Source organism: Ixodes scapularis, unplaced genomic scaffold (assembly GCF_016920785.2).
Source record: "Ixodes scapularis isolate PalLabHiFi unplaced genomic scaffold, ASM1692078v2 PGA_scaffold10__122_contigs__length_95168666, whole genome shotgun sequence".
NCBI classification, from domain to species: Eukaryota; Metazoa; Arthropoda; class Arachnida; order Ixodida; family Ixodidae; genus Ixodes; species Ixodes scapularis.
This window is the reverse complement of record NW_024609836.1, coordinates 36,532,217-36,593,164: the sequence shown is the minus strand read 5'-3', so window position 1 is coordinate 36,593,164 and position 60,948 is coordinate 36,532,217. Positions and strand designations below refer to the sequence as shown.

The 60,948-nt window shown below is 46.4% G+C and overlaps 1 protein-coding gene and 1 pseudogene across 1 annotated transcript; both read left to right on the top strand.

The window, feature by feature from the left end:
* Positions 1-6,523: 6,523 nt before the first annotated feature.
* On the top strand, positions 6,524-38,650 carry LOC115325933. The gene is made up of 6 exons (XM_042287796.1): positions 6,524-6,565; positions 8,598-8,611; positions 13,290-13,299; positions 17,607-17,743; positions 32,412-32,793; positions 38,357-38,650. The coding sequence occupies exons 1-6, from the start codon at positions 6,524-6,526 to the stop codon at positions 38,648-38,650; spliced, it is 879 nt and encodes a 292-aa protein (XP_042143730.1).
* LOC121834059 lies at positions 10,780-11,381 on the top strand (annotated as a pseudogene).
* Positions 38,651-60,948: the final 22,298 nt, after the last annotated feature.

Sequence of the window (60,948 nt, the reverse complement as noted above, 5' to 3'; positions counted from 1 at the left end):
CAGCAGGCCAAGGTACTCCGCCGACCTAATTTTTTTTCTTTAAATTCATTAATTTCCCAGCTGTTCGTTTGGATTTAGGTATTCTTCCTGACCATAGGGCTGTTTCACGCGTCGTACTTCAGGCTCGAAGTCCTGCCGGAAGCGATGTTTATGAACTTTTGCCCTATGTGCTGCGAACGGAGGCACGGTTGGCCATCTAGCTCGAGTTATTTCACCCTATGATTGTCTTCAATAGTCACAGATGTCGGGAAAAGGACAGAATACCGGCTGGCGCTGGATGTTTAACGTGAAATAAAAATGACTGCGCCCCCCTCCGCCTCCCTTGTCTTTGGGGAATGAACACGTTCACTGTATACATAAAACTTCATTCAAACTTGAAACGAGCCAGCGATCGAGAAGTCGATCCTTTGGCCACCTTAATGACCGCAGTAAGTATACTACCGAAAAAACACTCCAAAAGAAAAGAAGGAATTAAGCATTGTTTTTTGCGATTCCAAATACGCCCCAGGTTGTACTTAGTGAGTTCTGCAGTCGACGCGATCACTCACCATGCCCGCGCGCTTCGTAAACATTAGAAACGATGCTAATAACTAAGCATCCGCATGAAAACTAATCAAAAAAGTGGCGGATCCTGTTCATTAAAATGGCAAAACGCGGCTTAGTGGATGTGAAAAAGCGTTTTGTGAAACCGGCCTAATGTACAGCGAGCAGCACGTACCGTAGTAAAGCACATACCGTAGTAAGGATGTAAATGTAGTTGAAGATTATACAAGTTTCGGCTGCCATTAAATCAACATAAGAAAGTGGTGCCCTAGAAACAATGTTGAGAAGAAAGTTGAAGGTTAATTTAATTAAAGTTAAACCGCACTGGTTGCGATATTATGATTTAAACCAAACCTTTCGAACTTCGTGAAATATAATTTAATGTAAACAACATAGATTGCTATAGCTTATACAAATGAGCAGATTCTGATTTCTGTAAACTTTGTTTAATTTAGACTAACTTTAGCAAAAAAATAAAACACGGCGAAGACATTTTAAGGGGAACTCCGCCGATTTTTTGAGCTACCTATTCCAGTGGCATCATCTGAATGTGTGAAAAGACGGTGAGAGTGCAGGCGAGCTGGTGGTAGCTAATCATGTCGTATTACACCTGAGACTGCGGTGGAAGAAATCGGAAGAACTTTCAGTAGAAGGAACAGACACAGAGGACGTCTCAAAAAGAGACGTTCTCTGTGTCTGTTCCTTCTACTGAAAGGTCTTCCGATTTCTTCCACCGCAGTCTCAGGTGTAATACGACATGATTATCTGAATGTGGGTGGCTTTCTGCTTCCGAAATGCTATCTTGTTCTTCCAGATTCACTCTAGTTAATTTAAAAAGTGACATTTTGTTCGCTGCCGAAACCGAAACATTGTTCTCCCTAGTTTTTCCCCAGTTTTCCCCGCAACCGTAACGTGACGTCACTGGCGGGCAGCGAGGCGCGCGGCCGGTAATCGGGCACTCTAGCGCCTGCCTTACTCGCATCTAACAGCGAGAAAGCATGGGCGTTCGTGCTATATGAAGTTGATAATAATCTTTATTTGCACAAAGTATGACCATGGCTTAAATGCTAAACTATAAAAATGTGGGAGAAAAAACGGAAGCGATTGGGATTTTGAGAAAACCGTTTCTGCAACTCAGTACGCTCAAGCCGGGGCTCACTAGTTTTGTGAAATCAGTAGCAAATCCGTTCTTTTTCAATCAAAAGGTGGCAGTTGCGCTTGCGAAGAAATGCCGTCAAGTCAAGCAATTCATTTTTTTTATGCGGATTACCACAAAACCACGGAGAATTCTCCAAAATGTGGTTACAGGCAATACCACCTAAAGGACAAGGCCTGCGCGTTTCCTCCTCTAAACGTCATCACTAGTAGATCCCCTCAGCGCCAACTAGGTAGCCCGAATGAGCACCATCGCCTGCTATACATTGTCTGCGACATCGTCTGCTCCATCGCCTGCTTCAATGGTTTGCGTAGCAGACAATGAAGCAGATGCTCACGCCGAGTGCCCGTTGCTACAGCGTACGATGAAGTTAGACGTTCACGTGGAGCGCCAAATGCATGAGTAAAAATGCCTTACTTCTGTGCGAAGGGCTGCAAAGCGCTAAGCTGGACGTTGGCACTGGACGCCATTTCTGAGGGCTCTACGTTCACTATTAAGCAGAGAACGCAGCCAACGCCACAAGCGCAAGAGCTTCAAGTTGCTGCTCGAACGCTGCTTTGAAGTGTTCTTCCGCACGTCTTCGCCTTCCAAAGCGGGAAACATGTGCGTGCTGGGCCATGACCGAACATATGTAGGCTGTGATTCTCGTAAACATTGTAATGTGTGAAATGGAATGAACTGCATTCGAGTAGGCCAGATGGCAGAATTCTGTTCATGAACATTGCGCTAAAGTTAAAATGAAAAGAACTCCGCAACCACCAAGCCATATATCAAGGTGCAATGAAAGGCGCATAAACTAAACAAATCTAGTATTGATCTTCAAATAAAAAAAATTTGCTTCAAATCTTGCGTAAAGTACAAACATGCATTATAATATTCAACTTTTACTATTCAAAATAAGTTAAACGATGTAACCGTCCAAAACATTTGTACCCATATTTGTTTTATACTGTTGGATTGGAAAGTAACACGCTCATCAAACACTTATCTACGAGTGCACATGGGGAAGAGTAAGTCTATATAAGGATTTTTTTAAAATTAAGTTTTGGTTTTGCACAGTTTCCATCAGCTTGAAAGCAAACATCTTCGACAGAAATCTATCTGGTTTGGGGAACAATTCGAAAAAAAGAAAACTCAAACAGAAAGTTTAGAAACAAAGAGTTCCCAACGTTTCGGGGTCGACTTGACTCCTCCTTCAGGGGTGACTAAAAATGGAATGGGACAGCGCGAGCTTCGACCTCTCCTTCCTCTTCTACCGAGCTGATGTTTTGTGAACGGGACGCAGGCCATGGACGTAAATAGATGGTAAGGCCCCGAGGGACCCGTTAATGTTCCCCGGTGTATTCTGGATATATCAGCAGTAAACTTGCAATCCTCTCTCCAGCGGAGATAATATTTTTATACTTTAAACAACCTCTAAGCCGTATATAACATTTCTCTGCAATAGAATAAAATAGACATTTTCACCACCTCCTCTCTCAGAGAAAATTGCATGCCAACCATTTCACAAACCAGGCAATGTCTTTATCGTATAATGATGGAGCTCAACACCTGCTCCCTAAACCTCTATAATGCCAGACACGACATGTCTGGCATTATACCAACTTTGTTGGTATAATGCCAACTTCAACTTTGTTTAGACGTTTCACTTCTCTCCTGACAGATCAGCTGCGTGAGTGCAACTCCAAGAGTAGCCCGAGCTAGATTTTGATGTCCAAAACAAACATAGCTTTTGTAAAAACAATACAAAAATCACTGAAATAATTGTGAACAACAAATCTTACTGCGTCGAATGTCGACTGTAGCGCTAGAATATGCACTATTTTCTTGATATTATTAGCGCCCTTCTTTGGATGAATGTTGTAAGGGTCACAGCCGGCTTAAGTCAGCGTTTGCCGCTCTTGAAGCTGTTCCAGCTGCAAAAGGATACTAAACACGCAGCACGCGGTTATAAAGTATGTAGCCGCGTACTCCAGCCCGTATCTCTGTAAAGTATTCCAAGCTTAAGCGACATTGTTTCTTGCGACACTAGTCCTCTCGGCAGACAGTTTGCGCAAAAATACCTTGACGTGGCTGGCCTCCATTGCTGCCGGGAAGCGCGTTTTTTCCCCACGAAAACAAGGGCAAAAAAGAAGCTTTTCCCGGCACTGTTCCTAGAATCTGCCGCGGAGCTCAGATTGCTACCCACTGCAAAATAACTTTCAACCTTGAAGCTGTGAAAAAACAGAGTTGGAAGTAACGCGGTACAAGTAACGACGTTACTGGTAACGGGTTAGTTTTTTGACTAACGTACTCGTTATAATTCCAAATGTCTAACGACTAAAGTAACGTCGTTATCATTTTACGGTATCCCCTTTCAATTTACGTTACCCGCTAATCGTTACTTTGATTACAAATCGCCGCATGAGTGTTTTACAACAAAATAATTTTCATTATGTACATACACTACGTAAAAGTGGCAAAGAAACCCCAACAAAGCTATGCATAAGCGGAGTCATTTCAAACTCCTTCGGAAGAAACTTTTAACGTTCCCACGATCGGGCTCAAAAGGCGCGAGAATATCGCTATGCGGAACTCCTAGGCATCCTTGGTGCAGTCTTTGAATAGAAGCTGCTAAGATCACCGTCACCGTACCTTTAGCAGCCGTCTCGCTGTAAAGAGACATCCGCTCAGAAGGCAACACTCCTCCGCCGCTCGAGACATTTTGCCTCTCGTCCCTAGTTACTCCAGCTGGTCACATACTTCTCCTCAAAACAAATAAATTCTCGTTCTGTCAACAAATGAAGGGATAAACTTTGGAAGCTTTGACCTTGTCACACTTTGAACCAAAACAGGTGAGTCAGCATAGCCGGGTGCTGACGTGTCGTTAATTGGAAATGCGACGTTGGTTTTAGAAGGAATAAAATAACGTTTATTTTACCGGATTAACTTTGATTACACGAATAGGTCTATAATGCGTTCGTAACTTGGTGTGAATCCGATCGTTCTTTTCAGAGCGGTTTCAGGTGTTATGGGAAAGGTTCAATTCTTCGAATCGCGCTGGCGATGCGTCACGTGTTCGAGAATGTAGATTACATATTCTACCCAGGCCAGACAAACAAGCCAGGCTAGATAAATAGGTTCAGGAAATGCATTACAGTTATGCGAATCGTGCTCTCGAAGCGGCGCGTGTTTGAGGATATACATTACACAAACAAGCTGACCCAGATACCAAGTTGCAAGGTTATCGCAGCATTGAACGCCGACCGTCACCCGAGATACGTCACCATCTTTTAGAATCCCTGCAGCTGTGGTTCTGTTTATGTGAGTTTCCAACGTATAAATGTAATCTGTACCCCACTCCTCTGTTGTAATACTTCGGCGCCTGGAGAGTACAAATAAATAAAAAAATCACCTTGAACAAGTGTATTGTTGCCGAAGTTTATAGAGACGGTTTATGATGAACTGCTATCGTACAAGAGTGGTTGTTTTGGCGAGTTTGTTTGACATCTTATACAATCTTGTGCGCAGCAAGGAGGAGGACAAAGAGAAGAGAAGAGGACACAACAAGGCGCAACTTTCAACTGACTTTTATTGAATATGTGTTCCGGTATTTGTAGTCTGAACCATCGTCACAATGACAACAAACAAAAACGAAAAAAGCAAACGAAAACGACCATCACAGAGCATAATTGGAAAAAAACACTATCTCGTTTTCAGAAAACCAATTCCTTCTCCGATAACGCAATCGACGGCATAGCAACACACGTCACAATGAATAGCAACACACGTGTCTCCTAAATAATCAATGTGTTCGGCTTCTACGATTTCGCGTGCTAACGCTGACTTGCATTTCCACAACCGCATGTCCTGCAATGCAAGTCAAGAAAGCCACCGTTCTGTTTTTGCACGTTGTTATTGTGCTCGCAAAGCCGATCATTTAGGCAGCCCCCGTCTGCCCGACGTAGTACCTGCCACAGGGCAACGGAATGCGATAAACCACACCATCTGTACAGTCGACAAATTTCCTTCTGTACTTCTTTTCACATCCGTGTTTGGCACGCACGCCATGGGCTTTGATAGTTTGCACAGGTCCATGAGCTTATTGGGCGCAGAAAACACTACCTTTACATTTGATCGCATTGCTACTTTCTTTAAATTGTGCGACACTCTGTGTCACACAATTCTACTTTAAAAACGCAATCTTTGTAAATAAAAAAAAATCGGTCGAAAAGAACAATCTATACATATTTACCACATCGCAGACGCGGAATTAGTTCAGCGGAAATCAATGCGTTGAGGAAATGAGGGAGAGAAGGTAATGCGAGCGCGTTGGGATCTCAAAACGAAGAGCTCTGATTGGAATGATTAGTGGGTAGACCTAAAGCTAGTTGCCTCTGTCTCCACTGCACTCGTCGAACGCGTTAGAACACGGAACGCCGGCGTCCGGCGTTTGACTCTCATATTCGTAGGCGTTCGAAGAGTGCCGCGGGACACAAAGGCAGCTAACTTAAGACCTAACTCTGGATCCTTTCAGCCACAGCTCGGCGTTCTGACATTTCAACGCTCTCGCGTCACCTTACTTTCTCAGTGCATGCCGCGATATAAAGATCATTCTTAATGTCATGAACAAAGCATGCTGAAAAAAAAACAACATCTGGTCTTGTACTGTTTAATGTCATTTGGAGCTTCCAATACATTCCCGATCCCCTCAAAATTATGTTTTTGAACTGCCGTAATAAATGGAGCCTCTTCCCATTGGCGTGGAAATATTCAGAAACGCGTTCGGTGAGGTGTTTGACCGGTCGAATGGCTTCAGTTGGATTTGTTTCCTGGATCACCAAGATGGGATCGTTCGTGTCTCAGGCGATCCTGCTTGCTTCGTTCGTGGTGAGCATTTTTTGTTGTCCATCAGAAGAACAAGCAATGCATTTATCTGTAAAGTATGTCTAACCCCCCCCCCCCCCCAAAAAAAAAAAGAGAAGACAAAAAACTATCATTGTACCATATATTACAGAGGATGTTTCAACTAACGTGTGCCAAGACCTAAAAAATAAGCTAGTTCATGCAACGTATGTAGAACCAAAGCAGAATTATTCTAGTCCCTTTGGGCGAGTCAATGTGCAGGACAAGCTAATCAACACAAACTATTTAGCTAACTTTATAAATATTAATTTGTGCGAAAACTCTCCAATCCAAATAATGTTGAACTTGTCAAAGGTGAAAAGCGGTCAGAAAGGAGGAAACTCTCCTTCTATTCCTTCTTTCCATTCGAGAAAGAAGGAGACTTTCTTCCTTTTAGAGGGAACTGAGGGGTGTGTTGGATTAACAATAGTTGACGCTGAAAGAATGAAACACTCCTTTGGTGGTCCGTCCCAAATGTGGGTTTTATTCTTCCAACTCCTTGCTTTCTGTGGTGAGCAGCTCAGAGACCCGCTTCTTTGACGAGATGAGCAGAGAAATCTGTAAGAGAAAATAGAGTGAAGGAAACTGGGAACGAGTTTGCGTGCCGGCCGAATATACTATTTTGCAGGTTGGGCTTCAAAGCTGCCCTCCAATGATGTTTGACCTTCTGCCCTTTTCATATTATAACTTCTTTAATAGTTCTGGCTACTCAGGGAAAGAGTAGTAGTCATGAGATATTAGAGCGTCATATTTTATTTCGATCAGTCAAAATCAGCTGAACGTCCGGTGGCGCCGCAGTGTGTTGAAAACGCGCGGCCGATGGCGTCATCAGTATACCATTTTTTTTTATTGACAGTAAGATCCGTGAGAGTAATCTTATGCAGGCGAAGTAATATGTATAACTTTCTAAACCATTGTTATTTTTTCAAGAATGCGCTTTTATTGAGCGAGAAGGATGCTAAATAGAGAAAAATGTATTTCAAATCATCTGCAAATGCAAGGAAAAAAGAAACATGGCACGATCATTTTATAGCGGCGGAACCTGCCATACCAACCGGCGTGCAAGCTAACTGAGTAATAACCAGAGTGTCGAACCGAACTTTTGATTGTTTCGGTTAGGCTTTGGGTTCAGAGATTTCGGTTGAGTTCCGGTTCAGCTCCCGTGAGCCAAAATAACGGTTCAAACCAGTCCGATCCGGTAGGAACCAATAAATCTTGAGCATATTTTCTACGTTGTTTCGGCAATAGGCATTTCTTCCGCCACGAAACAGGTGGCTATATGACGTTTTATCGCTTGTACCATAATATTTTACATTGAGGTAACAAACAACACTTTACTTAGACTCAGCAATCTATAAAATCTAGGATGATATTAAACGTTGACTTCAGAGAACTCAGCTTTCATTTCTTGATCTCATTCAAATGTATTATTTGAATCGATCAGGTTCTGACAAGGTGAGGTGGCAACCTAAAATACCCGGTAATGGCTACAGCTTAGCGACACAATAATAAACGATTTTTAAGAGTTGCACTACAGACGGAAAGAATTTAAGTGGTGAACAAAATAATTAAACATTCACTTTGTTGCCATATATAGGGCATTTGATTTTAACTCGAAGAGATTTTCTTTGTTAAATAGGGGCAATGATAGTTATGCTGATGCCTCCTCGAAGATGTATTTATAAGGCTCGGCGCACATAATATATAGGTTGTAGCCATCATGGCAATTTGCAGTTAAATAATATTTGTTAATCATCCTTTTAATATTTGGTTTTATGGGTCGAGACAAAGCCGACTCTAGGAGTGAATGGGACCAATCAAAATGTGTCAAAACCGGAAGTCACTAGTCTTATGATGTTTATGATTGGTTCAACGAATATACAGCACGTACACAAGTATAGCGAACACCCATGATGGCTCATACTTAAAGAAACACGACACAAGGGGAAAGAAAGGGACAAATACAACGAACACACGACTTCGTTGTGTTATGTCTTCCTTTTCAGATGCGGAGCATCTCTTGCTCGGGTCTATGTCCCGCGGCGTCGTAGTCCGCACTCACACTACGCATGCGCAACTCTCCTCCTTCCCTCTCTCCAACAGCTGCGCGTTACTCTCTCCGCTCTCTTTCTTTACCAACTGCGTGCACTTCGCGTGCGTTCGCTTCTACTCACACCGCGCGCGCATGCGCAACTCTCCTCCTCTAGTCTCCTCTCCTTCAAGTGTGAATATAAGCAGCGGTAGCGCGCTGCGAGCGTTCAGTTCACCGCTGTTGACGCCACTTCACTCTGTTCTTCCGATGAAGTGTGATGGAAGCAACAGTCCCGTCAGTTAGTGGGTTGGCGCAAGCAAGCGTCAGCACCACCCCACAAACAGCAACGCTACGTCCACTGAAGACAAAGCTGCGCAGCGAAGGGCACGCGACGCTGAGCGCAAACGCTTGAAGCGAGCGGCAGAGGCCTGAGCTACGGCAACGAGAAGCGGCGTTCATTCGTCAACGTCGAGCGGCGGATGCTGAACTACAACAACGTGAAGCAGCGGCGGTTCGAGAACGTCGAGCAGCAGAACCTGAGGTTCGGGACCGTGAAGCTCAACGTAAACGTACGAAGCGAGCGGTGGAACCCGACCTTCCGCGATGCTCCGCATCACCCCATGGTTCCCCTCGGGAAGATGGTGTAATTTTTCTTGTCTCCGGATTTTTAAAGTATGAACGTTCACCAAGTAGCCTGCGCCACAACTCTTATTTTAATCAAGGTGGCTCGTTTTTGACACCGTCTGATTGGTGCCATCGGGTGGTTGCATCGGCTGCGTCCGGACGGAATGAAGTGTAGCATCACAAGTTAGACAAATTTAAAGAACTTGCGTCAATAATGTTTTGCATGTTCATCTCTCCGTTTTTGCTATTTTGCTTTGGCGCGAACCCCAAAACGCGAGGCAAAAGTACGGCACTAGCCCTGCCCAAAATGTCGTTTAGAGGGGTGACGCAGACATTTCAATCCCGTCGTCATTATCGCGGCAGAGCGTCCTTGATGAACGCGCCAACGACATACTGGCGAAATAGTGATGGCTTGACTGAAACAGATACGTCACTCTTCTAAGCGTCATGATGGGCAGACCTTGTTGGGCTCTTTTTTCGCGTATTTGTGGTGTTGCGGCGATGGGGCCCACTGCGTAGCCATGACTGGTCTGATTTCTTTAGCGTCAAGAACGTTGATTCTTACGTCGACATGCTGACGATTTGTTTACAGGATACAATTAAAGACTTGCTCCAAGGTTGCTCCAAGAAGTCAAAATTCCCCATTTGGTATTGAGCAGACTTAAAATATTATATTTGCAAAAAGCGACATTACCATAAACTATATAAGAAGCGGAATTGCTAGCATTGGGGGGCACAAAAGGGACTCAACTGGTAGAACAATAGTTCAAAAAGCTTCTCGCCTATGACGAGGGTCTTTACCAGGATAACCTGAACGGGATTAAAACAAAACAAAAAAAGAAACGTATCGCTTTAGGCTTTATGTTCAAAACATAAAGTAAGGACAATGTCAACGCAACTGTGTTGAAAACCGATGGTTAGCTTTGTTGAACACGAGAAGAGGCATGTGAGGCGTTCGCTCGTCATTTCAATTCTTTTCTACCATCCGATAGCACGTTCGCTGGTTTCAACCTTGTGGAAGACTTTTGACTGTTTCGTTTATGAACGTATATTAAAATATGAGGTGTCACTTGCTGTGCGTAAGCTGAAATCGAAAATTTCTACCGGCCATGACGGCATCCCAAGCTTCATTATCAAGGGATTTGCTCTAATCCTGTTTTCAGCTCTAACTCATCTGTATAATTTGACATTAGAGCGCACTGTTTTCTTCTCGGTGGATAATATCTGTGGTTGTCCCAATATTTGAGTCTGGAGATCCCTGTAACGCAAACAAATTTCGTCCAGTGTCACTTTAATGCATATTTTCATAAGTGTTCGAAATTGATATTCATGAACGTCTACATTTTTCTTTTAAACAAAAATATCACCATTGCAGCACGGCTTCGTGAAAAGCAGATCTATTGAGACAAATATGAGTGTTTTCCTCAGGCTGAGCACGCCTTTAATACACAGCCGCGGTCAAGTAGACACTATTTATTTTGGTATGTCAGAGGATTTTGACAAGGTTTCACATAACATAATTGTGTCCATATAAATACGTATGGCTTATGCACAAATTACTTTTTATAGTCTTCAAACTACTTGGGAAATGGCCAGAATCGAGTTAGTTTTTCAAATTGCATTTCTTAGCCGTTCTTATTATTTTCAGGTGTGTCTCAGGGCTTTAACCTTGCGCCGTTGTTGTTCTTAGCGTTCATTAATGACTTGCCATCGCAAGGGCACAATTCCAAAGGTTTCTTGTACGTCGAGGACCTGAAATATATCAAAAAGGTTTAGAATATGCAGGACGGCTTCCTGTTACAAAATGGCGTATGTTCTGTTGAGCAATTTTGCAATACAAATAAACTGCAACTAAATCTCAAGGATATTTCGGTAATGTTAATGAGCAGGAGACACGAGTGCATCGTGTTCAACTATATTTTCTCTGGCAGTCGGATACAGCGCATGTCTCTTGTACCCTACCATGGTGTTCAAGTGAAAACCAGGCAGGATTTTCACCAGCATGTGCTCAACACAGCTAGTCAGGCACTACGATGCCTTGATGCTGTATCGAGGTTAACAAGATTTCGCTGACCACACTGCATTCGCTCTCTTTATTGTTCACTTGTCCAGCAGCGCTTAGAGCTTGCATCCGTAATTTGAAACTCTGTTTTCTTCCTATAGCAATATAATCGAGAATATCCAGCGGAAGTTTAATCGTATTGTGTACGATACGTTGCGTTTATGTTAGTGTGCACGTCTGAGTGCTCTACTTAGAATTTTTACTTGGACGCACTACCTCAAGATACTTCTAGGCCGGACGCGTTTTCACGGGGTGCAGGCAAAAACTTGAAGCTCGATGATGAACCAAAGATGCAGTTAGGCTCCAAGGCGACCTCGTGCTTGAGATATTCATGAACTATGTATGTCATGTGCTAGTCGTACGCGCCGTCAGTCGTTCCCACTCAAAACAACAATTCCCCCCTCTGTAAAAATAATAGAGGTGATCAATGAAAGGAAAATTTGAAGCCCGGAATTTTTATTCCGAGAGCGCTACAATTTCAAACACGTACAAGCCCAATTTAAAAATAGCGGCTTGCTAACGCGAAAGGCTAGCTACACTGTTAGTGCGCGGGCAATGGGTCAGAAAGTTGCGTCGAAATGAGAGCTCGTCGTGTCTGCTGAAGCCGGCCGGTGCATGCGTTAAGGGACGCGACATTGTGACTTTTCTTTTCTAGAGATATTTGTGATATTTCCTAGAAATTAAATGATTACTTTCACTCGTCATTCCAAGAATTTGCTTTTTTTTTAAACGTTTGCGGTACAACTCCCTGCCCCGACTCGAAGATTTGATCACAACACCGCGCTGGACACCATGGCGGGGCGCGGCGAAGCGGACGAGGAACGCCGTTCAACATTAATGTGGCGCGCATTTGGGTTCGCCGACGCTAAAGCATGAAGAGCCCAGGTCGATTGGCAACGCCAATTGCTTTCGGCGCCAGAGCTACGTCGACCCAAGGTGCTTTGGAAACGTTTGCGACAATGCGGTCACGTGTGTGCAGGCGTTGTAGAAGATGCGTACACGTCATCGGCGTGGCACCCTTGAAACTCACACGCCGCCGATTCGCCAGCCGTTTTGCTCTAACCGTCCTATCAATTAGTTCTGCCGTTTGTGGTACGGAGAATTAAAATCTTGCTTTTTTAATTTGTTTCGCGTATAACTTCTTACATAATGCGAATTCCCCAAAGACGTTTTAATCCTCGATGTTTCTCGCTCGGTGAGGTCTGTTTCCGCTCAAATTTCTAACGAGTCAAAGCATCATTGGAACATCTTTTCAATGGTGTATTCGCTGGTCGCTTTTCAGCGTTTTAGTGCGCTTTTAAGCTCCAATACTCATTTGGCTTGTCGAAGTTCGGTGCTCCGAGCATGCTTCTGAAGGTTTCCATGTGAACATAGAAGGAAGAACAAAGGAGGGAAGAAGAAGAGACACAGAATCCTGGACCATCGACCATTTACTGAAAATCTTTTTTCATCGGCACTCATAAAATAAAACGTTGCTTTCCGAGTGGTAACTTCTACATATTCGGTGTGATCCTTGATGGATAGCGTCCCGTCTTGGTAGCTCACATGGGGCGCTAACTACAGATAAACATTTTTCTGAGAAATGGCGTAATAGAGGCGGTAATTACACAGTCGTCACCTTCCGCCTCAATGGCCAGGGACTGCAGGATCTCCCTTACAAGCTGTTTTTTGTGTCTTGCAGCGATGGTGACGTTCAAAAGCATGTCAAACCAACCATCTCAGCTCCAGGCAGTCAAACCTCAAAGCAAATTCAGCTGGTTGTTCCTAACCGCTCTCGGATTTTCGGATCGCGCTGTGCACTGACTCGTTGCGCTTTGAGCTTCTCAGAGGGCCGGTCACGTGACTCTAGTCACTTCCGCTGTTGGGTTGAAAGAAAAAGATGCCAATACGGCCGAGATGCTTAGAGTGGAACGCCGCCATGTTTAATCATGCTGTGTTGTAAAGTGGGTAAAGGAGGTGCTCGGCGCTTGATGGTGGACTTTTCGCAGCGAAAACAGCGTCCGCATTGAAGGCTTCCATTTCTCATGCAAACATACCGACATGCGGCGGTGGCGCTGGTGCAGCAATGTGCAGGGCTGCTGAATGGACGGATTGATAGCATTGGTTAAACCATTTGTATTGGGCGGTAGCTTGCGTCATGACAGTGGAACGGTCATGGAGGTTGCCCTCGGCATGCATTTCTTCGTCGGCGCTCAGGCCGCTCGGAAATGTAGCCAAGCATTCGGCTGGCACGCTGTTACTCTTGCTCGCCTCTGGACACGCTCCAGGATCTCGCAGATCCAATTCAGAGGTGATTTTATCATCACGTATACCCTGAAATGGGTATACAAGCCCATCTTTATCGATATCTTGTAAACACAGAAATAGGGAATATTAAAAGAGAACGAACGAAGGCAACAAAATTTCGAAACGCAGCTGGAATTTCTTGATTTGAGCACACCAATAACTAGACTTTCGAACACATGGAGAAAGAGAAAGTGAAAGAAAACGGGAAAGAAGAAACTCAAATGCATAAACAACACTATGAACCAGTTCTATCCAGACAGCATAAGCCATTCCCCGGCTCCACCTTTGTGGAAAGGGAACCGCCACCCGAACAACAACTACCCAAGGTCCAACACACAGGGCGACCTCCAAACCGCTAAAGCCTAAGCTGTATTTCCTAATTCCAAGCAACCGCTTCCCCGTTTCCCGCCCCCCCCCTCTTTCCCCCAAGTTTTCAAGCTCCCCTCACAGAAGCAAAAACTCTTTCATCCAATCACTGATAACCAAAGACGGCTGCCTAAAATAATTCCCCTGCTCGCGAATGCACAAAGTCTCTATAATTAACCTTCTAAACAAATCTTTTTCGTTACACAGAACCGAAGCTTCATCCCAAAGAGCGGAACAAAAATTACACAAAATAAGGTGATTTGACAATTCAGAACTTTACGCCTTATTGTTTACACTGCTCATGTGTTCCACAAGACAGCGATTTAGGCAACACCCTATCTGTCCAACATTACACAACCCGCACTCAAAACGGAATAAATAATTTCCCGTATCAGCTGAAAGTAATTTTAGAAGATGCACCTGTTGTCCAATGGAGCCCGCATCTATGGTAACCTCGCCCTCGTATAGCCGAGGCGGGACCCACAGAGGTATAGCATGGGAAACCCATGTTGGGCTTGCCCACGCGGTGCTCCCGAGGACACCACCGTTGTGCTAACTCTCCTTTTGTACAGTCGGGGTGGTACCTGCGAGGAATTTAATGACCAGCCCAAGCAAGGTGGACGTGCCCCGTGGACCTCACTTCTGTACTAACTCTGCCCCCTTAGGGAAAAGATTGGACCCACGGGGATGTGACTATGTGCAGAGTATACGTCTGTGTTAACTATGTCCCCGTATAGCCGAGGTGAGACCCATCGGGGCATTGCGTGAGAAGCGAGAGGTGGGCATGCCCACACAGTTCCCCTGCGGAGACCCACCTTTGTGCACCCTGCCTCCGTGTAGTCTAGGTGGGATTCGCGTTGACAGTGCAGGGGCAGCACACGTTGGGCATGCCCGCGCGTAACCTAAGCGGTACCCACCCGGGTGCTGCGTCGGCTACCCAAGGCGTGTCCTCGATGTCACCAAACCTATACGGTGAATTGTCCCCCACATCACCGAGGTGAGACCCCCAGATGTATTGCAGATGCTGCAACACCTCACTTTACTTCATTTGGGCACACGTGGGTGGAACCATGTGTTTATTTTCTCTTTTCAAAAAGTTCATTACCAGATCTTAGTTGATTACCCCACACTGGACAATTAGCCGTCTATGTTACGTCCTCCTGGTCTTATAACTCACCTGCACATACCGCATTATGGTAACAGTAACGGCTTTTCCAAAACAAATCTGAAAAGTCTTAGAAAGCGCCCTGGGTAATGATGATGCCGGAAGCGAAACCGACCAGTGTTTTGCTTCGTGTCTCACGCACCGGCGACCAAAATTCACACGAACCCCTGCATTTTAAGAAATTGTGTCTTTACGTGCTTGATCCTCCTTATATTCGATTTGGTTCATCCAGATAGAACGTAAATAATCTGCTTCATTATGTTTTTTTATAGGTGCTCGGTGGAGCAGGTGAGTTTTTTTTATTTACCGGCAGGTCTTTGAATACGTCTTGTACTATATGTAGAAGCCGCGTTTAAAAATAAGCTGGAGCACGTTTTAAAGAAATCTTAGTAAGTAGCGCTCTTCTATACGTTTTTGTCCCGAGAATTCATGAGTCATAATTAGCCCGGGCATGATTATATGTAAACAGCATTTATTTGGACAAATACAAATAGGTATTGCCGCAGGGCATCTCTTCCACCTCTGATCTGTTCAAAACCTGGTGACGTCAACTTCGGCACCCCGAGCCAGCTTAGCAAAGACCAAGGGCTATGGAATTGCAGGCCAGGAATAGCACCAGCTTCAAAACTACCCAAGGGGTTTATTCGCAAAGTCCGTTTCGCTCAGGATGTAAAAAAAAGCTATATAAAAAGAATTAGTTCCATGCCTACTTTCGCGAGCACAGGCCCGTCGCCCTCTGTCTTCACTTGCACTTGGCCAGCTTTAATTAATCATTTGCAATACATTCCAGCCGCAAACTAATATTAGTTTCAAGCTGTGGAATGGCGAGTGAGCCAATGAGTTCTTTTCGCAACTAAATTAACATCTTTGTTCGGCAGGAACGCGCGCAAAGAAAGCAATCAAGCCAGATCGATCAAAATAGTAGATGTGGGACGCTAGACTTAGGCTCTACAAAAACAAGCATCCCCACAGCGCTTTAGCGCTGTAAGGATGAAGGCGCGTGCTTGCGACTTTTTTTTATTTTTGCTGCAAACTACGTCGGTTTAGGATATCTTCCTCTACACCTCTCTAAACTCAAAACCACTCGCACTCATGCAAATTGAGGCGCAGGGTCGAGCCTCGCACGCTCAGGACTCCGCAGACGCCGGCAGCTATGCTTGTTAACGTTTCAAACCAAAGCTGGAGAAGCAATCTTAGAATACATTTGAAGACAATGATAACTGTATCTTGATTATTTGCTTCTCAAACACAATAAAAATATTCGATTGATTACGCACGGAGATGCAAATATACAACCAACCTTTCACACACCTATCATCACTATGGCTAATGAGAGTTGTGAGCACTTTGTGAGCACGAGGCAGGGCACAGGAGGCTGCGACCTCATCACCCTGCGGCTAAATTGCATCTAACGGCGTAAATATTGCTTGGACCAAAAAAAAAAAAATCTTTTCCGGTAAACTTTTTGTTAAATACACGTGCCGCATCTGGACACTATAAGATGTCTTTTTTTTTATTGCTGTGCCTCTTTCAGTGTGTAAACATTTAGTGTGTAGAAGCTACAGCAGGAAGGTTTTTTTTTTATTTACGACTTGTGTCCTACGTCCGCCTTCCTTGGCCTCCGGTATCCGGCGTGACGAGGCAATGAGTGAATTATGCATGAAGGGTCTTCACCGCGAATTACAATAATTTGAACTAGAGAAGCAAGGTTTTTATTTTTATAGTAACATATACACGTCATAAACTGTCAGGCCATATTCTAAAAAAAAGCACAAAAAGATTGCTAAAGTCTTTTTTGACGAACTAAAAAAAAAACAAAAAAAAAAAAAATAGTGTGCTTCTTTGAAACCAAAACCAAAACAATCCTTGACTGGCGTGGAGTTAATTTAAATCACGACTGGTCATACATTCCGCCTTGATACGAAGTGGTGCTTATTTTTACGAAGTAATTTTGCTGTTTATAGTTGTAAAACTATAAACGGCATGTAAAAAAAACTACATGTAAAAAGAGTGTCTGGTTACGACTGGTCTTGGCATTTATGAACGTGTAGCGAGTTGACTCGGCGTTATAGCGACCACTCGGCTCCCCATTTTGGCTCCCCTACCAGGTTTATTTTGCTGTAAACTACTGACGCAGCTTTTTTTTTTTTTAATACTTCAAAAATATCCTACATAATTTCTATACAGCCGAGGAAAAAAAAAACGGGAGAACTTTTTCTTCTTCTTACCCTCCTTTTTAGTTTAGCTAAAATCACTTATAGCTTCAATAGTGCAAGGTGTGGCACATTCTGAGCATCTTATCGCGATATAGATCGAAGAGGTTCCGGTATGAGTTCATAAAGCAGCTGAAAAACGAATCGGAAAGCAAGAAGTGTAATCTCAAATTAGCCACGACTTACGTTTTTTAGCTGTCGACGAGTGTACTGTTTATGAAACCTCGAACGGAAAAAAAAAACTGAATAAAATGTTTGCATTTTCCACAGGAGAGTCACAGTTTGTGTTCAATCTGGAGTCGGTTGTAAAGAATTACGTGGACGACTACGCAGCAAAACGTCAAACCACAGCATGGTTTTACGATATGTGGGCGCAGCACCCTCAGTTGCAGGAGCGCGGAGTGTACAAAAGGTACGATGAACCACGTTTCAACCCATGCATCTCAAACAAATAAATACTCTGCTTTTACTAAATAAAGAAATTACGTTCGTGTCTAGACAGCATAAGGTCGGTTTGTCAATGAGGTTTGGGGACTTTGGTTTACCCTGCTGACAAGAAACTAAGCGTGCAGTATGACCGCTAGCCTGGGGTTGTTGACTCGCATCACACAGTAGTAATACACGACCGAACACCGGTGCTAATGATAATATTTGTTTGTAACTCAGACAGGTTGGGGAGAGAACGAATACGTTCATCCAGGTCGAAAGATAGGAGTTGCAGATTGAACCCAGGCTACCAGGGCAAGTCTCTGCAGAGCAGTTTTTGCTTCACATGCTCTGAGCTGCTAACACACTCGGCCCCAAGTCCCTCATAGATATTAAATTTTGCGCGCCTTGTACGCATCTAAAACATGTGCGCAGACTCTCGAAGTTTGCTCTCATTTTGCTCGGTATAAGATCTATAGGGTGGATACCGTAGGTTTTGCGCCGTAAAGAAGAGCCCGAAAATATCAACGCCTGCAAGTAGAAAAGTTCGCACCCTCACCATACCCGTACTGATATGGCCAGACATACCTTGCGACCACTCAAGGCGCTGTTCTCTTCGTGTAAAAATCGTTACCAGCAAACTTGCCAAAGTACGCGGCGGACGTGTTAGCAGACGACCGAGTTAGCCATTATAATAACCAGTAGCGTGAACACCTGATAGGCTCAGTGATGCATGCAACGAACGCGTCGTCTGCCCGCCGAGACTTTCGGGAGATGACGCATCAAGTTACATTCATCGCTAACTCGGTCGCCTGTGAACAGGTGTGCCGTAGACTTAGGGAAGTTTGTTGGTTATATTTTTTTACAGGAACACTAATTTCGCCTTGACATTTCAAAAGGTAAAACCAACGACCTCAAGGCACATTTGGTGAAAATGTGACCTTTCTATGTAGAGGCGCATATTATCTACATCATTTTACAGCTTAATTTTCACTGTAGCCACCCTACATATCCAAACTCTGTTGTATTCAAATGACCGCTTTGTACCTTTACATGAAAATTCCTCGTGAGTGACGCGCAATGCACTTTTCAATAGGAAACGTGACGTCGGCGCGCTTTTTAGACCTCTTCGGAGAACATTCGTGGACATCAAATTTTACGGTTACGTTAGTGCCTCAAATGAGCACTTGCCAAACCCCTGTACAGCGTGCACGTTCGTCTGTTCTAATGTGAATGCAATCAATGCAAATGTGCAGCATTCTGGACAAAAATGAACAATAATAATTTCTGGAGAGGGAGAATAAGGGGGGAAAAGGGCAAACGCAATAGGGTGTTCATATAAACGGGGCACATACTAACGACTCAGTGTATTTCGTAAAATGTGTTGTCGAACATCACCGAAATAATAGCAGAAGCCCCTCAGAGAGTCCTCCAGTCTTCACAATTTAGGTACGGTGTTTGGAACGTGTCTCCGACTGGTGGGCACACCGCGCACAAAAGAGTTGTCTCTCGATTTTCGTCTAATGACGACCTACATCCTGGAGAAAAGCAATCGTTATAGCCATTATAAAGCCAGGTAAAGATCGCACAAATCCTCAGAGCTACAGACCAATAGCTCTTGCTAGCTGCCTCTGCAGGGTGTTAGTACGCATGATCAACTCAAGACTTGTTTTTTTTTTTTTTTTTTTTAGTGGCCAAAAACTTACTATCTCGAGCTCAGTGTGGTTTTCGTAAAAAACGTTTAACTCTTGATAATATTCTCTTCTCTGGAGAAAGAGGTTTGCTCGGCCTTTCTGAGACGTGAACATCAGGTGGCAGTTTTCTTTTATCTCGCTAAGGCGTATGACACAACATGGAGGCATGGCATCCTTAGTAATTTGGTGCCCATGTGTTTCAATGGTAACATAATGATGTTCATTTAGAACTTCTGGACAGATCGCAATTTTCGAGTTCGCCAAGGAGCAGTTGTTTCTGACGAGTTTATGCAGGAAACGGATGTTTAGCAGAGGTGCATTCTAATTGTTACATTGTTTTTGAGTCAGATAAATTCACTTTCCCGTTAAATTTCCCACCCCATCGAGCACTCTTCATCTGCCGATGACCTTAAAATTTATATCAGGTCTTCATCTCTGCGAGTTGCCGAGCGACAACTTCAGCTTTGCATAAAACAAAATTTGCGAGTGGTGTTTTTGAAAAATTTATATTCTCGGCAGAAAAAAGTGCCATAGTACATTTTTCGCGAAAACGTGCTATGTACCCCGATTCCGAATTGTCACTGAACGGTACACAATTTGCTTGTAAAAACTTTGAAAAATTTCTGGGAGTCATTTTTGAGCGGAAGCGAACATTTGGAGAGCATACTGCCTGTTTTCGCAGAAACTGCCTCAAAAACTAAATATTCTTTAAGGTGATCGCACACACATCTTGGGGAGGACACGTTGAGTCTCTTTTGCATATTTATGGGTCTACAGTGCGTTCGAAACTGGAATATGTTAGCTTTGTTTACGAAATGGCTAGACAAAGCACAATTCGACAGTTTGATTTTGTTCATTACCAGGCAATTCGTTTGAGCACGGGAGCATTTCGGACATCACCAGTGGAGAGTCTATACAAATCAACTCGTGAACAGCCCTTCCGTCTTAGGAGAGAATTGCTAGGTCTATTTTATGCAGGTAAAAGTTCAATGTACAAGGACAATCCAGCCTACCGTCATGTCCCATCCCCACCTTTCACCGAGTTGTTTGCCCGACGCCTATCTGTCGCACAACCCTTCGGAATTCGTGTGCAGCAAGTTCTGTCAGGCACTCGGCTTTCTATAACCGAGTTCGCACCTTTTGTCCACCACTCCCTTCTTAGTATGACCCAAGCATATCTTGTGATGTACGGTTAACAAAATTAAAAAAACCATGTGCGGCACTTCTAGTGTTCCAGAAGGGTTTTTTTAGAAATTCTTAATGTCACTTAGAAGTGTTAATCATTACATCTTTTTCATCGTGTCGTTGAAAGGGGTGGCGAAGGTGAGGTTTGTGTTCGTGTTGAAGCTTGCTCGCTACAAGATTGTCGTCCAGGTTGGCATACACGAAAGGCATTTTTCCAAGGACCTGATCTAAAAATCGCTGAAAGGTCTGCGCAGCATTGCGTAATTCAAAAGGCATTCGAATGGATTCAAAAAAGTCCGAATAGTGTGTTTATCGACGTTTTTGAGATATCATCAGGGGCGACAGGGATCTGATGATATGCGCGGACAAGATCAAGTATTGAAATTATGATCGCGCCATTCAGGTTTGACGAAGCATCATGCAGGGGCGGATCCAGGTTTTGTTTAAGGGGGGGGGGGGGGGGGGGTCCAGCAAGGACCCGGGAAAGGGGGGGGGGATAGACCCATCATTCGACCGCGGAAGCCGGGCATCACTCCCTGCTCTCTCTCTCCCCCCCCCCTCTACTCCTACTTCCCTCACCCATTAAATGCTTATTGGCTGGGGAAAGGGCTACAGGCGCCGACACAGATTGACCGCAATTATGTTGCGATAAATTGTATCAAACCTTTGCCTTTTTTGAGAAAGGAACAATGAATATTTGCGTTTTATTAAAAACATGACGGGATTAATGGAAACAATGTACAGTTCCGTTATGGTACTGCTGTCGTACTTCAGTCGCACATCACGCATGCACTAAACATCCGACGCTGATGCTTTCTGATGAACGCCAGACAAATCGCTTTGGTGTCTATCGGAATGTCTTGATGGACATGCATTAGAGCAAGTCCAGTGAAACGTTCTTCTGTCATTGTGCTTCGCGTGTAGGACTTGACTCTTCGTAGAGCAGAAAAACTCCGCTCTGCCTCGGCGCTTGAAATGGGAAGCGTGCATCCAATTATTAATAGCTAACGAATGTTCGGGAACACGTCGCCGTCGGTGCTGCACAAGGTATCACGAAGATCCTCAGGAACGCTGTGCAGAGTCTGAGTCCTCCAGAATCTACACCACTCCTGGAGCTCGTGCCGCAGCGATGACGGAGACGGGAGATCCTCTTCCCAGAACAGAAGCTCTTCGTGAATAGACCGCTCTAGAGTGTCCGGGCCATCACTCAATATGTACGATGGTAGTAAGCAAAATATTGCCTTGCCTACGCTTTCCTCCTGAGCAAATCGCGTATCCATCTCTTGGAGCATGTGGTCAATAAAAGGAACTGTCGTGTTGGTTCTGTAATGCTCTTCTGGAGATGAGGACGGATTGTTCGAACGGTGAGCTTGACGAGCAACTACTCTTGGAGTTTGAATTTCGGTCCCAACAAGATCTGCCAGCTTGACGGAGTCGTTGAACCACGATTTAAACTCTTGCTCGACTTCACACCGCAACGCCCGAAGTCTAGAGATGGTAGAATCAATCATACCGTACGCGTCGATGACGTCCCGATCCCGTTTCTGAAGCTTCGTGGCAAGGGGCTTCACGACCTCCAAGGCATTTTTTACAATCATAAAAGATACGATCGTATCCGATGACTTCAGATTGACGAGTAGGCCGGCCGCCCTCATCTTGGTGTTGCGGTCCCAGGACCGCAACACCAAGATGAGGGCGGCCGGCGGGCGGAAGGTCACGTGAGTCATCGGTGCTAGCTTCGATGTCAGTTCGCGCGTAAACATGGCGGTGTTGGTCGGGCACAGTCATAGCTTCTAAGCAGAGGCACACGTAGTGGTACAGGTTATAAAACGTATCCAGTGCTGTGTGTCGTTCTACCCATCTTGTGCGACACAAACCGCAAAGCCTCCTCTTCGCTTGTTCTGAACCGTATGCCTCTAGCACTCGTTCCAAAAAACGTTGCCTCTTCGGAGACATGTCAAAGAAGAAAAATACCTCATTGATGACGTCAACGGTGAGGCGCACTTGCGGAATCTTGCAGGCTGTTGCGATGCTTAGGTTTAACCTGTGATTGCTGCAGTGAGTGCAGAGAGCTTTCGGGGACGCCTCTTTGATTCTAGCTTGGACACCAACCCGGGACGATGACATCGCTGCCGCTCCATCATACGACTGTCCCCTTGCTTTTGTAATGTCCACGTTGCAAGCAGCCAAGCTTCGGATGATTGCGGAAGCCAGTGATGCCCCCGTGGTTCTCTCCATATGCACGAAGTCAATCACACTTTCCTTTATATGAACTCGCTGGTTCTCAAAGACGAGATAACGTAAACAGACACACAAAATTTCTTGGTTCGAGTGCCGGTCGGTAACCTCGTCAGCGATTATTGAAAACACTCGCGACTCGCCAGCTATCTTTTCAGCAATCAATGCTTGGATGTGAGTTTTTATGACATCAATCAGGTCATTCTGGGCTGTTTTTGATGTGCCCTTCGCACTTCGTGCTGCTGTATCGAGGTGCGTCCTCAAGCGCGAGTCATGCTCGGCTATTAAGTTGACAATGGCAATAAAATTGCCTCGGTTGGTTGACGCATTCGTCTCGTCGTCGCGATGGCCACGAAGAGGGATATTTTGTCGTCCGCAAAGTAGAACAGCCTTCACAAGCACCTCAAGGATGCAAAAGTTCTTTTCATACAGCTCCTTGTTTTTGTTAGAGATCATGACAGGAATAGTGGGCCTGTCCAAACTTGACCTTAGCGTCATAGCCTGAGCCATCGCATCGCTGTGGTAGCGAAGGCGTTGATGGCATTCAAGAAAGCCATCTTTGCTACCGGCCTTGGACAAGTTATTTAGTGGCTTGCTGACTAAAACACCCGCTTTGGCGACACGTGGATCTCGGGGAGAGAAGAGTACACAATATTTGCATAGCCCGCCACGCAGGTGGGGGCTGTACACTAGCCATCGGTATTTTTCCAGCCACGAGTGCTGAAATGTCAAAGTTTTTTCTCTTTTCGCTGTTCCTTTTGTAACAGTTTGCTTTACAAATGCGCTGTAGTTCAAAGGAGGCACGAAGTGGTTTGAGATGTAGTGAAGCTTTTCAGTGCCTTCCAGCGTTACCAAGGGCACGCTCCCATCTGCAATAAAACCACAGTCTACGGATGTTTCCTTACTTGATGGAACTACCTCCGTGCGTTGTCGTTTCGGTGGTTCCGGCCAAAGCTGTTCTTCGGACTGGTCCGGTGTGTCGGGCCCTGTCTCCGAAGTCGCCAGACGGCTGGTTGAGGCACTCGATAGTTGGGAATCCTCACAATTGCCGACACTTAGCGCAAAATAAGACGTCACTTTACGCTGCATCACTGGAGCTGGACACACTCAAACAAGACTATCCGAAAATATGCATTATTGGAAGAGATACACCGTGGACGCGAGGACCCATTGCTTTTTGTACGGCAGCTGTGTCTGAAGGCTGGAGTCTGGACGTGTGCAGAGACGGACCCTTTTTACAGCTTTTTAGAATGGACCTTTTCGAGTAACTAGCGCCGTCTGGGGAGCTGTCTGCGAACTGTTGGGCCTCAGATCTCCCTTGCGGAGACGAGTCAACGCGCCAACCCCCGGTCACAGTCCGAGTTTCGCGGCGCTGACAATAGGGATTTGTAGTAGACCGTTTCCGCAGCCCGCTAAGCACCCGGAAAGCGCTCCGTAATCCGCCACAAGACATGGAACTATGCAGACAAGGCTGGCGGCGCGCATGCTCAGCTGCGGCGTTTTCCTCTGGGATACCGTAGCGGAGGAGAGAAACGGTCTACTACAATTCCCTATTAGCGTCGCCACTGTCAGTGGCGCTGTGTATAGCGTCGCCACCGACAGCCGCGCTTGGGTGGTGGGGGGCTCTCATTAATATAAAAATACAAATATAAAGCTTTGTTTGCTAACAGTAATTTCAACAAAACGTCTTCACCGCGCCATGAAAATCAATTGTAATCTATTTGATATAATTATTTCTGTTTGTGCCGTTTTCGGTCTGAAACCAAAACTCTAAACTGACCCGCTCGCCTCGCCGGCGCCCTGGGCCTTGGAAGGCGCCGCTGCTCCCCTCGCCCAAATTTGAAACTTCGTAACGGCGGACGGCGGTGTCGCGTGGTTTTGTTTACCCAAGGGTCGTGCAAGCGTGCTTGCACGACCCTTGGGTAAGAAACCATAGTTGCGGTCGCGTAAGCTGAGAAACGGACCGTCGTCTTTTTCACTGGTGTCCGGTAAGCTTAGCTGGCTGGCTAAAAAAAAAAAAAGGGAGGGGGGGGGGTCTGGACCCCCGGACCCCCCCCCCCCCCCCCCCCCCCTGGATCCGCCCCTGTCATGGGTATGGGACACCGGGTACCGATCAGGAATAATTGCTAGATTGAGGGCGTGTTTATCTACGCAGAGCCGCCAGTCGCCAGGTGTTGATTTTGGTACCTTATGTAGTGCTGAAGCCCATGAACTGGAAAAGTGACGCATATTGCCGGGTTCGAGCATATGATCGAATAGTTCTTTAGCGATTCGGTATTTCTGGAACGCAAGCCTTTGAGGTCATGCATGAACGGGATGTCCTGTCGTCTCGATGTGATGCTTGTCGTTGTGCCACATTTGGTTCGTAAATGTGCAGGGTCGTACTAGAGACGGAAACTCTTGCATAATGTCAATGTAGGGAGAATCAGGCGGAACGAGCAGTGCAAAAAGTCTGCTTGATTGTAACTGTGTGCGCATGCCTGAAACTGACAGGAGTGCAGCGCCATCAATAAGGCGACGGTTTCGGATATCTACAAGGAGGTTGAAGTGTTCCGTAAAATCTGCACCGAGGAAAGAATACTGGGTATCTGCAATAAGGAATATTCAGTGAAAAACTCGATGTACTCCTAGGTTCATCGTGAGTGTGCGGACTTCCTACATGGGAATGACGGTGCCGTTAGCTGCACCAAGACGCGAGACTTGCCGATTACGACGATCTTGTGTGCTTATCTATTTTTTTTATCTATATGTGTGCTTATCTGGGAGGAAGAACAGGCAAGAATGGCGATCAACTTCCCAGGCGAACTCTTCGTCGCTGGTAGCTGTCGTTGGTGTTTTCCGGCATGGAACAAGTGCATTTCTGGACACGAGAGCCGAATGTACGATGGTACCAACAGTGTTGGTTAGGAGGACTGTGAGATCTGCTTCTTCTGCGAGTTGGCGAGCTTTCTCTACTGCTTGGTGGTTGTCGTAAAGGACGAAGGGCACGCACCATATTCCCAACTAAGGCATGCGACGCTTCATGGAGGCGCAGGACAAAGAGGAATGTAAAAAAAATTGCGTTGTTTGGTAGACGTCTGGACGCACGTCGTTGATGCGTCAGCGATGGGATCTACCACCTTTGCTAGGTTATCTAAGGAGGCGCAGTCTGCTGACGCGAGCATCATGCGGACGTCATTGGGCAGACGCTGCACAAACAACTACCGAAGGAGTAAGACCTTAATGGTGGAGTTTCTCAACAAATCCCTCATCTGGCGCAGTAACTGTGACGGTATATTGTATCCCAGCTTTCTTGCAGTCATCAGCTGTCGTAGCCTTCACTGTTCGGATAAGCTCGTGCGTCGAACAAGTTCAGCCTTGAGGATATCGTAGGGTGTTGCCGGGGGTGGTGCGATGATAACATCGCGGACCTCCGCGGCACCGGTTGAAGACAATGCACCTACGACGTTATGAAATCGCGTTTGTTGGTCTGTGATTCGTCGCAAAGCAAACTATTATTCAACTTGCGCGAACCACAACTGTGGATCAGCTGGCCAGAACGGTGGAAGGCGGGCGGCGAGGGCCGCGACTTGGTGTTGTTCAGCTGCAGAAGAGCCCCTCGGTCGCTATTGCTGCTCACTTGGATGTTCTGTCGGCACATCCGTGTCACCAATATTTAGCGATCGAAGTTAATTTACATTGCGTGCAATTCAGCTGAACTGCTGGTCTAGTCTTAGGAATTAATGTGCCAAAAAGCCCGAGAGTTATCTTTGTCCTCTTTTTCCTCTGGTCACCGGCTGGCAAGATAGCCGCTACACCAACTTCCCTCGCTTTCTAGACATGATTATCAGGATAAATAAAAGATAGATAACTGGGCAAGTTGGTAAGAGTTCATGTTGAAACAAAAAGTGAAAGCCGTTTACAACTCCCTGTTATGCCGAATTAGAGCGCAGCTCTTGAGGAGGAGGAGGGAAGGGTACTGGGGCGGGTGGTTTAAGTGACCTCGGGGGGGAGGGGGGGGGGGGTCACGTGACCTTGTGGGTGTCACGTGACGTCGGAGGGGGTCACGTGACCTGGGGGTTACGTGACCTGTGGGGTCACGTGACGATGACGATGACGTCATCAGTGATGATGACAATGACGATACCGATGACGTCAGTGATTACGTCATCAGTGATGATGAAAATGACGATGCGGGTGCTGGTGACGTCATTAGTGACGTCACTGATGACGTCATCAGTGATGATGATGATGACGATGCGGATGTCGGTGACGTCACTTATGACGTCATCAGTGACGATGACGTCATCGGTGGGTCACGGGACCCCCCCCCCAGCTCACGCGACTCCGGGAGGCGGGGGTTCGCGCAGTGCATTACAGGACATTTCTCATAATGCACAGCGCGGTTACGCCGACGCCGCTCAAGCCGGAAACGGGCGCCTAAAAGCCGGGCTCTCATAGCGAGTTCGCTTCACGGCACTCATGTCTACGCGTGCCCACTCGCAGCGTGAAGCGGGTTCGTTTCAGACGGCACTCCACGAGCGGTTGCACTCTCCGAGTTCGTTTCAGCGCCTGGCCGGCCTCGCCGGAGAGAGGCATGACGGGATTGCATTTTGGCGCACTCCCTATTTTCTCGGTGCATTCACTCGCTGCACCGAGAAAATCGGGAGTGCGCCAAAATGCAATCCCGTCATGCCTCGTCCCGGCGAGGCCGACGAGGAGCAGGAGCAGACGACGGAAGTTCGTCTGCTACGATGGGTTGCGGAACCGAAAGGAAAAAAAGCAGATTTTTTGACAGAAATTTCCTCCCGCGGGCAACGGAGTCAAACGGCGAGCTTGAATTGTGAGCGTCTGCTACTTCATGAAGGAAGCAATTGACAAACCGTGCTTTATTTGCAGGTTGTAAGTCGCTCTGTGCCCGTACAGACGCTGAAATATACCAGTGTGTAAAGAAAGGCTCAGAACAAACGCACCAGCGGCCCCCGAGATGTTTATCACCATCCATGTGCGGGTGAAAAATTAAACATTTGTCGACAAAACTCCCCCAGCAGAAACGTATGACTGCCTAGTAAGCATCAGAGAAAGCTAAACATAGTGATTTTACCCGAGGCTTGGGCAACATCATCATGTTTAATATTTACCTACGTCACCTAACTTGCCCCGTCGTACTCTGTTCGAGAAAGCTCTCCTTCTCGACGCCCTCACCAAGGCTAATATCTGATCCACCTGTAATGACTATCGCAATCGAAAGTCCCACGAAACGTTTTCCTGGATATTCCAACAGACCAGTTTGAAGCCGTACCCTTTCAGTGGTTCACGCATAGTACCATGCTCAAACGGATCAAGCTTCTGCTCGGACAGCATCATCAGTTTTCTTCAGTGTAAGCGGTTATAAAGAGATCGCAACCATTTGCTTTGCAGACAGCTAGTTGTGGAAATTTACGTCGTCTGTAAACATTTATACGACTGCCGAGTTGCTCGAAGTCATCGCAAATATAAACTACAGGTTGCAGCGACCAACGTTTGTAGATAAACGTTGGTAGCGGCTGCACCCTCGTATTCCCACCCATCACCCTGAACCAGGGTGTCGAACCGGTTATTATTTCGGTTCGATTCGGGTTCAGTAGTACTGTATTTTCTTCCGGATCGGTTCCGGTTTAGGGTAGCGCACGTAATAGGGAGTTGTAGTAGATCGTTTTTCTCCTCCGCTACGGTATCCCCGAAGAAAACGCCGCAGCTGCGCATGCGCGCCGCCAGCCTTGTCTGCATAGTTCAAGGTCTTGTGGCGGATTACGGAGCGCTATCCGGGTGCTTAGCGGGCTGCGGGAACGGTCTACTACAATTCCCTAATATCACTCCGGTTACCGGTTTTAATAAGCGCGAACCGGTTCGAAGCGGTTCCTAACTCCACCTTTGAATATTGACCGAGCACTCCCTGCAGCCTTTTCTGAGCTTGAGATATTTGCCATAGACCTGTCCCGAAACCGATTTCTTATGAAATGCAGCCCGGGGCTTTTAAAGGGATACTACAACGAAATTTCGGCGCTTATTTTACGGTCTATATCTGCTCAAAGGAGCAGTATCACATCGGACACATAAATATCTTGTTAAAAAAGTCACGAAAAGGAATTTTAAAACGAATTAAACGATTAGCAAAGAGCACCTGGTGGATGTCGTTAACGCCTCGCTTGTAATGCCCGTCTAGGAACCTTGACAGCTAGTGACGGAGGTTGTCTCGCCTCCGGCCACGACGAAAGAAGAGGGGAAGGAGAAACTCCCCTCTTCCCGAGAATGCCTTTTGTGTGTCGCAGAAGTCGCTACTGTCCCCCTACAAGATTATAGAAGATTAACCCGTCACTCCGAATTCGTACAAAAGCAGCCGCTTCGGTGGCTGGAACGACTAGGCCATCCTCTCGACGTCAGCCTCGCCGTAGCTTTGCTCGTTTTGAGACGACCTACGTCACGACTGCGTTGGATGTCACGTGGTCTCCGCTGGGCCTTCTCCGAGCGCTTGCCAGAGTGGACCGTTTATAACGAAAAATACAGCCACCAGGCTCAAAACACAAACATTCGATTATCATTTACGGATATTGTGGGTCATATTCAACCTATTTTTGAACACGACGGGAATATTCCAAATATTTTTGAAGTGTCCCTTTAAAGTGTTCGAACAAATAAATACATAAAACATTACACAAAAAGCGGGAGTTTATTGAAATTATTATTTTTACTTTGAGTTATTTTATCCCATGTAACGTATCTTATCGGCATGATGAGCGGGACGGGGCGCATGCCCAGTTTACGGTGCGGACTTGATAAAAGGCCACTGAACCGGCCGTGGGAGCGCTTTTTGCTTGAGTGGGACTGAAATAAAGTCGCCTGCGAGAACGAAGGTGTCGTCGCTCCGGCCATCCCGGCCCAAGCGTTACACCCACAACGAAAGAGGAATATACTTGATAAAACCAGACTAGAGCGTTTATGTGTTATGACGTTTTACAGACTTACAGGGTGTCACATACAGAGTGTCACAAAAAAAAAATTTGTAGTTTTTTTTTATTTTTACCGCAAAAATAAACAAGTCATTTCCGAACGCTCATTCTCTGCCCAAAAATAGCGCTAGAAATCAAACACAGATGCCAAAGTTTCAGCCCGACCCGATAACTTAATCAAAAGTTATAAGTGATTTTCTGAAAACTTCAATGGGAAAATGGAGCACATTTTTGCCTGTTTTTGGTTTCTTGCGCCCCATAGAGCCCCATGTATTCGAAAACTGCGTCGGCCTCCATTTTCCCATTGAACTTTTCACAAAATCACTTATAACTCAGTGACGCGTGACGTCACTGATGACGTCATTGGCATACGCAACGTCATCGTTCCTGATGACGTCATCAGTGACGTCACTGATGACGTCATCGACATTTGCATCGTCATCGTCACTGATTACGTCATTGTCACGTGACCTCACAGAGGTCATGTGACCCCCGTGAGGTCACATGACCCTCGTGAAACGAGGGCGACGCCGCTCGGAGGGAGGAGTAGCAGACAGGATGAGGAGGTGAGGAGGAGAGAGGAAGGATATACCTTCCCCTCAGTACCCTTCCCCTCTCCCTCCTCAAGAGCTGCTCTCTAATCCGGCGTTACAGGAAGTTGTAAACGGCTTTCATTTTTTTTTCATCTGATTGTAGGACTTGCTTTCTACTTTCTTTCCTCAGGAGATCTTGTTACTATAAATCTCAAAAGTTCATCACGCTGCGGGTCAGATTCACCGAAGGTTGACTTACACACGAACTGTTGTTCCTTGTGATGTTGTACGCTTTAATCATCTCTCGACATGTTTAGTAATAGTGTTGATATAATATACAGGAGTCTTCTAAGCGCGGTTCGCACCGGCAATCTCGGCAATGTGCTGGTAGATGTGAATAAGCGGTGCCTTTCAAGGAGCCGTGGTGTTCTCTAAGGCGGTGCCTAAACATCCGCCTCAGAGAGCACCACAGCTCCTTGAAAGCGGGAAAATGCCCCGCTAGATTTAGCGAGGAATTTTTTCCCCTGAAGTTAGCGGAGAAGTTTTTCCGCTAAATTTAGCGGGGAAATTTACCCATAATGGAACGCATGGTAACCTCATCTATGACGTCACTGGTGACCCTCGTGACGTCACACGTGACGTCACGTGTGACGTCATCATGGGAAGCGTCCCATAATGTACCGCGCGTGTACGCCGACGGCGATGGCGATGCCGACGCCGCTCAAGTCGGAAGCGGGCGCCTAAGAGCTCCGCTCTAGAAAAAAATAATTAGAATATCGAGTATGTTGAAGCTAGCCGCTTGGCAGGTTAGCTGGAGTCGTGCAAAGCGACTCCGGTCCATCCTTCGTGATACTCTGATGGAAGCGACGCACTGGTTATTCCACAGCGACCTCTTCCTGATAGATGGTTAGTGCGCTATTATCATAGCTAACCTTTCACGTTGGTTCGAGAAACTAAAACCAAGGACAGCGTACGATGCCTAAATTACTGAATGTATGGGTTCGAAATTGTAGCGCACTGTACGAAGACCATACAAAACGATGGAGGATTCAGTCCCAATTTCATCGCGTAGCGCTACTGCCGTTCACAAGCTCAGACACCCAAGTTGAAAATTTGTGGCCGGCAAAATACTTGAGATATTTCACAGGGTTCGCCGTTTCCGTTAATTAGACGGCACTTGTTGTTTCGATCGGCAAGGGCTGCCGGTGCGTACCACTAACACATTATTATAAATAGCACACACATTCGGTCATCTTAATTATCTTTAACTCTTACCTTTGGGTCGCCATCGAGCTTTCAGCTTTTGTTGGCGCAGCATGCATCCGAGTCCGGCTCATTAGGCCCACGAAGCTTCTCGGAGCTAGGGCATCCTCGGAGCAGTCCACGTCCACGGACGCACTGGCCCAGTCGAGCGCACCAACGTTAAATGTGCAGAGAAATACAGGAACACGAGAACAGCACAAGACACCCGGCAAGAACGGCAGCTTCAGGTCGCAAAAACAAGCATCTCACACACTCCAACACATCCAGATTCGCGGATGGGCGCACGGGCGAGAGCTTCTGGGGACGCCACCGCCGTTGATGTGCGCTTGCCGACGACGCGAATACAGTATGCTCTATTCCGTCGTGAGCTACGTGGAAGCGCGCTGTGTTGCGCCGCGCTACGTCACGTTGCGCAAGACGATGGAGTATAGGCATTGGGTGCTTGCGCTCGATCGTCGACGTTACGACGGAGTATAAACAGCCCTCAAGGTTGTTACTGCTTGCAACACTTTTGCCTTGTACATACGGCTGCTACCCCTCGTTGTGGATCGTTGACTGCGATCTGTCTCTTCATACTGCGGCTTTGGCGGTTGTAACTTCTATTTACGAGGAACAAGCCGCAAGAGTGTAATATTGCCTATCAGCAGTCTAAGAGAGTGCTGATAGTACAATTCTCCCATATCATCTCAAGTGCGATATAAACTAAGCGTGTAGCTGTCCATCTAAAAATAAATGGTAGCGCAACCGCATCACTTATACGGGTTTCGTTCCAGGTACCAGGTGCGAGTGACGGCGAGTAACTTTGAGTTTGGAGAAGCCATTGGGGAACACACACGACCCACGGAGGTCTTCACCACCACGTATACAAACGAACAGAAGACGGATGCAATACACACTGTAAAGCAAACCTATCTAAACACGGAGTTTTCCACTATTAAGTTGGAAAGGGGATTCGAGTCGAAGTACAAGACGAGCATTAATGTCGGAGTACCTGGCATTGTTAGCGCAGGCGGTGGATTCAGCTTCGATTACACCCTCAACAAGACGACATCCGACACCAAGAGCAAGACTGAGACTTTGAGTATCGAACTCCAGGTTGCCGTTCCGAGCAAAAAGACGGTGCAAGTTACGTGGTACGTCACCAACAAGGTCGTGGTAAGTGAAACGTTAAGCGATGAGACTGGTGGCGGTCAAAGGGATCAAACACCATGATGTACCTTGATGATGATGAGGATGATGATTTGCAGCTCTCCCCTTTAAATCGGGCGGTCGCATGATGTGTGGGACCCAGCCTGTGTGGTTGACCTGGCCCTTTTTTGGGGGTTTTTAGCCACCAATTTGTCTTAGAGTAACAAGTGCCTTCAGGGGAATAGTCTGCGAACTACAGATGAAGGGCACCTCAACATGTGCCGCCAATATCAGCATATTGGCAGCGTGCCATTGTGCCGGTTTGCACCGCTCTCGATGCCTCATACTATCTGATGCTCAAAAAGTAATCGTTAAACTAGACGAAATACGCGCAAATATGGGAGCTGACTATGTTGGTCTTGCGGGACGCAGCACTCCGAAAATGGCGACAGAGGAAAGCAAGCCAGAGGACAGAATGTACGCATGCGCATACGTTTACTAAAAAAAGGTGCATTTCACACTTTAGCTACACAAACAGCATTAAGAGCCTAATGATAATAAACGTAATTACTTTTCCTGAATAGGCCCCTTCCAGAATGTAGTGGGCCATTAACCTGTTTTTTCTTGGCGATACGTATTGTATTAGGAAATTAGCCTTAACTTCCAGAGACGCCCTGTATAAAATGACCGCTGAGCATAAAATGGACCGTAGCCGTTTTTTGGTGGATCCGAATGATGATACGCATTTTGTGTAAAGACGCCTTATATTATATTGTCTGCTATTCATCAGCTACTAATACAGAAAATCACACACTTTTTTACATTTATTTTAGTCAAACTCTGGGAGTTCTTTACAATGCGATTCGAACTACGTTTCATCTTGAGTCCAGACGCAGACGACGCTACGAGTTGATGGGACCAATCAGACAGCGTCAAAAGCGCACCGTCATGGTGTTCGTCACGTTTCTTTGCGTGTTCAATCATCGCTGAACCAATCATAAAGAAAAAAGACCCAGTGACTTGCGCTTTTGACTTCACTTGATTGGTTCGTAGCGTCTCCTGAGTCTGGACATAAGCTGAAACAAAACACAGGGCTTCGTGCTTTAAGGAGTCATTTTTATTCGAATTTGCGCATGTGTTTTCTTTTTCTTCTTTTTTTTTTTTTCGGGGGGGGGGGGGGGGTGTATCTTTGGAAATATATTTTTCCTAGATATCTTGTGGTTCGCGGGGGGGGGGGGGGGGGGGGGGGGGGAGCGCTGTTACTATTTGGTTTTCAGACAAAAATAAAATGTGCGTTTATCTGGTTTATGCGAAAGGGAACCAGGAACGGGCATGAGACTCACCAACCTCCCGAAAACATACCCACTACCTGAGCAATGAAGTCCCAAAATAAAGGCTTCCTACAAGTCGCGACATTTTTTTGAGGGACCGACTGAGTCACGGTGCAGATTTTAGGAAGCAAATGCCGGAGCACACCCGAAGACAGAGCTGAACGACGCCATTTTGTTCCAGCGGAATGTGCTTCGTCATTCGTATTGATTGTAGTGACAATTGTAAAAGTTACAGGAGGGCGCTTCAGCTTCACCTTTAATGGTGGAACGCGATAGCTAATAGCATCTTCGATCAACCCGCACCGGAATCGCCCTGAAACCTGGACAGTGCACAGCGCTCCTCGGTCGTGCAGCACGAAGTCGGTGCGACATCGAAGACAAACTGCGCCGCGGCGGTGCACCGCGGCGAGCTCCACCATGCGTCGCCTCGCATTTTGTTCGCTTTTCTCGCGTAGGCCCGCGCGCGGTGCCCGTCTGGTGTCAATCTCTCCTGTTTTTTTTACTCACGGATTTGGCGGACCCACACGAATGAACATCGTGGACATGATCTTGGATGGGGTCACGAAGCGGGGAAATATTTCACCGGTATATGCTGCCCATCATTGTTGGTTCGAGACGGGGCTTTGGTTTGAGAAAGAGAACCACCACATAATGGCCGCACCTCAGTGTCATCGAAACACCTCGCAACGCTTTTCACGAAGTTCATAGCCTTTCGGGCGCTTCTTGCCACCGCAGCAATTGCCGGTAATCGCGGTGATGGTAATAAGCTCGTCGTCTCGCTCTCACAAGAGCTGAGGAATTAATCGAGTGCAGCTGCGAGGCGTGTTTGTTTTCGCAAGGTCGCCACTTTGATAGACTGCGCGTGTGCTATTCCCGCCATCTCCTCGATTCCCGCTCCTGGCCGCAATGCCAGATGGGACTGCATACCGGCGCACCGTCGATTTTCTCGGTGCGCGTTGGGGCAACGAAAAGCTGCACCGGGAGGGTGCGCTCCGTTGATCAAGGACGTCCGGTGCGCACCGGTGCTCTTTATCGAAAACGACGGGGCGCACCTCAGTGCACCGGTGCGCACCGGTGCGGATGATCGAGGATGCTATAAATATATAAACCCTCGCTCCTTCGTAAGCCGTTCGAGCATGTCTGCATGGCTTAGTATTCTTCTTCCATCTTTCGAGCACTACGGTCGCAAGAATCATGTGATCCCATTGAGCGGCACAACGGCCCTTGTCGGCCGGGGCTCTTTTGTTGATGTTAATGGCGCGTCTGCTGCCGACGAGTACAAGCTTGTGTTAAAAATCCCGAGCTATACGAATGACTTCGCAGTTTGATTTTTAATGAGAGGAATAGTGTGGGGGGAGCGTCACCAAAGCGTTGGCGAAATCGTTTTGTGAGGCCACGTGGGCGGTATAGTAAACTGGACAAAGTGCCGGGGGTTTTGGTATGGGGCGTGGGCCACAACGCCTTCAGTGTTTGAAGACCAATTGCTAAGATCGCATACCCAGCGCTTCTCACCGGATGAGGCGCGACCTGTCCATTTTTGCCAGAGCGACGGTTTGTGACACATAGGAAAGTAGTGGCGTGCTTTGCAGGCGATTCATTGTGCGCGTGTCAGTGTGCAGAAGTTTCACCACGTATTTGTGAAGGTTTTTTGTTTTTTTTTAGCGCGACCTTGAAGCCGATGATGCGAAATAAACTCTTTTATCGAGTACGTGACGGTTGCCTGAGTCTCACGCACCCGTTCTTTCGACAGTTGGTGTGGATATTCTTATTTCTTTTTCGAGATTAATAGCACCCTTTTATACCTACGCTTTTTCAAAGGAAACTGTTACGTCATTTGCCTTTTTTTTTTTCTTGTGTCGTCATGTGATGCAGAACCAAGAAGACTCTGGTTTTCAAAAAGAGGTGGTAGAAAGAAATATATTTTTGTCATCCCGTTTCTTTCTTTCTTTCTTTCGAGTATCTTCCTGTAATGCGTAAGAAAAAGCTCAGACGCGATCTGCTCATGAATTTATTTGCATCAACTCTGTGTCGAACTATCGTTTGTGATGAAGGACAAGATGTGCTCAAGCGAGTCAAGCGCATGTATGTAACCCGCAGTCAAAACTTTCTTTTATAAATTGCATCCAAGCACTTTGCCTGTCAAGGTTTTCTTTTTTTTTTTAACAAAAGTTAATAGATGTGCCATGGCCCGGTTCACTGCATCTTCTGTATAAGAAAACAATACCATAGGACATGCTTTTCTTTTTTGCTGGCACACTGTTTTCTTTTTTAGTGTTTTATGTGATCCAGTGAACATTGAAAAGGGAATTAAGTATTAAACCGAAAGACAGCCGGTTCCTCGACGTCATCAACAATAACCTTGAACTTTATGATTTGTGTGTGTGTGTGGGGGGGGGGGGGGGGGGGCTGCGGGGGGGTTTGAGCAGCACACGGCGCTCGCGCATGGCCGTCAGGCATGCCGACCCCAATGTGAAACAAATGCGGTTTTATTCCTTCAGTTTTGTAGAAAAAGAGTAAAGTGTACTTTCTAAGTGCCAGCCTAAGCCAGACTGGCTAGGCATTTGTCAGAGTCAGCTTGATATGCGAGAGTTTTAACTTGTTCTACAAAAAACGTGCAGAGCTTTTAAAGTTACTTGACTTCTTCTTGTTCTGAAATAAGAAAACATAAGGGTCTGCGTGGCTCGCAACCGAAGGGTCGTGGGTTCGAATCCCACCCCCGCCCAAACAATTGTTCGAATATGTTTTTTAGACAAATTAATTACGCTATAAAGAGAAATCATTTGAGACATATTGCGACCTCTAATTTGCATTGCATGTCATGTTTTAATCACCTTCATCCCACGCGTGGCGTCAGGTTTCACGTGAACGTCGTGGCTTGTTTGAAATACCGAGCGAGGTCATGTGACAGTGACGTAATGACCCTATTGACCAATGAGAATTTTCTCGTCTCACGCCACCGACACCAATACTGGCTTTTCTGCAACACGAGCTCCTTAACGCTGTGGCCTTAACAGTAGTATCCAATGGAAATAGTGAGAACTCAAAAAAGGAAAAGTCAAATTTGGGGGTTTTACGTGCCAAACCTACGACGGGCATCTGGCACGCCCCAGCGGAGGACTGAGGATTAATTTGGACCACCTGGGGATCCTTTGACGTGCAACCGAAAGCTCGGTTACACGGCGCCTTCTCCGAAATAAGCCTCTGTCATATTGCGGGCACCTCGGTCGGGATTCGAACCCGCCACCTGGGGATCCGTACTCAAAAAAGAAAAAGTTCTATAATCTGTTCTATAATACGTTCTACCGGATCCGACGATCCGATCCGATGATGCCGATGAAGCAGTGCCAAAAGTACGTTGTCATTACGCTCGTCGTCTTCATTCGTTTGTAACCACCGACTAAACCAAAAACGCATATAAAAAGTCCAGGATCACGCCATATTCAGTATGTGTGTTTGGATCAGTAGGTGATAGCAAATTCTCAACGACGACGAGGACCATCATGATGCACTTTTAGCTCTGCGTCATTGGCTACATTGAAATTAAAGTGAAACTCTATGCAGAACACCAGTTCGTCTGCTTTCTTTTGCACGGGGTTGTAGTGACGCCAGAACGGCAAACTCTGATTGGCTCTGATTGAAGGATAGTGGGTAGACCTCGAAGCAAGCTGACTTGAGGTCTAGCCACGATCCTTCATTCGGAGCCAATCAGAGCTCGGCTTTGTTCTGACGTCACCACAACCCATGTAAAAGATGCAGACGTTAAGTTCTAAGATTTACCGGTACTGCTAAAGTTTGAGACCGGGTTCGGGCTGTAAAGATAAATAAGTTTAATCAGACACGAAGTTTTATAGTAGCGTTCGAAGTCCCATCCTGTGTCCGCGGGTCACCCCTTATATAGCCGCGGTGATGTGACATTTGTGTAGAGGACGTATTCCTTGTGACTGGCGGCGGCGGATGGCTTAGATGAAGATGACGTCCAGCAGCCTCTGTTAGTGGCCCGAAGGTTTATGTCCTCGCAGCAGCACCTTATTTTAATGTTAAAAAAGGATGATACGGATGTCTCGTTGATGCTGGTAGCTAAAGCAGGTGCTTGAAAGCCTCGGTTCCGGGTCTTTGTCAGGAGGCTATCCGTATTGCGGACTGTCCCTCTAACTGTGCCGTAAGTTGGGTACGGCCTTGTCTAGGCATAAACATAACGGTACATACCCTAAAACAGGAAACCCTAGTCAACCCAACCTTCCCACCGACTTTTCTCGCAGGACTTCCCTTGGACTGCCACTGTGTATGTAAGGGGATGGTTCGCCTTCTGGCTCAATCACCCAGTCAACAATCACCGACTCTGGTTCTTCCCTGTATCTGTCTTGGCCAATATAGACAAGAACCTGACCGTCGTCGATAGTCTTACAGTCACCTTTGAGGCTTCAGGCTTCTTCAGGAAGATAGCAACCCTCGACTCCAGGGTCTTCGTGTACGAGTTAAGGAGGTTCGAACGAACGAAGCCCACAACTACAAGACGACCAAAGCCCTTGAGAATGCCTCCAGTCCTAGAGTAGGAACTCAAACAACCTTACAAAACAATAACCAAACAAAAAAAAAACGAATTTGATCATGCTGAGAAAAACAAGGGAGCACAGGGTGCGTTCAAAGCAGGCTTGTACGTAACGAGTTACAAGTAACTGATTACCGGTAATCAAGTAAATTTTATTGAGCCTTTTTAACGCTCCAATTAATATTTTTGCTTCTGCTGTAACGTTTTCGGAAATTGAATTACATATTATCAATTCTATGTTTTCAAAAGAGCTAAAAATATTGAGTTGTTTTTCTACGTAAAAAATCGCCATGTCTCTTCGTGCATCACTCGTCTATGCTGGACGAATGTTTGACACGTTTTTGACCCCTAGACAACTAAAAAAAGATACAAGGTACCAGAAGGACTTGAATGTCAACGCGCTCAGCGACGTCTTGAGTCTAGAGCAGTCGAGAGTGCCTCGTTTCCTCTATAAGGGTTGTTACGATCCTGGCTTCCCGCGGTATAAACGATGTTCTGCACTTACCTTATCTGGTGACGTGAAAAGTAACGTAAAAAGTAATAAATTACATGCTGATGATTTTTCAATTACCTCTGAGATGCAGCAATTGATTTCTGTAATCAGACATTTTTCAATAAAGTAATTGTAATTGTAATCGGTTACTCTTCGGTAACGCATGCAAAACTGGTTCTGTAAACTACCACCTCGCAGAAATTTACGTCATGTGACGGGAGGTAACATGATGCGGCAGTAGTAGGACACGTTTATTACGTCGGAAAAGCGAGGGAAAATGGGAAGGGGAGCGCGTCGATGGCTACGAGGCCCGGACATTTTGTCACATGACACCCCTAGAGTGAACAAAGAGATGGTAAGTCAGATGACCACCTCCAGGGCCTCTAAACTCATCAAATACAAAGTTGGGGCCAAAGTTGACGGAGCGCACCAATTGGCCTATCACAACGATGACTTCGCCCCTTTTTCGCCGACGTCCAACCGGCGCGCTCCGCGAACATTCTGCTCAATCTTTGTGTTTGACGAGTGTAAGGCCCCAGGCCGGACTCAAGCAGAAGGTGTGATGACTCACGAAGCTTGCGCGCGCGCCTACGTTTATGTTTTTTTGCATCGTGACTCGCGCGTCTGATAAGCATCGCCGCCTAGGCTACTTAAGGCTGCGGTCTTACGGGCGCCATCTTGAGCAAGGCCGTAGTTTAACCACCAGGGCGGCGATGCACGTCCTTTGGCGAGCATAAATGTTTGCGCACGACACCGGCGTTCCTCCTTCACGTCGGTTTGTTTCGGCGGCCGCGTGACGTGGCTTAGCTCCTCCGAGTTTTCCGCTGTCATTCTGCTCAGGGTTACCGCGGCCTTGTCTTTCGGGCTATCTCGGATAAACAAACTTTGTTATGAATGAAGGACTTGATTTCTTTTTTTCCTTATTTGAATTCCTAGTGGGAACAGAACCGTCATTTATCTTGTTTGGCGGATCGAATGTTGTCGTCATTCTTTTTTTTTTTTGTATATAATAAGTATAAAAACCGAGGGGCGTGCAGAAAGGCAACCAAAACCAAGAGTGCTATCGAGTGTGCTTGTAGTCCGATAGAACTTTTATTAGCATAGCGATGCGAACAAATTATACAAAATAGTGTAGACAATATAATTTATAATTTGCTCCAAACAGTTAACAAATTTCAATGTTCAGTTTTATTTTTGCTCTAGATATTTCAATCATTTTTCTTCTCCCCGAATGCTACTGTAAACATAGCGCTTCTTAAACATTTCATTAAACCACATTTTTATGTTGTTGCTTTCCTTGGGTCTTGTGTTACGCGTAAGAACTCACGTCAGGAAGGTACCTTCTAAGCTATGCGATTGTGCTCGTGCCACGCACGCCGTTGTAGAGAACTCTGGAGTACCTGATATGTTTTGCTACAGTCTAACGATAGCGATGCCAGGAACTCGAGTGTTTTGATATTGTCACGGATGACAAGGTGAAACAAAGAATAAATGGGAAAACTAAAACATTTAATGGGCGAACTTGTGCCTAAAAAATCAAAATTGAACAGAAGAAAGCAGAGCGTCGGCGGGCGTCGAAGTCGGCGTGACAGCAGAGTCGAACGCTGGGGCGAAACTGACTCCGGCTCGCTACGCGGAGCACATTTTGTACTCGCGTCTGTCTCTGTAACATTCAGCCTAGAACATTCGGCGCGTAGAACATTCGGAACTCGATCAGACGAGAATGTTTTCGAACTTAAGAGAACGCCAAGTTTAAATAATAAATAAAAGGGCAGTCCGCTAACTGGAATCGAACCTAGACTGTTCGCACGACAGTCAAGAACGGAAACCATTCGGCCAAGCACGCGCCTGCTCAGCGACGCGCGTGGCATTAATCCCCCTTTTAGAAGCGCATCGTCTCGATGCGACGTGGTGGGAAACAAAACAACAATCAAACAAAAATAATGGCAAACTACATAAACTTGTACAACACAATCCGATCGAGCGTGTTACGAAACACAATTCACAGTCCTATTGATCGTAGTACGGCTTGAGGCGTACGACATGTACGACTTCCGGTCGTGGAGGGCGGCGTGATGAAGTCCGTGTTCCGTCGGGAATCACCTCTTAGTTCAGATTACCGATTCGAGGAAGTACTTTGTAGGGTCCGAAGTAGCGCTTCAGGAGTTTCTCGCCGAGACCTCGGCGGCGAATCGGTGTCCACACCCATATCCTGTCTGGAAGTGGACGTCCCGACGACGAAGGTTGTAGCGGCCAGTGTCGACACGTCGTGGGGCTTTCATCCGAAGTCTGGTGAGCTGACGGACGTCTTTTGTCCGTTGGGCAACCACCTGGGCGTAGTCACTTTCTTGGAGTGCCGGTTCGTAGGGTAACATTGCATCCAGCAATGTCGTTACATTGAAACCATGCACCAGTTGAAAGGGTGTTACCCCGGTGGTTCCTTGAACGGCCGTGTTGTAGGCGAATGTGACGTACGGCAACACCTCGTCCCATGTCTTGTGCTCCACGTCGACGTACATAGACATCATGTCGGCGATAATCTTTTTAGTCTCTCCGTCAGTTCATTGGTCTCCGGGTGGTACGCAGTGGTGCGACGATGGCTAGTATGGCTGAGACGAAAAATTTCTTGCGTCAGCTGGGCCATGAAGGATGATCCTCGGTTTGAGATCAGAACGTTGGGAACGCCCTGCTCGGAGGACGATGGACTCGATGAAAAACATGGCGGCTTCGACAGCAGTCCCAGAAGGAAGGGCTTTCGTTTCGGCGTACCGCGTGAGATAATCTGTGGCGACGATTATCCATCTGTTTCCTTGCCTCGATGGTGGGAAAGGACCACGTAGATCCATTCCGATCTGCTGGAACGGTGCTATCGGGGAAGTAATCGGCTTCAGGAGACCTGCCGGCTTCGTCGGCGGTTTCTTGCGTCGCTGGCACTCGTGGCACGATCGTGTATAGAGGTGAACGGTCTTTGGGAGCTTGGGCCAGTAATAGCTTTCATGAAGTCGGGCCAGCGTACGGCTGTAACCAAAATGTCCGGACGTCGGGTCGTCGTGACTGGCTTGGAAGATCTCCTTTCTAAGGTCAGTAGGGATTACCAGCAGCCATGGCGAGCTGTTGTCGCCAAAGTTCTCCTTGTAAAGTGCACCTCGTTGGAGGACGAAGGTCGGCAGGGCTCTCGAGAAGACACGGGGGATAGTACCCCCTCGTCCTTCGAGGTGCTCGATTAGTGCGCGCAACTCAGGATCGTCCCGTTAACGTTGTGCCATGTCGTCGGTGTTCACTGTGCCTAGGAAGCACTCGTCGTCATCGTCGTCGCTGCTACCGGGACATGTCTCAACAGGGGCTCTGGACAGGCAGTGGGTGTCGCTGTGCTTGCGGCGTGACTTGTAGACCACAGTCATGTTAAACACCTGCAGTTGGAGGCTCCATCAAGCGAGGCGTCCTGAAGGGTCCTTTAGCTTCGCCAGCCAGCAGAGCGAGTGGTGGTCCGTCCCAACGCGGAATGGGCTCCCGTACAAGAACGGGCGAAATGTCGTGACTGCCCAGACGACCGCAAGACATTTCTTTTCAGTCGTGGAGTAAATTATTTCCGCTCTGAACAGTGACCGACTTGCGTAGGCGATGACTCGCTCGGTGCCTTTTGCACTTGAACCATTACCGCGGCAAGTCCTGCGTTACTTGCGTCCGTATGAATCTCGGCTTCCGCATCTTGATCCAAGCTCCAGGGTCCTCCGGTGTCCAAGCACCGGAGAAGCCTGGAGTTGTCGTTTCAGCTCGTCGAAAGCCTGCTGCTGCTCCTCGGCGCATTCGAACTTTTGGGCATCATTTGTGAGGTTCGTGAACGGTGCGGAAATTCTTGCAAAATCACGAACGAAGCGCCGATAGTACGCACACAGTCCAACGAATCTTTGCAGGGCCTTCTTGTCTGTGGATGCTGGAAATGGCGCGACGGCGCGAGTCTTCTCAGGATCAGGGCGGACGCCTTCGTTACTAACCACGTGCCCTAGGCAGGGTGTCGAACCGGAACCGAACCGAACCGAAAACCGGAACAGAACCGTTATTTTTAGCCGAACCGGAACTGAACCGAACCGAAATCTTCGCCGCCATCTTGGAACGGAACCGGAACTGAACTGGAAAAAAATATAACGGTAACCGGTTCAAAACGGTTCGCGGTATTTGTTTTTGTTGTTGTTAGTATTACAAATTTATTATTTGGGAATAAAAAACTAGCAGCTCTATTTCTATATTGATAAAATCGTCATATACAGAATTGCAATGTATAATAAATCCTGGTTTTCTGCGGCGCTTTCTTATTGGCACTATGATTAGCCATGTGTCACATCGTCACGTGACGTCATGATGTCAAGACATGCTGTCAAGTAATGTCACATCACGTGACTCCGTGACGTCACGTGACTCACCGCGTAGATTCAAATTAAGGACGTCGCTAGATCTATTAACGTTGTTGATACCGTGACGTCACATGACATCACAACTTCGCACTGAGAGTCACGTGACACCATGATGTATCCGATTGTCATGATCCCGAGTTGAATGCTCTGGTTCATGACAACCACCATCGCCTAACATTCGGGTGACGGCTCGTGTTCAACTCAAAGATTATGATGGGCCCGAGTCCCACTAGAAACAGAAACAAACGACAGCGATAAGCCTCAGACACATGCAGCATGTTCGCGATGGTACCTTTAAGGCCCGTTCACACATGCAGCGGAGCGCTACAAGCATAGCGCTAACCTCGCGCTAAGCGCGTGCTGACGGCAGCGTTCACCAGCTTTGTATCGCACCGTCAAAACTGTTGCTCATGGCAGAAGATAAGTATCTGATGGCACGTGAGGAGCGCTACATCAGCGCTTCGCTGCATGTGAGAACCGGCCTTTATACGGCTTTGAGTTGTTCGGTGCTCGCGAAGTTAGCACGAGCGTTTACAAGCCTGCAAATGGTACCATCGTGTGCATGATACTCGTGTTTGAGCATAGCCTTCTTTATTCTACAAAGCCTGCCAAATCGCGAAATACTCTGGTTTAAGGCTAGCCGCTGTCGTTTGTTTCTGTTTGTCGCTTTAGTGGGGCTCGGGCATTGTAGCCCAACTACAACTATATCTGATGATCAGCCCATGCTCTCTGCTTTGCCAGCCCTGCGTATGACTATGAAAAACACTGACGGTGTGTATATTAGGATCAGATCACGTGCCTGATAGTTCTAATTGCGAGTTGAGGAGGGGAATGCTGTTTCATTTCTCTCTTTCGACTGTCTGCAATTTCGCGAAGGGCAAACTAATGGATGCTTTTGTAAGTTATCAACGTCAGGGATTACATCTTAGCGGTATTTATTGAACTTAAGGTAAAAAAAAATGCTGCACGACCCATTTTACATGTATGCACACCATTGAGGATCGCAAACATGTTTTCGTTGTTGCTGAACTGCCTCAAAAAGTTGTCCCGAGAATAGAAATGTTAAAGGGTCTAAATGTGACGTATTAGTCCGACGTTACTTGGAACTATTAGTGTGTACGGGAGGGATGCCTGAAAAGAAAGATCCTAGTGGCCTCAGGAAGATAGCAGCCGCTCTAAGTCTCACAGGAGTGTCGTTCTCAAGTTCTCCAAGGTTCGACCGCCCTGTATTTTGTTTAAACTTCACAGTGTGGTGCAAAGTAAAAGCAAGGAATAATTACTGTTAACAAGTGACACAAATATAATTGTCGAGTGAACACCACTCAATACGGAGCAGGCAATCCCTGAGGAATAAAAAGTATCTTGAGTAGCAACTAAAAAAAAAGGGAGTGGGGAGGGGGGTAGTTTTAAAGCTAACTGTGTCGTAAAGATTCCTCTGCCCCGCATTTTCGGCGCAGACTAGAAAGCGTGGCCTGTAAACGGTAGTGACAGATGTGTAGTTGGTAAAACGTTTATTTGTAAAAACACTCTTGCCAGAAAGCACGTTTTCGTCGTGCGAGTTACTCGCGCCGTGCCTAACGACGATGCACCAACAAGAAAAATGTGGGCCTCTCAAATACACAGCTTGCACTGAGCGCGAAACTTTGGCAGCGTGCATTTTGCCCCACCGGATTTGATATTCTCAGCAAGAACAACTCGCGATGACAACCACTATCTAGTGCGATTACGTCACGTGCAAACCATGTTAAATACTTCAGCTTTCTGGTGAAGTGCGACGTTCGCAACACAAGCAGTAGACGTCCAAGGTGTAAAGTTGTGTAGTATTTATAGCAGTCTCGCGATGATATACGGCAGCCCAATGAGATGTTGGAGCACATGACTGATAAAGAACAGAGTCGTGAGTAAGGTCCCAAAACAAGTGCACGCAAAACCTAAGATAGCATTAGCCTCCCGAGGTAGTATCTCGCGACGTTTCGAGCTGAGGCAAGCTGATGCCCAAAAGTGATTTATATTAGGATTTATAAAATCTTCGTTTGCGCTGCGCGGAATCTATGTTTAATTAGGAATATCATTTTATGCATTTCATATGCATCTCTTTTTGCAGTAAAGCGTTGTGTAAGGGATTATTTAAAAAAAATTGCGTGTCATCTCCTTATTTCTGCCCATTTCGTGTATTTGCCTTCCGATATATCATGTGACCACAGTGTTTTTTGGCATACCCGACAACCCAGTATTTTACACTGTAAAACAGCTAACAAAAGCACTTTGCCGAAGACTCAACAGCTGGCGTATTTTCGAGTATCGTCCTTCCGTGTCGGTCTCAGGCGGTTATGTGAACTTCATAAAGTCAAATTTATCGATGATAATAAAAACATACTTAATTCCTGTCTGAATATTTGGCAGCATAAATAGAAGATCCTCACCTCAAAGATATATAAGTAAATGCACCTTTAAATTATCTGAAAGATGTTCTGCAAATCTTTTTCGGCGCTTTTATCCTCTATAGACACGTTATAGGTGATTTGGAAAAGCTTTAAATAATGTTGTTTTTTTTATTTTGAAGCTAATTTAATTACCTATTTGTTCCTCACGCATATATAGCTTCTCAAATATATAAGTTTGAAGTTTGAAGTTTGAAGTTTATTTGGTTTCTCACGGGCCAGGCCCGGTAGGGAGGTAGAGACAAAAGGCATTTCTGCCTGACTGGGCCTCTACCCCCCACAGTTCATTACAGCACAACTTGCATTAGTTGCCATATACGTAAAAAAAGTAAACAAAATACATACATCTACATAGCTACAAACATGCACACTTGTTACACAAAATCTGTCCTCAGATGAATATAATATTTCAAGAAATAAGAAAACAGTTTACAAATCGCTCTGAAATTCTAAACCTAGCTAGATAATGCCACACAAAGTTGACTATCATTCGTACGACATTCATTCGTAATCACTGACGTATAATCACAAAATAAACAAAGGAGCAAAAAAAAAAAAAAAAAAGAAAGAAAAGAAGCAAAATAAATAGGAAACAATTCACAAAACGTTTTAAAATTCTAAACGCAGCTAGATAATGTCACACAAAGATGACTATCATTTGTACGACATTGATTCGTAATCACTGACGTATAATCACAAAATTATCGAAGGAGCAAGAGAAAAAAAAGAAAGAAAATCACAAAAGATATGTACACAAAAGGTTACAGCCATGTAACAAACACATTCGTCATTGCAACACTGGTAGGCGCAAAAACAAAACAATTTCTACTACGCGTAATATATATCGTTGTGTACAAGGGTGTGTCTGATGTAACTTTTATATTTATTAAATGATACTGCAAAATCAGTACGCCCTTCAAAAATGTTTAGTAATGTAGGAACCTGATAATTTAGTTTTTGTTTTCCATAATTTGTCCTGACCTTAGGAGCCTTGTGTTTGGCGTTTCTGAGAAGATAGGGTTGCGATGGCACTTCATCCATTCGATAGAGTTTCTCTTTGTATATTGTCTGCATAAGTTTAAAGTAATAAATCTGGTTTGCTTTAAGCATGTTATGTTTTGCAAAATATAGACTGCTATAAAAATCACGAACATTTCCTTGATAGTTTTCTAAAATGCGCAGAACCTTTTTCTGGAGAATGATTAATTTGCTATAATTTGTGGAAGTGGTTGTCCCCCATGCCATAATTCCGTAACAGAGTTTTGAGTAAAACAAAGAGTAATATAAGTTTTTAATAAGCCATTTTGGTAATAAATTTGCTATTTTATATATACAGCCTAGTGTTCTCGATAGGTCCCCTTTTAATTTGCTCACGTGAGTGTTCCAAGTAAGTGTTTCATGAAACCAGACGCCAAGAAACTTTTGTTCTATAACCTGAGATATGGGAATGCTATTATATATCAGATGTATTACACTATTGTCGTGCTTATTGATAGGTCCAAATATAATGTACTTTGTTTTGTCCACATTTAGTTTAAGCGTGTTTGTTTCCAGCCAGTCTGAAAGTTCCTGAAGATAATCATTTGCTTGTTGTTCTAAGGACACTTTTGTATTGCTGCAGAAGAAAACATTTGTATCGTCAGCGTACATCACCATATGTGGGGAATTTGGGATGTCTGTTATATCATTTATATATATGATAGAAGTTTATTATCGCCTTTTGTATGTGTTTTTATTATTGCGTTTTTTTTACTGGAACGAATGGTGGAACTATGACGATTGCACACTTAAACTCTCAGAAAGTGTCCGATTAAGTAGCTTCCGAATTGAGTAGAGCACCAAATACCACTTTGTTCTATTTAACAAAAATCATCAATTAGCGAGGGTGATGCTCATTTGCAAATTAAATTGACCGGCATTTTGTCAAGAGCAAACCTCAACATCCAGGCTATGCCAGTTTATCCAATATAAGAAAATGTACACATGGGTAAGCACTGTTTTAGGTCAGATTCGATCTCAGTACGAAGGTGCTCATAGATTAGAGTGAACAATTTCAGCCACTCCTTTTCGCATGATTCGTCGCCCGCATCATGGTGCTGAGAGCAAACAATGCTAGTTAGAGAAACAAGCATTGCGATTGTCGCTTAGTGTTTTAATAAAATATAGACTGGAAGGACTTGTCCCGTGACTTTCGTGACATTTTGAAAATTATATTGCCTTAAGCTCAGTCGTCTCGTCATCATATACATATTGTGAAACATATTCCGTAAAACACATTTTATGGTATACATGGCGACGAGGTGCCCATTTCATGATTTTATTCACTGTAATTAATTCCTTAGTTCAAGGGAAAAACCACGATTTAACATCTGATACTGCGATACAAAGTTGTACCAATCACGGGTATTTTAGGCAACCTACTTCACTTCGCCAAAAACATTTCGATTCAGGTACAATGTATGTGACTCTGGTAAACGAAGGGATGTTGAGTCGTATAAACTCGACGTTTTGTATGTTAAAGTAGATTTTCTTTTCTTGTTGTGTAGGAATAAATAACAGAATTTTATAATTTTGGTACCTGAAAATAAAACTGGATTGAACAAACGATAAAAAAAAGAAAACTATATACTGTAAACGACTTATTTTTCGTGGGCTCAATATTTCGCGATTAAGTTCAAAGCTGAAGTTTTGGAATAATTCGCGGGTTGTAATTTTCTCGACCGCGGTGGAATGTCAATATAAATTTCAATGTGTTTACATTTTACCGAAATTGTTCGCGGGACCCATTTTTCGCGAATTGTAGGCGATTCGCGAATTTCTCAAGAATAGGTCATCGCAAAAATCAGATCGTTTACAGCAGTTAGTTTCACGGCCTAAATAGTGCCTATTGACAGAACAACGCGGAAAATATATTCTCAATTTAGCGGTTCAAACCGGTTCGAACCGGTTCGAACCGGTTTGAACCGTTATTTTTGCGCCCCGGAACTGAACCGGAACTGAACCGAAAGCCGTGAACCCGAACCCGAACCGAACCGATAAAAATATCGGTTCGACACTCTGGCCCTAGGAACTCCAGTTCGCCATAGGCGAACCGACACTTCGATGGCTTGAGGGTGAGCCCGGCGGTCTGTATCGCCTGGACAACAGCTCGGAGTCGTCGCAAGTGCTCGTCGAAGTCGCTTGAAAACACTATGACGTCTTCAAGGTAGACGAGACAGCTCTGCAACTGCAGCCCAGCCAGTACTGTGTCAATGACACGCTAGAAAGTCGCTGGCGCCCTGCATAGTCCAAAAGGCATCACCTTGAACTCGTACAGTCTGTTTGGCGTGACGAAAGCTGTCTTTTCTCGATCCCGAATATCGACTTCGATCTGCTAGTGGCGGCTCTTCAGGTCCATCGATGAAAAATATCGAGAGTGGCGCCGCCGGTCTAGCGTGTCGTCTGTGCGGGAGAGTGGATAGCCGTCTTTCTTCGCCACCGCGTTCAGCTGTCGGTAGTCCACGCAAAACCTAAGCGTTGCGTCCTTCTTCTTAACCAGTACGACCGGAATAGCCCATTGACTGATGGAAGGCTGGATTACATCGTCCTTTAGCATTTCTTGCACTTGCCCCCGGATGACCTCCCTTTCTTTTACGGAGACTCGGTATGGCGGTCGATGAACAGAAAGCGCGTCGTCCTCGGTGACAATGCGATGCGTCGCAACAGTGGTTTAGCGTACCCTCGACGACGTCGTAAAGCAGTCACTGTATTTGGCGAGGAGACCACTCAGCTTCCGTCGTTTTGGGCCTGGAAGCTTAGGGTCATTGTCGAGCTGCGCTGGCGACGAAAAGTCTTGGTGAGGCGGTGATGATTCTTCAGTAATCGCGGCGACTTCGGCGGAGTTTTGGAGTTCCTCGACATGGCCCACAGCTGCACCTTTAGTGAGGTGTTGCGTTTCTTGCCGGAAATTCGTCATGAGGACCACAGTGCGACCATCCTGAAGTTCAGCTACTCCTCTTGCGACTCCTATTCCTCTTCCCAGGAGCAATGGTACGTTACTATCCAGAACAACTTCGCCGGAGGTAGCTGCATCAGTCACAACGGGTATGACCACGCTTGATCGCGGTGGCAGATTCACGTGGTCGGCAGCAGCTCGGACGGCGGCTGACGCGTTTGGAGTTTCTTTGAAGGCGAAACAGGTGTACGCAGCGTTAATCTGTTTTCTCCAAGGTCGACGATGGCACCGTATTCACACAGAAAGTTCATGCCGAGAATGACGTCTCTGGAACAGTCTTCTAGAACGACGAATATCACAGGACATGTCTCGCCGATAATTTTGACGCGAGCAGTGCACATTCCAAAGGGCGTAATGAGGTGTCCTCCAGCAATTCGTATCTGCGGCCGCTCCCACGGCGTCGCCACGTTTCGAAGGCGGCGAGAGAACTTCCCGCTCAAGACTGAGTAGTCTGCTCCGGTGTCCTCGAGTGCCGATACGTCGTGGTCGTCGCTAATAACGTTTAGGTTGTTGGACACCGATGCTGGGGCGTCATTCTGGTGCGTAGCGTCCGGAGAGTGGGAGCGCTTCGTCGTTCTTTGAGGCTCTTTACTTCGGTCGTCTTCGACAACGCCACCTTCAGGCGTTGCAGCACTTAGTTTTCCCGACGAGAAATGGGCGAAAGGCTCTCACGGCGAGATCGGTGCATTGGCGAAGCTGTACGTGCCGGCGACTGCGACCGGGACGTGCGGCGAGGTGCAGGCGGGGAAGACATAGGTCGTCAAGATACAAAGATACTCTTAAATCTGCTGTGGTCGCTCACCGTAGCGTGGGCGTGGGTCGCTCAGGTGAAAGCCGCGCAGCCCTATTTGCTGGTAGGGTCAACGGCGGTAGATATGGTCGGCTTCCCTGCAGTGGGAGCACAACGGGTGCCGATCGGCCGTCTTCCAGAAGTCGGTCTTCCTCGGCGAAGGTTCCTCCGGGCAGACGTAATGAACTTGTCCGTCCTGGTGTCGAGGAAACTGCGGCATCGGAGGGTCTCGTCGGAGTGGTGCCGTGACCTGGTGGTAGCTTGCGGCGGTCGTCGGGTCATGGCGGCGTAGGTCAGCGTCAGTTCTTCAGGTGCGGCCACGTTGACAGAGGGCATTTCTTAGGAACACTCGCTGAAGCTCGTTTGGACGACCTTGGCAATGGAGATTAAGGCCGGGCGTTCAGCAGGTGGTAGAAACCTTTTAAGCTCCTCCGAGATGACGTCGCAGATGATGTCGCAAAGGCTGGGGATGCTAGGGCGAATGTCGTAGCCCAGAAACAGCAGCGATGATCGAGCGCCGATGGTAGTGGCTGGCTCTTGCGAGCAGGGCACGTTCCATGTTTGTGGCCTCCGTGACAAAATCTTCGACGGTGGGGGGTTGGGGGGGTTGCGAAAAAGACCACCGAAGATGTCATCCTTTACACCTCGCATTAGAATCCGCAGCTCCTTTCGTCGGTGGCTTGAGTGTCGGCGCGAGCAACCAGGCGCAGAACATCCTCGACAAAACTGGTAATAGTCTAGTTTTCGCCCTGGGTCCTCAGTCAAAAAAGGTCCTCTGCCCTCTCCCGTCGATATTGGTTGACGAATGTCCGTCTCAGCGCATCCTTTTAGGCGGTCCATGAGATCAAGGAAGTCTCGCGATTTTCGAATCAGTGCCTGGCAGTCCCTCCGAGGGCGAATTAAAGACTCTGCCGGCGATGTTCGTCTGTCCATCGGTTGTGCTGGGCCATTCGCTCGTTCTGCTCTAGCCATTCGCTCGTACTTTTTTCCTCTTCCCCAGAATGGGGCAGCATTGGACATGTGCTCCTATAGCAATGTGCAGTTGCTTAGAAATATTTTTTTTAAATATAAATTGTTCAATTGAAGGTCACTTAGCAACTTCTACTTTGCAGCAGCTTAACAGAAAGTAGAAACTGCCAAACAAGGCTTCTTCTGTGTGGGCGTGTGACAGAACCGTACTGATAAAATGAAAATAAAGATGACAATGTAATCGAAAAACAATGTTGTGGTATCAAAGCTCCGAGAAGGTGTGGAAATCACTGCGCCACTCCAATATATGTTTCATACTGCACCACATCACTTTGTCAATCGGCAGTTTGTATCTGTCTCACAAATGCTCAAAATACAAAATGTATACAATCAGAGGTGTTCTAGAGCAGCGGTTCTCAGTGTTCTGGCCGTTGCGGATCCCCTAACCGACTCAGAGGACATTCAGAAATTTCTACTGAGTACAATATTGATAACGAGAAAGCCCACATAAAAGGGCACGTGAATGAAGGGCCAGAACGGGGTACTATACTTGCAGCTGCCCAGATTTTGCTGTAGGCTCTTGATATGAACTTGAACTCACAGTACGCGATTTGTGTGAAATGTAGTTTAACGTAGCAGAGCCAAGCAAACAAGATGCAGACGATGTACAGCATCAGGATGCGGCAGCACTCAACGAGGTCTCCTGATGAACGAAACTTCACAATAAGCTTGCAAGGCAAAGCATTATGTACGTCTCGAGTTTCTTTCAGCATTAAATGCGAAGAAAGGACGGCAAGGAAGAAAAAGCTTTCCATTGCTTGCATACATCTAAGAAAGCCGACTTGATACGACAATGACGCCCCAGACGACGTAAAATGTGTGCGAATAAAAGTTCAACAAGTACCGAACAATATTTTTTACTTTAGCTCTTCTGCTCTTCTGTGATCTTTTTACTGGTTAGACACTTTGGCTCATCGTAGGTTTTTTAACTCGTTTCACCTCTTAATTGGATCTATCGACGCGCATTTGATATCATGACTCCTGTTGAACAAGTCAACAGGCACAACGAGTCAGGAGATGGAATGTGACCTCTCAACTTCAGTTCGCATTTAGAACCCTGCTTATACTGGCTTCACAATTATATACCAGGACTCGGGATGACAGAGTGCAGAATTACCATATCGTAATTCAAAAACCTCGAACGAGGACTCGTCGAAACACCGCCTTGCACTATCGGTGTCCGCTACGCTACGCCGCGCTTGCTACGCTTGACGTCGAAGTATAACAGAGCCTTAACAGTTCCTTGTTTTGTCTTTTTTTTTGTTTTCTTTTTACAACGGCAGTGCGCCCAACCAGGAGGCAGGCAGGCTTAAAGGGCAACTCCGGTTTAGTTTAAATGTTAAGAAAGCAGCGCAGTTCTCTTTTATTACTGTCTAAAAAGAACACACGCCAAATACATCCATCAATTTCTACCTAAATGTGGATGAAACTGGCGAATACACTTTGAGAAGTGCGAAATTATATAAATCTGCTAATCCTAGTGTTCCAGGCGCGGCTTAGCCAACAGCGCAGTCAAAACAACCGTACCAGCGCAGCTCACGCTGCGTTAGCTACGTCATGCTCAGGGCGCCCAGGGAGATTCGTTTGCCATTTGGATGAATTGCCCGAGACTGGGGCGAGAAAACTAGAAACATCAACCGTGGAAGAGAAAGAAGAAGGTGTCAGGAGGACAAAATCTCAAGCTTGGCTAAAAGTGTATTTTGTAAGCTTCTGTTAGGCACATCCTACCCTTAAGGTCGACACCGTTTCCACGCAAAAAGGTCAAATCATTCTCTCAGAATAGTTCAGCCTGCCACTTGCTCCTCCCTTTCTGAAAAGCTGCAGTTTGCTCACGTCTTACTGCTCTATCATATGGATGTTTACAACAAAAAGCTGGCACACCCTCCGCAAAACAGATGCGCCGTTGACCTTCACTTCGGCACCTTTCCCCTTAAAAAAAAAAAAGAAAACACGCACAAACGTAAATTTGTAGGAAGGCTCCGGGAGCGTTACTAAGCTGCAGAGATGCTTGGCCTATACAATCGCCTGTCGTCGTTATTTTGTTTCTTTAACCCTAGTTTCATGTCATATCGTTCATTGTGCACAACCAGAAAAGCTGAACGTGCACACCTGCAGGCTCGGGGCGAGGCGAAGCCTGTCGCGCTCCAAGAATTTCACCTGACTGTAGCCGATTGTCGCACCTCGGATAACAGCCATGAGTCCCGTTCAAACAGTTCAAACCTGTGGTTCAAACCTGTGGTTCAAACACCACCCCGGCACACCGGACACGGCTGTGATGTTGGCAATCAACGGATCAACGAATTCCCTACCCGCTGGCGTTTTCCCCAGATCTAGGTAAGGACAGGTTTCTCGTTAGGCGCTCGCCCCAGCCGGTAGCAGTGCACATGACCATTCCCAGCGGGTGCGTATAGTTTGTGGAGTCGGCGGCGCTAGATGGTGTAGGATTGGTAAAACAGCTATTGCACAGTTACATGGTGGATGAAACTGCATCATCCCCTGTTTCGTGTTTGCTGTGTCACGAGACACGCGCCGAACTTGGTATCAGCGCTCACACTCTGTTATCGTGACGCACGCTCTGTAGCAACTTCATCCTTTCCCTCTTCTTTACCTTCTTTCCATAACACCCTACAAATACGATAACTGAATAAACAAACGTCTTCTTATTCTCTCCGGAACCGGCTCGTTCGTGTCGTCAATCGAAACATGGTGTCAGAAGTGGTCACACACGAACCCTGCCACTAATCACCGGCTGGCGCCCCAGGAGAACCGGCATGGAATTTTTGAAGCCACCGGAGCACCTGCGGCTGAGTGGTGACATTGGAAAGAACTGGCGCCTCTTCAAACAGAAGTTTGAACTATTTGTGACTGCGTCAGCTCCAGGGGGAAAGCCGTTACCAGGACCCACGCAGACCGCACTGCTACTGAGTGTAGCTGGCGACGACGCCTTGGAAATCTACAACAACTTCATCTTCAGTGAAGGTGAGAGCCAGCAGGATTATGCGACTATCATCAATACGTTCGATGAGTACTGCTCAGCGCAGTTGAACGAAGTGCACGAACGCTACCTGTTTCGCTAACGTGAGGAAGCCCAGGGTGAGCCGTCAGAACAGTTCATCAGAGATCTAAGGAAGCTGGCACAGTCATGCAACTTCAGCACCATGACGGACTCTATGGTACGCGACCAAATTGTTTTTGGAACGAACAATGACAAAGTCCAGGAAAGACTGCTGCCCGACAACAATCTGACGTTGGCGAAAGCGAAACAAGTGTGCAAGGCGGCCGAGTTAGCGGAAGCTAAAAAACGAGCTTTGGGCACGCGAACGACAACTTAGCGCAGTGAAGGCTACACCGAGCATCGAACCGCATGCAGCACAGGACTACGGCAGTCCTGTGCTGCATGCGAATTTGCAAGGACGCGGTCGAGCAACGACGAGCCACCGGGGGGGTTCAAGTGCCGAAAGTGTGGGCGAAGACACAGCCCACGGACCTGCCCAGCGTTCGGACGCACCTGTCGGCGATGCGGGGGGAAAAACCATTTCGCTCTACGCTGCAACAACAACAAGCAAGTCTCCGAAATCAAAAGCAAATAAGAGGACTTTGACATCCTCGACGTCTCGATCGACAGTGTCACGCGACAACGCGACTGGGTGGTCCAAGCACAAGTGGCGAACAACGTGCTCGAACTCAAGGTGGACACAGGCGCCCAAGCCAATCCTCTGCCATACTGCATGTTCCGAGGATTGCAACCAAGGATGCAATTGAAGGCTAGCAACTCCGTGCTACGTTCCTACGACGGAGGGGTCATCAAGCAACTTGGAGTGGTGAAAACGAAAGCCACCATATGCTGACATTGACTTTGTGTGGTTAGAAAGGGACGCCAAGCCATACTAGGGATTCACGCCAGTGAACTGCTGGGGCTGTTTAGACGGTCGGTCAACGCCGTGACGGCAAGCGGCAGCGATCAAGTTGTGAAAGCGTTCCATCAAGTCTTCAGCGGCACTGGGTGCCTTCAACGGCGATACAAGATGGTGCTGCGGGAGCACGCTGTTCCCGTCGTTCAGATGACCCGAAGGGTGCCTCTCGCCTTGCAAGAGCCACTTCGACGAGAACTCGACCGGATGCTGAAGGCAGGCATCATTGTCAAAGCAGAGGAACCGACGGACTGGGTGAGTCCCTTAGTGATTGTAATGAAAAAAAAAAAAAAAAAAAAAAAACGGAGAACTAAGAGTGTGCATGGACCCGAGAAAAACCAATGAATGCTTGAAGCGCGAACACTACGAGACGCCGCGACGAGAAGACATCGAGGCGGAAATTGCGGGAGCTGTATTTTTTTCCCGTTTAGACGCTAACTCGGGTTTCCACCAAATTCCACTGGACGACGAGACGTCCAGAATTTGCACATTCACGACTCCCTTTGGCGGTTATCGATTTCTGAGACTGCCGTTCGGGATAGCGTCGGCCTCGGAAGTTTTCCAAAAGGCAGTGAGTCAGATATTTGACGCGATAGCGGGGTTACGTGTTTATGCCGATGACATTTTGATATGGGCTGCCACAAGAGAGGAACACGATGCAAGACTGAGGGCTGTCCTGGAAGCAGCACGCAATGCAGGTCTCACATTCAACGCCGCAAAATGCGAAATTGGTGTGACAACAATTTCCGTTCTGGGTGACATAATATCCGAGGAGGGCATCCAGCCAAGTCCCGCCAATGTGAGCTCCGTGCTTGACATACCAGCACCCACCGACAAGCTAGGAGCGCAGAGAATGCTAGGCGTTGTTAATTACTTCGGGAAGTTTCTGCCAGCGCCTGCGGAAAAAACACAACTGATGCGCCAGCTAATAAAAAAATACTCGATGTTCGAGTGGAGCGAAAATCATGGAAAGGAATGGAACGAGCTTTGCAAGTGCCTCAGCATGAAGCCTGTGTTGGCCATTTTCGACCCCAAAAGAGACAGCAAAATAACATCGGATGCTTCTCAAAATGGCTTAGAGTCAGCACTTACGCAGCGCCACGGGGAAGCATGGAAACCTGTTGCTTATGCCTCACGCGTACTCACAGAGACACAAAGAAGATACTCGCAGATTGAAAAAGAAGCAATGGCGGTTGTATATGGATGCAAAAAATTCCACCACTTCGTGTATGGGCGAAAGGTGATTCTCGAAACCGATCACCGCCCGCTGATAGCAATCTCGCAAAAGGCAATTGGTGACATGCCGCCGCGACTGCAGCGGTTTTTCCTTCGCCTGCTGAAAAATACGATTTCCACCTCCAGTTTATTCCAGGAAAACAGCTGGTGTTGGCGGACAGGCTGTCACGAGCTCAAGTCAGCAGGCCACAGAAGGACGAAACCAACGAGAGCGTGGAAGTACATGCCGTGAGTGTGGCGTCCTCACTCGTGAGAGAAGCGACTCGGGTACGGTTATCGCAAGAAACGAATAACGACAGTTATTTGAAGAGCGTCATGAAATGTTTAAAGCCAACCGTCCGGTAGAGGGACAGCTTAGGCCCTACTCACAGGAATTATTAGTGCTGAACAATGTGTTGTTTAAAGGTTGCAAGGCGGTATACCAACCAGCATACGTCCTGAGATATTGCGCAGAATACATGATGGGCACATGGGACTTAACAAGTCCAAATCACGAGCACGCCGTGTCGTCTTTTGGCCTGGTTTTAATGCAGACATTGACGACCTTTTGAGCAAGTGCGAAGTTTGCAGAAAGTACGCTTACAAGCAACCTAGTGAGCCTCTCATGATACGCCCTGTTCCTGAGTACGCGTGGTACAGAATTGGTGTTGGCATTTTTGACTATGCCAGGAGGTCTTACCTGTGCGCGTACGACGCATTATCAAACTTCCCAGAAGTAGAATTGCTGCGCGACACATCATCCACTACAGTCATCGATAAGCTAAGTGCGATGTTCGCAAGGTATGGCATCCCAATAGAAGTGTGTACCGATGGCGGGCCGCATTTTACGAGCCGAGAATTTGCCAGCTTTGCAAAGAACTACGATTTCAAACACACCATATCCAGCCCTAGGTTTCCTCCCTCGAACGGCCTAGCGGAAAAGGGGGTGCAGGTGGTTAAAAGAATTCTTAAGAAAACGACCAAAGGAAAAAACGATTTCTGGCTTGGACTGCTCAGTTACAGGTCCAGTCCTTTGGAAGACGGCAAGTCCCAAGGAGAGCTGCTTCAAGGTCGGCAACTGCGGACGCCAATACCAGACTTCAACGAAACACCACGCATACTGGTAGAAAAGCATCATCAGACGCAGCTGAAGAGGAGCCATCTTCCAGCATTGCAAGAAGGACAAGTGGTCCGCATCAGGGGCGACACCTGGGCAACGAAGGCGAAGGTAATCGACAGGACGCGGCCCAGGTCTTATCAGGTCGCCACAGAAAAGGGAAACGTTTTACGACGTAATCGCCAACATCTGCTAGCAACGAAAGAACAGTTCAACCGTTCCGAAGAATACTCGTCGGATGAAGAAAACTCAAACGAAGAGACACCGGAACAACGTCAACGACCCGCAGGCAGCGTGGCCACGACAGCACCAGAGATGCCCAACAGGTCCCGCGGGAATATCTGGGAGAAACCGGGCAACAAATAGGTCCTTCGGAGCCTGGAAAAGCTAGGACCCACATTCCGAGCGGCACGGCTTTTTCAGAGCTGCAGCTACTGCACTCGTGGCGCGATGCTGGTGTGAGTAGTCTAATGTTATACATGGAGTGAATTTTATAAAACCACAATCCCATTTTTTTTTTTGTTAATCAAGGTAACATGACCATGGGACCCTGCTAAGTTTATAACATCATCTCCTCTACTTCTCTATCGTTACATCGTGTCCTCTACTTTTGGAATCTCCTGTAACAAAATGCTGCATGTGTTAAATTCAAGTACATGGATCCACATTCGGCGGCTTATGTTTTGTTTGAAAGAAACTTCACAGAGTTACTCTTTATCTGTCAGAAACTGCAGAGACGAGTTATCTCGTCATTTGCAGGGGTGGCAAAAAGTCCACATAAAAAGATACCTCGTCATGAGCAGTTAAGGGGTTGAATACCGATGCGGCAGTGGTATTATGCTCCACTTAGTATTACTGCGTTTTCCTTTTTTGCTGACAATTGAAAAGCATGTTGACACCCACCATTAGCATGTTGTTGACCCACCACTTTCAGAAATTATCAGTCTTGTGTGGATAGCACAATTATGATAGTGGCTTGTTTTGTGGCTGCACCAGGAGTAATATTACAGAAACTAGAAACTAAACAGCTGGAGTGACTGTGTTATTATCTCATTGCTGCTCAGAGAATCTGTAGGTTGTTCATCACTTTTCTTTCTGCTCTGAGATTTCTTTCAAACATTCTTCTCTGTGGTCTGTTTTTGCAGGTTGTGGAGCTGGCCTGGCTCTGGAAGTTTCGTAGAAAGCGACCGACCCCAGAGTATCGAGACATACCCCAAGACCGCGACAGCCACGGTGCGTGGTCTGCTCCCTGCCGTGTTCACGCAGCAAACCTTTATCATCTGCCCAGTGAAAAGTCAATGGGCCAAGGGCTCACATGGGCCATCTGAGCTGCGACCCCTACTGGCCGTCTGAGCCATCATGGCCTTTTTCTGTAGGTTTTAGCGTTATTTTAGTATGCTTTGGTTCCGAAGGTTTTTTTGCTTAAATCAGAAAACTCCTCAAGCTCTGGTTCTATTATGTCGGAAAACCACAACTAGTCAGCATCGCTGTTGTTCGCGTCTTGTATCCGTTATAGGACGAGCAGGAAAGCATGAATGTTAACAGATGTCTGTCCGTTCGTTATGAAACCAGCAGAGGTGGAATGGTTTTGTTGATGTCAGGCAGGGTGCACCATTGACACTCTGCCTAATGAATCTTGACGACAATAAAAGGCTCTTGGCACGTTTACTCATGTTGCAGGGGTACAAGTTTTATAACATAGATTTACACTGAGCAAATGATTAATGACTTTCTAATTCCCTGCAGTGTCTCACGTCCACACCCCTCTGTGACAGTCGTTCGCGACTGCAGGTCAGGAAATTCTAAACTTTTGGCTTTACAATACACGGTGCTAAGGTAAACTAGGCAAGATTAACGTTGTCTAGATTCTTGCCATATTAAAATCGTTGCATGGCCCTGTAGAAAGTGTATGCAGGTGTACTATTACTTGCATTCGACTTACATTTTGCAGAAAGTGCTTTTGCAGTCATTTAGATGTATAAAGCTGAAGTGTGTACATTTTTACCTCAATTGTAGCGCACACGAAGGCCATGGACAAGAACAAAGTATGAGACTATAATGAAAATATATCCTGCTTTCCCTGGGAACCAAGTTGAGCGAAGTCAGGAGTAGCTCATGTAAAATTTAATAAAAGTTGGTAAAAGCTCAATATCCAGTTGGTATTTTCCATGTGCAAATCAGAAGGCCCTTTTGGTAGATATTTGTAGAAAACAACAATATATATATTTATATATATAAGGGTTGCCTTATTTAGCTGGGACATATCTAGCCTTATATGGGAGGCAGATATACCCCCATTTGGCAGACCCATATACGGATATGTAAAAAATGGGGCATATCTGGCCAGATATGCCTTATACAAGCTGACATGTTTTATATGGGCAGTTAGACCAATTTTTTATATAACCATATCTGTTTCCTCATATGAGTCCAGATATGCCATTTTCGAAAGAGTGCTTTTGTCAGTTTAATTCAATTTCTGACAGAACTAGATCGATATATTCGGCGTGTACTCCTTTTAGACATTAATAAAGGAAAACTCCATTGCTTTCTTAATATTAAAACTCAATCGGGGTTGCCCTTTAAGCCTGCCTGCCTGCTAACCTAACGCAGTGCTGCTGGAAAAAAGTCACTGATAAGGCTTTTTTATACTTCGACGTCGAGCGTAGCAAAAGTGGCGTACTGCAGTGGACACAGACACTGATTGGTCGCATATTTCGAGTTTTTGCTCGCCGGCCAGTCATAGGACTTCGTTCTTTGCTACGCTACGTTCGCTGCGCATAACGTTAGAGTGTAACAAAGCCCTTTATGACAAGCACTTGTTTTCTTATTTATTTATGCTGCGGAGCTGCACTTATTCGTTACCCCGGCAGCACAAGGTGTTCGGCTAATATTGGAAA

Coding starts and splice junctions, on each gene's coding strand:
- LOC115325933 (XM_042287796.1), top strand. CDS start 6,524: ATGGGATCGTTCGTGTCTCAGGCGATCCTGCTTGCTTCGTTC. Junction 17,744..32,411: donor GAGCGCGGAGTGTACAAAAG/GTACGATGAACC, acceptor GTTTCGTTCCAG/GTACCAGGTGCGAGTGACGG. Junction 32,794..38,356: donor ACGTCACCAACAAGGTCGTG/GTAAGTGAAACG, acceptor CTTTTCTCGCAG/GACTTCCCTTGGACTGCCAC.